This window comes from Meleagris gallopavo, chromosome 5 (genome assembly GCF_000146605.3).
Source record: "Meleagris gallopavo isolate NT-WF06-2002-E0010 breed Aviagen turkey brand Nicholas breeding stock chromosome 5, Turkey_5.1, whole genome shotgun sequence".
Classification (NCBI taxonomy): domain Eukaryota; kingdom Metazoa; phylum Chordata; class Aves; order Galliformes; family Phasianidae; genus Meleagris; species Meleagris gallopavo.
The window spans coordinates 6817659-6873812 of record NC_015015.2 but is presented as its reverse complement, the minus strand read 5'-3'; the positions used below and the strand labels follow the sequence as shown (position 1 = coordinate 6873812).

The following is a 56154-nucleotide window of genomic DNA, read 5'->3' as shown; positions in this document are numbered from 1 at the left end:
AAAAAGAGGAGGTCCAAATGCCTTTGAGATTTTTTTAAAGACTGATCTTATTCCTAGGAACTTAATTTTAAAAATAGCTAAAAAAATGAGGATTGATTGATTTTTTTCTTTTCAGTTACATTCAGAATCTTGCTACTGCGATTCTTTTTATCTGATACATTACAGTGAGAATTATTTTCAGTTTAAGAGTGAATGATTTTACACTGTGTCAATTTCAAAGACTCAGCAGAATTAGACAAGCACCATTGTAAGTAGGTAATATCAGTGTTATCTGTGTCCATTCAGGTATTTAAAGTACATTATTTTTGCAGTCTCATGCTTTTCCCTTCACTTTGATGAAACAGAAGTAAACTTGAGAACAAAAGAATATATTAAAGAATGATTTTACTGTTAATAGTTAATCTTGAAACAAAGATTACTGTTTTGTATGCTTACAAGAATTCCTGCTAGCAAGAGGAAGACAAAGGTCTAACCTTAAAAACATAGTAGCTACTATATTTTTGGTATATGTCATGTTTCAATATTCTTTTATAAGTATATTTTCAAGCTATAAAATATAAAGGATTTTTCACTTATTCCTTTTCCTAACAGGACATGTTCAAAAAGAGATCGATTTAGTCATCGGCCCAAACAAAATGCCTACTTTGGAAGAGAAATGTAAAATGCCATATACTGAGGCTGTTCTCCACGAAGTTCTAAGATTCTGTAACATAGTTCCACTAGGTATTTTTCACGCAACCTCCAAAGATACTGTTGTACGTGGTTACTCTATTCCTGAAGGCACTACAGTTATTACAAACCTCTACTCTGTACATTTTGATGAAAAATACTGGAACAACCCAGAAGTGTTTTTTCCTGAGAGATTTTTGGACAGCAGTGGACAGTTTGTCAAGAAAGATGCATTTATTCCTTTTTCATTAGGTAAAAACGATTCCTTCCACTGTTCCTTCCCATAAATCTAGGAACATACAACATAAAAGTGATGACAATAAATCAGAAATGAACAGCATGATTTAAATCCGTGGTTCTGATGAAACAGCTATTTTAAAGATATGTTCTTTTCTGGGCATAGCACATTTTTAGGATAATGCTATATAAAAATAAACTATTCTACAACTTATACAAACCAACAACTATTATACAAATTATACAAACTAACAAAAAAATAACCTGTGTAGTATCTCCTTATCTGCAAAATTTATACATATCAGATCATCGTGGCACCTAAGAGCTATTTGTTTCAGAATTAACGTGCATAGTCATTTGCTGCTGAACTTGTCACAAACAGGTGATATGTAGAGCTAGTTTTCAAATTTCAGCACTTTGGTCAGCACCAGAAATTGCAGGTATTTTTCCAAGGGAGGTCAGCATATGGCACTACATTATGTCCCAAGAAAATATTCAGGGAGTCCTAAGACACTTTTCTTGGACTAGATGCACAACTTCTAAATGGCCTAAGTTAGATGTGATGAATTCTATCTTTATTGCTTGTTTGCTTCTCTGTACTTGTTTGATTTTAAAATTTCTAAAATTTGTAATCCTTCTTACGAAGCCGCAATTTCTTATTCACAAAAGTGCAAATGTAATGTAAATAATTTTACAAGTCTTTTCAAAAACTTTTTTTCTAATCCAGGAAGAAGACATTGTCTTGGAGAACAGCTAGCTCGAATGGAACTGTTTTTGTTTTTCACTTCGTTACTACAACGATTTCACCTGTGTTTTCCTCATGGTGTGATTCCAGATCTCAAACCAAGATTAGGCATGACATTACAACCACAGCCATACCTCATTTGTGCAGAAAGACGATGAAGAGAGGTGTCTAGACTGTCAGGCGGAGTAAAATGGTCACTTGCCTTCTATTTCTAAATGTATTCAAGTTGGAAGAACAAAAATGTTAATGACTTAAACTATGGTTATTTGTGCACAAGTTCATGGTTTCTTTTTACTTAGTTTTCACAAAGCAGACAAAAAAACACTCTCAACCAAGAATATAAAACAAATCCTGCGTTTAAAGGTGACATTTCCACTCCATAAATTTGTTTTGAATCTAACTTCTGATTCAGCTTTTAATTTCTTAGCAAGCTATTTTACTTTGAGAGAGTATTTTTATGACATAGAGAATATGGCTTAAATTTTTATACTTTTATATACAGATTTATCTGTAGAAATCCTGTATACCTTATTCCAGCAAAGCTGAAATATATAATTCTCTATTAAATTCACACAGCTAAAATGATTTTAAAGGTATGTTTAAATTTCTGTAACTGAGAAATTATAATTTGCGACCTCGACAAATAAGTCTATAATTAAAGCATTTCAATCCTTCCTTCATCATTCCCAGTGTTCCTATATGGTCTTCATTTTCTAGTAAGTCAGATAACTGCATGATTCATTTTTGATGTATTTTATGGCTTGCTTTTTGTTCAGTAACATACGCAACGTGTTCCATTATTCCCATGCTCCTGACAATTACAGAAATGCACTTTGCTTGTTAATTGCATTTCCAGACACATCCTCCATTTCCTCCCAACACAAAGCATTACATAACAATTAAGCTCTGCCTCAGTAGTCTAAAAAAAAAATGTTTGTGTTACAAAAGTCAAGTGCAGCTATACTAAGAGTCTGCTTATGAGTCTGGCAGGAGAAGAGACCTTGTTGGAGGGAAGGAAAGAGTAGGGTAGGGAGAAACAAATCTTAACTGGATTTTAAGCACAGGTTCTAGGCATAAAAGCTATTTGACTTCTAGTAACCCCATTTTTGATCCTGCTTGACAGCTATTGCTTTATGGTTATTGGTAGAATGTGACTTATGGACGCAAGGCCCTACAGGAGAACCCAGTGCTCCAAATACAGTGAGTGCACAACTCTGTGTGGGTAGTAGTTGGACTTCAAAATAGGGTTCAGAAAAACACACGTGCTGAGGGAACAGCTATTTACAAACAAGGCTTAATATTGAGTCTTGCTGTTTTCACACCTTTTGCTTTGACTTGGAGCTGCAGGAAAGTTCAAAGGCAGAAATTAGACATTTTTCTTCTCACCTGAGGTTTTCAGTTCATACTGAGCAGAAATACTTCCCTTCTTTTGAAATAACAACTGAAAAGTGTCAAATACAGCTAATATCAGTTCATTTACATAGACTACTATGGACTTAAGATGCAACAGATCCAAATTAAATTACTTACCATGTTTAAGGATGAGATGACACCCACATGTCCAACAGAGAACATCTCAAAAGCATATTCCTGGTGCTCTGAAGAGGGAAGAGTAGCAACTCTTCTTGCTAAACTACCTTTCTGTAGAGGTTTGATATTTCAAAAGGAGAGGATGGTTATAAACCTTATTCCTGTATATTTGACACACCATGAAAGCTGCAAATAATCTGTTCCTAAGATTTTTGCATACAGAGTGAGTGAGTACAGAAGAGAAAGCTGCTGAGCTTCTCAGCACTGTCCACTGAGACTTTCTTTTCTTTTTTTTCTTTGTCAGCATAAGTAGCTGCTGGGTGTTTGTGAAATGTTTGTGCAAAAACTGTCAAATCTACCAAATTTAGGTCTTTTCAGTAAGAAGAAACAGAACAGAAGAAGAATTTTCAGAGCTACATTTCTAGACTAATGATAAGTCTTCCCATATCCCCACTTGTACTCTTTGCCAGAGTTTTGTTACTATGTAGGTTTGCCATCTGAGTAACAAGAACTCCACAACATTGTTTAGTTAAAACATGTTTCAAATTGATCTTAATTGAAGCAGGAAAATGATTAAAAATATCAAGGACTAGTACTCACGGTATTACTCTCAAAATACAACTGGCCAGTGATAATTCCCTTTTCTCTTATTTTCAGAAATGACTCTTGGTTAGTCTTAACTCCATTTAATGAGAACTGTATTAATTATATGTTATTCTGATTTCCAAATCAAAATACCTCATAGAAAGCCTTAAAATATCAGTTTAAACTTTTACTGTTATCTGCCAGTTTACAATCTCATTCGAACAAATACCTCTGACAAACTACCTTTTCTATAAATGTATGCCTAGATCACTTTTATATATATTTCATTTCTTACCAGCTTCTTCATTATTTTTCCTCAGAAATCTGCTTTAGAATTATCCAAAGACCCAATTTAACCATTTGAAATATGGACATAATGTTTTTTCCAGTTATCTGATATTTCTCTTATTAAGATTGATTTGTCATGAACACCAGTAACTGGATTTATGTTTAGAATTTCCTGGTGATGTTTGTTTTTTAAATCTGTAATCATGAAAAAAATTCAGTTGATTTACATTCATATTTCATATGTACACATTACAATCTCTCTACCTTACAGGTGCATGTTTTTATCAGTCAGATCCAATATCAGTAGAAGGTATAAATTCATATCTCTATGAGCCAGTGACACAGAATACAGGAAAAGGAAGAAGGAAATCCTTTCTGAAAAGCTGTAATTCTTAAAAATAGTTGGGATTCATGGTGTATTGTTAAACATGAGCTTTAACTCTGCAGCCAAAAGATCTTATGTGACAGAATATTGAATGAATATACATGTGTATTTGTTGCTGGCACAAGCATTCCTTGAATACTGTGTCCTGATATGTTGTCTATAACTACGGGAGCATTTAAAATTTGGTTGTGTTTCTGTAGAGCTATAAGAGTAACTAAGAATATGTTTATATGCCATGTATTCTGGCTTGCTGCAATCTACTTCTACTGATTTATGAACTGAGCATGCATTATATGATCATATCAGGGCAGAACTATGTCCAAGCTAATATGCTTTCCTGTCAACATAATTTATTGTTTCAGACTTGGTTGTACACTGGCGCTGTTAGTTTTGCTAAGTTGGACACTCAAGCCTGTTTCCAGAATGTACATCACAGAAATATACTGAAGAACATACAAGCTAATCACACATTCAAGGCAATTCATTCACTTCGTTTACAAAATATAATTTAAATGGCTTGCTTACAATCTACAGCCGTCCATACAGAGAACAAAAAGCTGGTCTCTTCAGTTAGTAGAAAAGAACAATAATATCAGCCAAGCTGAAATCTCTTTAAACTAGGAACCATGTGAATATTTTGAAACTGCTGTAGATGAGGAATCAGGTATATAACTGATAGTGGGAATGGTTACCAGGATCATTAAGGAATTTTAAAATCAGCTAAGAGGTATTTCTCCCATGCTCTGCTTCTAATTTGCATTGCCTTCAGTGTGACATGTAACATGCACTGTGATATAAGGTCATAGTATTCTCCCACAGCAATCTCAATCACTTTTTAAAAATGTACTTTTCTCTCTCAATTCCAAATCTCTGCTAGCTATTCAAGACTTCAAGTGGCTTGAGCTGACATAGCAAGCAAGCTTTGTCTTGATTTGGTGTGCAGTAGTACTACACAATTCGATCTGTGGTTGTCTGCAGAGTGAAAATATGCCATAAATGTGCATATTTTTAGCCTAAAGGTTTGTACTAGCACAAATACTAGTGAGTAAATGAGGGAGATTATGCTTCCTATTAAGACAGCATGTTCACTTGGAAAAGTAACACATTCAGAAAAACAACAGTAAGATAATCAAGTCATCTAGGAAAAGGGGAGAGAATAATATTACGTAAATTTTGCAAAAATGCACTAAATTGGAAAACATAAGGACTAAGGATAAATAGAAAAATAATCATAATTGTTTGAGTGCCAGATCAGAAGTTATCTTTGGGTAAAGCAGATGGAAAATGAAAACAAGAGAATAGAGTCAAGTGCAATGGACTATTAAATACAGGCTTGAGAGGGTAAATTCTCAGTATAAATTGGTCTGTGAAGGTACAGACATGGATTTTCCTAGCAGCTGAATACCTGAGGTTTTAGTATTGGGTCTTATTTTGGTATCTGGTATTACATAAAGCCTTTGTCTAATCAAGATCAAATTAAACTTCCGCTCTGGAAACATTTTGCCTTATTCTGTCCTTTGTACAATTTGAGGATCAGCAGATTCTTCCATTTCTAGATTATCCCCTTAGATATTTCTGAAGACTGTCAACTATCTTGATGTCAATGTGATTAGAATTAGGCAGAACCCATACTCAGAGTGGTCATTTCTTAGGAAGTCTGCCAGAATTCAAGGGACATTATGTTTGCTACACTCTCCTGAATAAGTAACATTCCAAATAGATTAAATCCATTAAAATAATGGAGCAAATCAGGAATGTGCAATCTAATCCAATAGCTTACTATTACTGCAGCAGATGGCTGCTTGCCCAAAACTTTACATGTTATTTATAACAGCCTATAGTAATGTAACAGAAAACAGAATACACTTTTTCCTTTGCTCTTTTCACCTCCTGACTTGCTTGTCTAGGCTAGTACAAAAATCCTTAAAGGAAATATTTTTAATTTGTATAAACTGACTTATCAAAAGCACAAAAAGAAAGTATATATACTTAAATGCCATGCATTTATATTGTATATACAAGAGTTTTTGCATTACAATTAATTTGTTAGGATGCTTAATCAAATTAATCCCACTGCTAGTATATAAACAAGAGGGTCCACACCAAATAAGCTTATGCTCCCACTAAAGTGAGGGAATACATTATGTCAATCATTGTTCAGACCCCTCACAGGATGGGCAAAACAGATGGAATTTCATACAAGCAAGGAATGCAAATTAGATAGAACAATGGCTGTGGATAAAACACCTTAAAGAATTTAGTTAATTTAATTTCTCTCTAAATGCTCCCAAGATTAAGCAGCCCAAATGCACTTTTGTTGTCTTTAGCTTGCACAATAAACTCAGTTAAAATAATAGTGCTGGTAGTGAGCAAGCACCATAGCATTACTGAATAGGTCTCATTTTCCCAGGAAAGAAGCTAGATACCTATGAGCTTTCTTGTGCCTATATAGGTTAGGAAGTTCATTTAATTGTTCTTCATGGGACCAGAAAAACTAGTCTTCAAAGTTCCTTGAAGGCATCTTCAGATCAAGTCCCATTGTATTTTACATTACATAAAGCCATACTGTTTCTCTCTCAAGTAACCTACAGTCAGAATTGTCACAATAGAGGGAAATGCAACAGATCTCAACACGGCATTTACTGCATCACGAATGATAGATACAGCCTGCAGAATTTTTCATGCTAGAAAAGGTCACAGTGTATTTGAAAAGAGTAAGAACAATTCCTTGTTGACTGCAAAAAAACTTCAGTGCTAAAGTTAAGCTTTATCTAAAAATCCCCTCTTGCTAAAGTTAATTTTCTTTGTAAGTATATAAATTGCATTATCTTCAAAAATGTTACAGTGCCCTCACTGTGCACTTTCTTAAGCTCTACAGAACCATCTAGCATAATAAATATCTAAAATGTAATAAGTTTTAGCAACCAAAGATTGGATTATTTATTTTAAACATTTGGCTACTGTCTTTCCATTTATTCATACAACAAGTACACAGAATCTTAACTCCAGCTGTGCTTCAAACATTTATTGGAGATCCCCTCCTTCCCCTCCAAGGGATTCTAAATTTCTCACTCAGCAAATAAAAAAACTGTTTCTAATGTGAGATGCATTACTACTTAAATGCTCAGTAAATGAAAAGCTTTAAGATTATTTTCTATCATTGTGTACATTTTCTTACAGATACATAAAATGATACATGAATTCTCATGATGAAAATGAAATCTCATCTCTAATGCTAATACTTAAAATATAGATCCAGAAAGGAGGTTAGTAAGTTATGCAGTTCACTCACCTCACCCAGCAATACATTTTCTCAGAACTGTTTGTCAGACTTCATAAAACTTCCTTCCTACTCTAAGGATAATCTCTTTCAGTGAGTCACAACTTTCTCAATCCTCAAACAATTATTGTCTTAAACATTATGAACACTGAAAAGATTATTCTGATTATTTTGCTAATTTGTATAGGAATTCAATAATCTATCTAATGGACAGATACTTTTCCTGAAGTGTGGCATCTGAAATTAGAAACAGTATATTGGTGACTGTTTACTTACACTGAATAGAACAGAATGATTACAAATTCATTCTCAATCGCTTCTTCATTCACTTCTACGACTGAGAGAAAGCTTAGTTAAAATATGCATCAGATAAATTAGCAGTACCACAGAGATTAATCAACAAGAAAGTCCATTTGAATGACCATGCATAAGAGAAAGATTTCATGCCTACGTGGCACTTCCAATAAGCAAGATCAAGTCTTTGAACTTTTTGTATAATAGCTTTAAGCCAAGCATTAGTCTTTGTTTTATACACAAGTAAAATGGAAAAACTTTGATCTCATCCAAGGTGTAAAGGGTTTGCTGATCTGTAGCAATGAGTCAGAAGTGAATCATCACCTGTTTTTTGGCAAAATATTTAGAACATGGACAAATCACAAGGTGAACAATAAGAATCATCTGAAACACTATGCTACCTCATCATTATTTAAAGACTCCATTGGTTTATTGCTAAAGCATTTGTTTCTATTTTTCTGAAAACTCACAGACAAACCACATGATAGAAAGTTTCTGCTCTGCACAGGCCTTTTAGTTTCCTTGGTTTTGCAGATATTAATATTCTGCCAGGTAATACAGCCTGTTCATTAGAACCTACCATAGACACCAGTTGCTAACATCTGTGATTTCTTGCAGTGCAGAAACTAAAAGATGACTCACAGTGTACAGATTCCAGAAGAAGCCTTGCAGTCAAAAACGTTTGATTGTGTGCACTTTTTAAAGGGTGTCTGCTGTATCACGTAGAACTGTGTATCAATCCCTCAGGCGCATTAAACATCCATTATTCAGTACCCTGAATGAATCACAACATAGCATTTTAAGTCTGGCAGTTTCTGGACAAACATTTCCATCGTTGTGCCAAAGAAAAGCAGCCTTACTTTACTGAAACAATTTTCTTTAGCTTAATGCTATTATTAGCAAAACAAGCAATTGCTTTTTACTGTTGTTTTAGAATATTAAAGATAACAGAAGTGAGACTAACCAGAAGTATTATTTCAGTCTGAGCCAGAAGTATCTCAAAGAAGACTAAAAATGGACAATTAAAATGAACAATCTGTCTTAATTGTTAAGACTAATGTGTATATGTACACATATGTCTTGAGTTAGGAGTTGTATATCTGCTGGATGTTGGAGTATGCACACTATGCCAGAAGCATCACTGCCAACTTAATTGCACTGAAATGTTTATTCTATAGTGGCTTAGTTCATTAGCTTTCCATCTTGTTACTTCAGGAATATTAGTCATTATTCTTTATCATTAAGCAGAAGACTGAATACTAATTGCTTGTGATGCCATTATACTAAGATCAGATAGATCAGTTAAGACCAGTTAACAGATGTGTTCTTTTGCTATCATCATCTCTGAGAAGTCACAGTATGATTATTATAGCAAGTTGAAGGCTTAATTCTGGAGATATCAGAAGGAAAATTCTTCATTGCAAAAATGAAAGAATTGATCACCTCATTTGCATTTACTCACGAGTGAAAAAGGTAATTGTTCAGAAACACAATTCTGAATATCTTTTGCATGTATATAAAATAATTTATGCCATGCCTACTTTTTATTTCCTAGCATGCATTACCTGTGATGATTCTATCCTACTGTTAGTCTAGTATCAGGCTGGAATTCTTGGTCTCAAAATTACTAGCATAAGACATTTCAAATCTGCACCTCTCATATCTTCTGAAAAGGTTCCAGGTAAAAGGGAAAGTTCTGCCTTATTAGTTTCAGGCTGTATTACTTCAAATTCTTTGTATATTCTGGAAGAATCAGAAGCAAGACCTCAACTACAAGTGCCCAAGAGAATGCACTATAGGTAGAAGTGAGCTCCTGAATTAGAATTCCTTGTGGTGATACACCTGCCACTGGTTGTGTTTGACAGCCAATCTCAATGCCCATGAGAATGCACTCCATTTACTTGAAAAGGGTGGTTTGAAAGCAGAGTGAAGAATTTCTCTCCTCTAGCAGAATCCTCTTATTAGCAACTTGAATGAAAGACATACAGAGTAAAAAATGGTTTTAACTATCTAGCAAGTAAGATCTTACTCAAATACTGTAAACTTGAACTCACCTGAAGTAATGTCACACCAGTCCTTCCATTTTGAGTCTTCAACTCACCATCTGACTTTGCTGTGAAGGAATAACCCAAAGGAAGAGTAAGCAAGTAGTTGTTCTAGGCTGTTTAGTACCACCGTGACATCCAGAGGTCTCCAGAGATATAGAGGGAATTTGGCTCCTTACAGGAAACTTCATAGTGTAGTTCTATTTGTACTGTATGCATGGGAGCAAGTAATCCAGCCTATGTTGTATAAGAAGAGAATGAGGAAATGGTAGGCTATTTTGACAGGAAAGGTGCTGTGAAGGCTTTACTTAAAACTGAAAATATCAGAAATAGGGATATCTACTGTAGCAATCAGTGTAAGCTAATTTAGCCTACTTCTTGACCAAACAAGAAGTGAGTGTTGCTTTACCAAATATTTTAAAGTTGTTCTGTGTGCTTCTCTGCGCTCCTTAGAACACCCTGGTAAATGTGGAATAGAAGTGTGATTAGAGATCAAAATTAGTTGTAACTTCCCAGTAGTCTGTCACCAGAATGAGCGTGACCTGCTTTATAAGGATATGTGTTGCTGACAACAGCTCAAACAACATTCAAGTAACTCTCCATCAATATTTTTGAAAGATTAGAGCACTTCAGTTGAAGTTACCTCCACTTCTGCAAACATGCCCTGAAACAACCTTTGATGATATTAGCTCCTAGGAAAACAGTAAGCCACGTATTATGTATGCACAAACAACAAACATTCTAAGATGCTTTTGAACACATTCATAACTAAGTGAATAAAATAAATAAATAAATAAATAAAATGAATAAAACGAATAAAAAATAAGAATATAAAATAAGAAAAATTAAGATAAAAAAACTGATAGTAATAATGGCAGCAAAGGGGAATTTGGCACTGATAAGGTAAAACAAAAAGCACACCTCAGTAGTCTTTGAAAGTGAATCCACAAACAGCTGATTAGTGGGGGTGAATAAAAATCCTTTCTCTGGCCAAATGAAGAATAGATATTAGATTGTGCGAAACAGCACAAAATAATTTAGACAAGATTGTCTTAGAAATGTTACATCTTTTTCAAGCTAACTAATTTAAATGTAAACAAAAATATGCTAACATACATTAGCAACATGCGCATTTTTTTTAATGCCATTCATCTGCATAGCATATAAATGCTCAGTATTAAAAAGTGCACTTTAAAACTAACTTTCTTTGTGGCTTGCATAAGGTGATTATTTACTTGCAGTTTAATTTATGCATTTTTATTTTTGCCACTAGCACTGACAATTGCAGCGTTCCTAAAATACATATTTGTGTGGATCGTGGATTAAGTTTCTTATTTTAGAATTAAATGATCTAAAATCTACTGTATACAGTAAAATATATACTATATCTTACTATGAGGCTTTACACAAAGCTTTCACATTCTACTTTCCATATGTATATTTCTGGATGCAGATCAAACTTGGATGCAATATAAGCTATGTCTGTAATGGAAGAAAAGATGTAAGGCACATTAACGTACACTAGCCACTTTGAAACAGTAGTTTCTATCTTTTGTAAAAAAAATCTTTAATTCTCCTAAAGTTTTACATACAAAGAATAAATGAAATAAGATCTTATTTCTTTACAATTTAATACCAGAAATCGGTGCAAGATAAAATCTATTGTGTTGTTGACTTGTTTTTTCAAACAGGAACCTGAGTAAGGGCAGGAAATATAGCATTATAACTAGAAGAATAAAATCCCTTAATAATTTAAGTAGCTGAACAGATTTTTAATGTTTTACCACAAAACAGCAAGGCTACAGATGATAATGGCCTCATATTCAACGAATACCCACTGCAAACCTGAATATTTTCTGCAAAAAAAACCCAAACCATCAGATTATGCACAAGAATAAAAAGCATCATAAATAGATGCACCTGATTTTTTTTCTTTTCTTAAACCACAAGTATCAAAATTCAGCATTTCTGTCACAGTCCTTGAACAGTTGCTCTGAGATGACTACATTAAGCACGCGATTGCACTAAAGTAGACACCCCACAACAGGCTTGTACTGCAACAGGAATATGGTTTTCATATAGGCACAGAATTTTTCTTATTCATGTTCAAAAACAACATGAAATACACAACTCAAGACAATATTAGAATTCATCAAACATATCCTTGTTAGCAAAAAGTTCTTGCCACTTTGGTAACTGAAGTCACTGAATGCATCTAAAAATCGTAGGTACCTTGAGGAAAATAAGAGTTCCATATTCAGCAAGGCAGCATTGTATCAGGATATTTTATACCAACTAAGGCATAAAGAACTTTGCATCTGGATATACAATACTTAATTTTAGAATAAAGTTTTGTATTCTGTCTGGTAAAAGTGCATAGGAGTGGGATTCCACTGGAGCAGAAAGAATCCTCTCACAGTATTAAGGCCTTTCAATTTTAAGTGAAATGCATCAGGCTGAAGTCTGCACAGTGAAAAAAAAAATTGAACTTCCTATCATCGTACTGAACACAACTGGAGTTTACTCAGCATGTCTTTTCTTCTCCTAGTTGCCGCTCATCTTCTTCATCAGCTTCCTCAATAACCTGAATTTCATCTGCTTGAGGTAAAGATGAGATCTCTGTTAGCAGTTCAGCTCCTTCAGCTTTTTCTTCTTCTTCAATCGCTTTCTTCCATATTTTGTGATTTTCACTGAGATGGTGTATTAGCTGACAAAATATTCTTCTACCTTTTTTTCTTTGAGTTTCTGTAAAATTTAAAGCATTATATTTTAGTTTTTTGAGATTCAAAGAGATCTCATTTTACACACACACACACACACACACACACAAAATAACGCCATGTTGAAAAGAAAATGTGAATTTGAGCAAAAACTACAAATGCTTACTCACAATATTTGAATAGCAAGATGGATAATAAGGATAATCACAATAGCTACAATATTTGAACAGCGTGATTTCAACCACCGTTGTTATGCCTAAATCTACTAAAAGAAAACCTGGTACCAACTCAAGTATAAAATCTTACTTAAAATGAGATCATCTTCTATTTCTTCATCATCACTCTCCAGCTGAGCTCCATCATCTTCATTACTTTCTGCATCCTCCTCTTCATCTACCCACCGCCCTGGAAGCAGCCCTGCTGCATTATAGGAATTACAAAGAGGACCAACTATGTGAGTGATGAAAGATTCTTGCAGTTTTGCAAGCTGTGGAGAAGAACGATCCATGAAAGGACTTATAGGTAATCCAAGACTTGCCTCTTCATCACCCTGAAAGAGAGATTACAAAAAAACAGAACTTCTCAAAATATTAACTCTAAATTTTGATTTTAGAGATTAATTTTGAGGAGATAAGTAAACAAAGCTGATTGCATCTTTTTACCAAAGGCAACAGTAATTTAATCTAAACTAATGAAAATGTAGTAAGAACAATCACGAAGATATTTTAAGACTTGCATATCTCATAATCCTCCCTTCACTTTTGCTCTCAATATCTCAAAAATTGATGACATTTGTAGGGAGCTCATCTTCAAGCATCTAACAGAACTAATAGGAAGTGAAAGATTATATTAGTATGCTTCATATAAAAATAACTTGACAGTATTCAGAAAAAGAAGATGGAAATACTTTAACTGACTCTTTCCTGACAAGGAATAGTGTTCGTATTAGTTATACATTTAGTAGCATAAACAATTGATCATCTGCCTCTAATTAAAAATATGTATACTTCCAACACCTACCTGTTCATAAAATTCATTAACAATGCCTTCTGTCCATTTCAGATGCAGCTCTCTAACTTTTGCTGGGCCATTGATATCTGCCAGTTTGATGCATATTTGACAGACAAGCAGGCGATCATTTTCATTGCTCCATTCTATACCATGACTGTCGATATCATTGGCCTGGGTTGAGCATATACATTTTGAAAAATTAAGTTAAAACTATATATGGGTATCATATTTTTAGGCTCTGCACCAAGACACTTGAATTATTTTTTCTATAAACTTTTTTCTTTTTAATCTAAACACAGTCAAAAAAGTCATTTTCTGTCTCTGAAATAAGACTCGGCTCTAATACAGGTCTGCAAGGCCTACCAGGCAATCTACAAACCAAGATAAACTTGTTCTCTATGAAGAAAATAGCATATTTGCATTTTTTTAAACAACTCAATAAAACTTTAAATACAATTGTGTAATATCAACAAATATTCAATAGCAACACAAACATCAGCATACTGCGACCAGCCCAGCGCAGGCAGTAAAATATAACTAACCTTGGAATTAAATTCTGCAAGGAAATCAAAATGCTTCTTGAGATCTGTGGCAAGGATTGCTTCAATCACTAAGAAACGAAAACGCTTAAACTCTACGTGATCAAGATTTGATAAAAAGTTGTATTCTGGTCGTGATAAGAAAAGATTCCAGGCAGAAGCAGCGTGGTGATTTTCTAAGACTGATCTGTCATTGTAAAGAACAGCCTACAAAAGAAGAGAGTCACAAATAACAAATTTAAGATTTAGAACTTAATATTCCGAAGCTTAAGCATTAGTTACTAACAAGATGTTTTTCTTTTTTTTTTTTTCTTTCCTTAATTAAACTACCCAATGATGTTTTACTTTCTAGTTTTGAGGATTATAGGGGAAAAAATGACAGAGAGGAAAAAAAGCCAAGTAGTAAAAGCTTTTCTTTCTTCAATTTCTCTCTTTTAAATCTCCACTCATGCTTCTAGGCATACACACCTCTTAGAATAGAGATTGAACTTCTAGTAATATGTTTGGGGCATATACCAACAAAAACAAAACCAAAAAACTCATAAATTGTATTGGATTCTGATTTACTATTTTTGTTGTTATTATATGTTTCTTGTCTAAACTTCAGAGATGCAAATCACCATGATCAGTAATTAGTATTTTTCTTCCTCAATCACTTCTCCCCTACGCAGTTTAGATATCTCTTATTCAGTGATTTTCCTTCTCCCATCCCCAGTTATTTACTCATTTCTTTTGGCTTTGCTCTATGTCACCTTATTCATCTTTTGCTTTTAGACCTGAAGAGAATTTCCTTTCTTTCTACTCCCTTTTCTAATAAAGCTGATTACAGGAGATGAAAGCAAGCATATCTTGCTAATTTTCTCTTAGTTTATTCATCCACCCTTAAAAGTAATGACTGTTTCCCATAACAGATAAACACTAAGTACAGATTTTAGGCAACACAATTCAGTGAACTACAAGAACAATTCATGTTTTTAAGGTAATTGTAAAAATCACTATGGTAGAGATAGGACTTTTCATAAGACTTGCAGAATGAAATATATCCATTAATTTAGCTGCTCAAACAGTCTTAGAGCCAGCTCTGTTTGAAATTATCTGCATAGATTTAAGTTATTTATAGTTTTTTAAATTGAGAATGTTTTTCATATATGTACAATCAATATACACAAAATACATGAGAACTTATCAGGAGTAACAGTTACACAAGTAAGTTCAAATTCATTTCTCAAAGTCTTAAATTGGACAAATGATTCCTACACAGGCAATATAGGAATAAAGAAGAAAATAATTTTTACTATTCTCCTTGCAAATAGAAATAGTTTTCTGATTAAAAAATTTCTTACCTGTGGTGCATTTGTAGCTACTAAAAAAGCATTTGTACGACCAGGATGATCATAATCGTGCATGGCAGCTGCCACATATAAAGCCATCAGTTCCAAGGCAGGAATGTTTGATGCCAGGCACCCGTAACTGTCATCAGTAACAGAACAGCTTTTTGAAGAAATATAGCTGACTTGATCAGGAACACCACCACCAGCTTCATCTAAGAAAAAATCATATTACTGTTTTTACATAAACCAGCAATTTTGAAGCACAATTGGAAAGGCCAGTAAGAAGTAAGTTCATCGTGACCATACGTGTTGTCCAACAGGGTAGCTGAAATCTTACAAATTCATGGAAAGCTCTCACTATTTCAAGACACTACACAAAGCAACATGTTTTTGCAGGACATCCTGAAGTTTTTAAAGTGTCCCAAAACTGGAAAGTCCTAGAGCTTCTGCATTCAAACCAATTATTTAGTTAGCACCAAACAGAGATATCAAAATACTTTTACTCAGACAAGTTTGCCCATTACAAGATAACTATCATTCATACAAGTTAGAGAGATTTTGGGAAGAGCTGTTATCTATCATAATCAGGAAAAAAAAGACAATTTCTAAAACTAATCTTATGTATTTCAAATGCTAAAAAAGGGCTGACATTCATTTAGAAAACTCGAGTGAAACTATTTTGTTGTCTAACAAGCCAATTCTTCTAATAACTGTTTTAAAATCAATTGCATTTTACTTCTGAATAGTATGCACTAGTATTGTCATATCACTACTGCCTCATATAAAATATAAAAAATATTTGAGTGATAAGGATAATTAGTGGTTTTGTTCAATGTACTGTGATTTCATTAAAACATTTTCACAGCAAAAGAATAGAAGTAAACTATGTGGATACGTACCCACATCAGTTGCCAGTACATGCTCATTATGAATTTGCTGAAATCCAGGAATGGGTCTTGTGGTCAGATACCATACTGCATGAAGAACATCTGTGGCATGTATACGATTGTGATCTGAAAATTAAAAAACAAATAAATTAGATACGTGAGTTATTTACACTCTTTACTGAAGTTTTTGCATTTAAATTGTTTTAAAACAGATCCAAATTAAAAAACACTTTTTTTCCTTCCATAGAAGAAAAAGAAAAGAACCAACACAAAATTATTCGTAATGTTTTTCAATTTTTGCTGAGACATAATACTTTATCTTTGCCTTTCAGTTTTCATGACTCTTTATTCAATGCCATTTTCTCATTCTTTCTTTTTCTCAATCTGAGTTGTAAAGTCACTGTAAATAGTTTTCACAACCACACACAAAAAATCAGCTAACACTTAGCATTATTTAAACTTTGCATAAGTCATAATGTCTGTACATCTTATAAAAGAAGAAAGTTAAGTTTAAAATGCAGTTAGACATGAAAATACCAAAACAATTATCTATGTTTAACTTACATTAAAACTTGAAGAAACAAGACCAGAAAAAGAAATCACATACAGAAAAAGCAGAACTAACTCAACTGAGCAGACTTGTTGATATGGTACATGACAATAATTTTATTCATATAAAAACAGCACCTCTACTATATTTTATTAAACACGTAATTAACTGTTTTAAAGTGTTCTATTTTTGCAGAAAGACCCAGGGAAAAAGCAGTATAGAAAATTAAGTAAAAGGATTAATCAATCAAATTAGTAAGAATTCAAGACAGAACTGAACTTTTCTATCTAATATCTAAATAATTAATTATAACTGTTTTTGATATATCATCTAATTGTTTTTGTTAAAATTAGAATCTAATACTGTTTGTTGTATGCTGCAGAAAGGATCTAATGAGGATCACTAACTGACTACAAAATGAAACATACTATTAAAAGATGAACTATATGAAAATCTGATTGTATTTATTCTGTCACTTTTGGATCTCTGGTCTTCTCCAGTGAAGAAATAAATGGTAAGCACAGAGAACAAGGATTTACTAAGGAAAATTAGAACTCTGTATACAAAAAGGGACTTGACAGACCTTCAAAACAGAAGAAAGTTCACTAAATATGAGTGGACAATGGACCAAATTTAGTACAAAGGAAAAGTCGAACATTAAGGAAAAGATTGCATTTTAACTTGTAGTAGACACTATCATTGAATGTTTTTAAGAAAAAAGTGAGATAAAAATCAAACAAGCCCTAAGCACACTTCATCCTACCTGAAAGTCTGGAATGGATTAAGTTACCTGTCAGTCAGCAATAGCCACTACAATGGCCACTAGACATTCATACCAATTTGACACTTACAGGCATCTGGGCCAGTAAAAACATCTGTGACATGATTTTACTTATTTATTTTAAAGTTGGCAGCCCTAAACATATTGATGAATGATTACAGTGAAAGCTCTTTCTTGTTCTTCAATTACAACCCTAATCCAATTTTCTGTTAAATTAGCTGAGGTTCTCCCAATGACTTCAGTATTTTTGATTGAACTACTCATTAAAATCTTTAAGACTATATTCAGCTACACATTAACAAATCTAGTTTTGGAGGGCTTTTGTTTGCTGTTTTTTGGGAGGTTGGGGTTTTTTTGCTACATTCCGACAGATATATCATATAAAAATACACTGTATACCTCCATACTGAATATTAATATACCTCAAGGAAATACGTAAATATAAAAGAAAAAAACATATACAATTGGATATTACTCACAGGGAATATCTCGGTAGCCATTTTCCAGTGCACAGAAGTAATTCATGAATTCTTTTATTGGGATTTTGAAAATCTCAAACAAACCAGTGTCTTCAAACAAGGTGTAAGTTACCTAAACATATATTAAAATGAATTTTAGCCTGGAAAACATCACAGTAGCTGAGCATATTTTGCTTTTTACTAAAAAAAAAAAAAAAGTTCTAAAAATATTCCCACCTTAACAAATTTTGCTTGCTGATAGGGCTGAAAACTACTGATATTTCATTAAAGTTTGCCAGAAAGCTAATGTCACAACATCAGTTAGATGTTTAATCATTTTCAATTCAGAAATTTAAAAAAGCATTTTTAGCATTCTCTTAAATACATATGATAAAAAACCTGCATTTTGCTACTGATTATACGCACAACTGATTGTTTGAATAATATCTACCAAACTTTTCATAATACATCAAAGAACTCATGTTTTATCTCATGACTTAAACAGAAGAAATCTATATTCCTACTTATCACTCAAAAATTTAGATTATCTAAAATATAGTAGCAGATCCATTAATATAAAAAGAAATAAAAGAAGCCACATCACATTTCGTATTTATTTTTGAGACAATGGAAAACAAATCCTTTCTCTTCTATTCAAATCTCAGGTATTTTTAACAAACCTATCAAAAGCTAACAAAATGTCCTCAGAACATCCACACACACATATACAGTACAAAAATATTGAAGTGTACACGTAGAATTTGGCAACTACTAGACATAAAAGCATTTTAAGACTGCAAATATTGAGAAAGCTTTTCAAAGACACTCCTTTTCATTTTTTGCCAGCTCCTACCCAGCCACTTGAGAATGAACAAGCTCTAAAATGTGGGAGATTCTCAAAGCAACATGAGAGCAAAATGAGGGGCGTCCCTCCTTTCAGCTGTCCTAAACATTTCTTTTTCATACATACCCAATCTGTGAATCTTGCAACTAATAATGATAAAAATGCAGCTTTTATTTGGATTTTAACCAAAATACATATCATATGCTTATAGTATAACTGACAAAAGGACTGGGGAGGAGAAGAAATAAAACATATACACAAAAAACCAGGAAGAACTGATACATAAATTCTGGTTAAATAGAAACCTGCACATTGAATTACTTACAGGTTTGAGATATCCTATGGGTTGCACACAAATGAAATGCCAGCTAGTATGGATCAAAGAACATTGGTATACAACTGCAAAAATACCACTCAAAAATGGATCGTGGCATTCTAAACTGCACGTTAACAGCAATCAATAACTGAGGTGATAAAAGTCCTATCAATTTTGATCAAGTAAAAAACACAAGAAAAAAACCCAACTACTTGAAGACTTAAAGTAATAGCCAGAATACTTGTGGATTGGAAAAGAAAAGATTGCGTCTAATGACAAAAATTCAATTATCCCCATTGTTGTTTCCTGACTTCAGCATAGGTGCTGGTCTATTTTTCCACCTGCACCTGACTACTTCTATCCTGTTTCCTTCCAGGTGCTTGTTCATAACTCTACTTTGAACCAAGAGCAACATGCATTCTAATTCAGGATAGAATACTTAGAAAATTAAGATACCAGCAAGTAAAGAGTATTTAATCTTTGGATCAGAACGAAATCCAGCTCATACTATAATCCCACAATTCCTAAATAAAGAAAGAGACAGAAGTTTACAGGTGATACTGATGAATGAGAAAGTCTGGGGAAGAGCAAACAGGTCCATTCTTTTGCACTTGCCATTGGATTGGCTTCAGCACAACATTAAATTGCACCGAAGAGCTTAACAGTAATTCAGAAAGAGATAAAAGGGATACTACATTCAGAAAGCAGTATGGAAAAAAAATCCCATTGTTTGTAGGATTAAGGGGCAAAAGACTGCCTAAAAGATCACTTCTCTTCCCCCCCGGGGAAAGCTCTGGCAGAAATATTTTACTGAAATAAAGAAAAAAGAAATGGTTGACAAACAAGGTAGCAATTCTGAAAGCAGGAGAATTTTTATAGGAAATGGCACATTACAACAAACCTATTCAGTAACCATAAATCGAATGTATTTTACACTGAAAACAAAATTCAGCCATTTTGGAGCAATTTCTCTATAAACAAAGCACTTTTTATGGTTTACAATGAGATGGAGTACACAAAAAATGAAATTTCTTATTCACAACTCAGTTTTCAAATATACATTGAATGCAAAATTTCTTCATGGCTTAAATTAATATAGAGGCATAACAGCTTCGAGGACCCTCCCTATCCCTCATATAACAGAAGACAACAAACCCGGCTAAGGATCCTTCCAGACTGGTCTCCCATTTCTTGCACAAGGTCAAAAATTTGGAAATTCCAATTGTTCATTTTCTCCATCAGTGAATCATGTTCTGTTATCATCGTTTCTAATTTAGGACTCTGCACCACCTGCATAAGAGTAAGAGACTTAATCACCTCTAAAATAATAATGAAAACTAATTTGCCAATAATATCGACCAAAAAACCCCATGAGAATCATAAATCACTATTGAATTTATTGAATGGTGCCATATCTGTAGCTATGAGAAAATAATAAATCAGCAGTACAAATAACACTGGACTTTTCATATTTGGGGGAAGCTTCCTGAGATGGTGATAATTATTTTATCATCATCATAATCTTTAAAGCAAACTGAGTTAATAAAACAAAGCAAAATGCATAGGGTACCAAAACATATACTGAGCTTTGAGAATTCCTTAGCTGAACTAAATTTAAAAAAGCATTGTGAAGACTCAAAATATCAGTAAAGCTTAAGAAACACTTTGTCTTCTTGCACTTCCACTATATTACGTTGTGTGAACGTTGATAGTTTCACTGAAACTACTTCATAAACTTCCAGGAAAAAACACTAGTCAATTAGTATTTAAATGTACTATCTACATTAACTCTACACAAATTAATTTTAATGAACAAAAATTCATGCAGTTCACTATCTTGTCATTTGCTAGTGAAATCTATGTAACATAGAAAAATATTATTAATTGTAAACTTAGATTTAAAAAAAAAATAGGTGATGCACCATTTCCCTTCAGACATGACAGTTATTAGCAGTACAAAAACCTCTTTACAGCATGTTTCAACTGATAAAGAAACAATCTACTGACATAAGTTACTTCAAGTTCTTTTGCAATTGCATACTTACAAGAGAATTATTTTGTATTTGAGTAATTATTTCCTTCTTTTCATCTTTTGTCTCCTCTGTATGGTGGAAAGACTCTATTGAGAGACTAGCGCTTTCAACTTCACCTTAAAGAAAATAATTAGATAATTACTATATCAATAATTTATTTGTAAATACTAATGTCTAATAAGACTTTAATTTATACAGATCTCTTCACAGAAGAAAGAGCTTGCTTCTTCTAACCAATTATTTAAGAATTTAAAAACAAGAAGTTGTAAAGGAGGAAATCTATTACAAAATATATTTGAAGATACAGAAAAGGTAGCATGACTTTTTACTTGCACAAATGGTTTCACTGTTAAGTTTAGCTGAGATGGTAGACACATTTTGAAATAGTGAGTACAGGTCTATGAAGATACAACTGGGAGTCTATTATTCTTATAGTCAATATTTTAGCTTACATCAACCATATCAAGTGAAATAAAATGTATGGAGAGACATTACTTTAAAATTATAGTACAATTTTATCTAGAAATAGAAAAATATTAATTTAATTGGCTTTGGAAAAACAAAACAAAACAAAACACAAGTATTTATGTATTTTCAAAATCCCACCTGACTTTTTGTCTTTATATTCCACAAATTCTTCCTCCAGTGATGGAATAGGCTTGAGTATCTGACGTCCACAGCTTAAAGAATACAAGAAATATATTTAAAACATTCAGTATTTTTCTTCCCTTGCTATTGCTGTATTCTATTGAAAAATATCTGCAAATTACTTTCCTTTAAAAGGTATGCTTTTCAAGGATCCTCCACCACATGACCATGAGTACTTTCTCTATTTAGACATACAAATTTAACTTGTGCTTTGAAAATAATTAGCTATCACCTCCTCTGAACTCACCTACACAAATTAACAAAGTAAGGCTAATTGCTTAGAAAGTGTTTAGGCATACAGAATTAAGATCCCAAGCAGGAAATAATTCTCTAAAATCTTAAATACTGTTACTCTACAGTAACTGCTGCTTTTCCTACCACTTCAGTTCAATTGCACACATGCAGCAGTTCCCTGGGCAACACAGTTACAAATTATTACAATATGCCTTTTTTTCCATATTAATAAATAATAGAGATTGTTATTTTTTTTTCTTTTTTTTTAATATGATCAGTATTTTCAGCACACTGAGTTAGTGAAAATGTACAGTTTACAGTACCTGCTACACACATAACCCACGGGTGTTTTAACTTGCTGCTGATAATCCGAAGAACTAAATGTGTGTGTCGGAGGCTTATTGATATTAATGCTTGGTTTTGTAAGAAAATCAGCAGTATCAGGAAATTCTACAGGTGACCAGCTGCCACTGGAGACAGATCCATGAGTAGGTGAACCCACTGGACTCAGGCCAGGAGAAGCACCTTCCAAAACAAACATAACATTGGGATCAGATTACAGTAAAAACACTTCTGTTTAGAAGGACTGGAATTGAACAAGAAGTTTTATAAATTGCAAAGAACGTGGAAGTAAATATACATAGATCAGCAAGATTTATTCCAAGTTTTGAGAGTTACTAATATTCTGCACACTCTAGGTCACACATCTGAAGCAGTAGTCTACACAAGGCGGTACAACATCTGGCTTTGAAGGGTTTTGTTTTGTTTATAACTTTGTTAAGCAATTGCTGAATCTTCCCATTTTCTTTTCTGATTCAGAATTTATATTTTAATTTTCCAAAACAAATGAGAAAAAAAAAAAATTCATTATTGGTAATTGGCCTGAGGAAAATCTTTTTCCTCATTGTTTTGTGATTAAGGAAAAAAAGGCTCGAGATGCTTTTAAAAACATAGCATGAAAAAAAGTTGTAATCATCTTTGAAGCTAGTGATTAAAGTGGGCAGATGTTGGCCATTATTAATAGTGATGAGCCTTTTCATTAATTCTGTGACAATCCATTCAAATCTGCCTAATAATGCACTTTGAACAAACAGAAATGAAACAGAACAAAAATAAAACACAACCCTAAAGTTTGTTCATGGGTAATTCAAAATTCAAAACAAAACAACAACGAAATCAATCTTGCTTACATACATGAAATTCCCCATTCTTGTGGAAAAAACTAAGCTAGAGCTTACTTCAGGAAATCCAGGAAAGAAAGCCAGTCAAATCATACTTTGATTACCATATACCTGATGTGAATTTAAAACAAAATTTTGTGTTAAGCCAGCATACCACTTCTCCCCTTTGCAAAGATTTACAGAAGAAGGGTTATCTATGAGTGCACAAAGTGAATTATAGCCATTGTAAACAAACTTTTATCAAAGAGAAAAAATTGCCCTTTGCCAAAGGCTCAAAGAGCAAAATAATCTAAGTGTGCTGTGAGTGTCCCATAGCTGAATTACTTATTCTCCTGCAAATTACAAAACAAAAATTCGATCGTAATTATTGTGATTATGTACTGCATGTTAACAAATTACTAAAAGTATATGCAGTAGACACCAACTGCCCTGAAATAAGGGATGTGTAGATTATACATCTCAAACAGTATTACAGGCCACCCTGAATCGACTTACAAGCCTGAAGAGTAGAAATTAAGTTTTGGTGCTCTAAAGGACAATTTTTAAGTCCACAGTGTCTAAATAACATTGTTTTATTACAAAAAGCTGTAGTAAAAGAAAAAAAAAGGTTCCTTATTAAGGTATGTGAACTTTGCAATTTTTAACAATTACCAACCAGGTCAAATATAACATTTTGCAAATTCATAGTGTTAGACAAATATTTGAACTTTATACAAAGTTGATGTTACCTTTTTGAGTATTCTTAGAAGGAGTTGAAAAATATATATTAAGTATATTTTTAGAAGATAAAGAACATGTTGATGTAATGTTAGTGTTACATTTGCATGAAAAGTAACTTCAAGAAAAATTGCAATGCATGATGTACTTACTACCTTGTGCAATTTATACTGATGGCAGGATGTCAATCTTACCTGCTCGTCTGGGACCTATATGGTGAGCCAGTGTCAAAGATGATGATCTCTGTTTTGGTATCGTCAACACGTTTGCACCAAAAGACCCATTTGAGTGAGATCCCTGGCTGAATTACAAAGAAACAAGGAAATCAAAACCAGAAGTCCAACTACAAGAATTTTCCTTCTTTCCTACCATGTATTCCGCAATTATCAAGTAAAATGCTTGCAAGATGTCTAGACTGTTCTGATATGGTTCCACTACCATTCAAAAAAAGAAAGTACTAGAAAGAAACCAAGTTCAAGATCACATAGACAATGTACCACACAGAATAGTGAAAAACTTATACTGTGCAAAAGCAACAGAAAATATTATGTAGTACCAAAATGGCACAGCGAGTGCATTCAGACAACTTGCCACATCATTTATTTCCTAAAATTGTATTTACTTTTTTTGAACATTGTCTAGAAAGGGTCCAATATCCATCTGAGCAATTGTATTTGTTTATCAACTAGAATTCTCTGCAGGGCACTGAACATGAATACTTTCATGACCACTTGTTTTTTAAGGAATACTACAGAAAGCAATTGGAATTTGCTGAATTATTACATTTTGTATAACTCCTCAAAATCCCACTGCTAAAAATTACACAATGATTGTGAATTTATTCATTAGTGATAATATCAGATACAACATTGTGTGCTTTAATAAAGCCAGCTACATTCTAATAAGTCTAAAAGCTTTTAAAATACTGTTTACATTGCAAATGCAATCTTATGCAGCAATTTTATGCAGCTACAGCCTGCTTCTTAAATCAGCTTTATATAATAAATGAAATAATTAAATATATTAAAAATAATGCTGCTTTTAACTGTCAACTCCAATAGTTGTATTGTTAGCCTGATTGATAAGTTACGCCATCTGCTGTTGTAGGCCTGGAATTTCACTCCTAAATTCCAATTAAACATTTCCTCCAGTAAACAAAAATGCGATGTGCAATTAAAAGCAACTGTACGCATGTAATCTCCAGTGAAAATAATTTATGTGATATAATTATTTTGTTTTATATTTATTCGAACATCTTTAGTCCTATTTTAAGGATTTCAAAGAAAATTCAAACAATCTCCTGTTTTTGTTTTTTTTGATAGATATAAAAAAATGAGTTAGAGAATAAAGACAGATTTATTATTTTTGAAATTTAATGCTGACTTATTAGGAAAACTTTAGAAGTTGTCCAAGTTGATTCAATTTTAACAGTGAATTTCTTTTGCCATTTGCAAACTGCTCAGCTTTCATGACATGTACCCTTTTAAAGCATACAAAATTTTTACATCAGTACTTAGTGTAGGAATACTAACAAGCAAGGTCAGTTCACCTCAAATTAGTTTAAATAACAAATCAAATCAAGAGAACAGGTCTTAAGAGTTGTTTTTCAGGACTGCCTTGATAGATGAAGAAAAATTTTCAACATTTAATCAGTTTTTAGAACAATATGTTATAGCATCATTGTGTAATGTATTGTCTTTGTGAACTCAGCTAAAATTCAGTTGAAAGCAGCCACTGTATGTTAAAAAATATTCTGATTTTTCATATGCTTTCCTTCTAGCAAAATTTCCTACTTCATTCTCCCTTTTTACTATTAGCCTGTTTCTCTTCTACTGGTAATTGGGCTCTTCTTTGGGATGAATCCTGCTGTAAGACAGAAAAAAATGTTGCCTTTTCTTTTGCTGAATTATTTTTCTGACAACTTAAAGAATTGGCTCAAGAACCAGTCAATGGGACAAAGAGCCAGGAGGAATGCAGGACTGCCTCTCTTGGCTACTTGCAGTGAATGTGATCCTTTCAAATGCTGATAACCAAGTCAGCATAAACACAAAATCTTTAACCTACCATCATAATCAAGTAACTAGAATTTGTGATATGCTTTCAGCCTGATTTGAGAATGGATGAGCTGTATAAATGGTATGACTAGTTAAACTTTCACTGATGTCAAATTCATCTGGACAGCCATACCTATGAAAAGCTATTCATAACAACATAAGTATCTGCAATCACATTTTGTAAACTAATCAGAATTAAACTATATAGTTGATAAAAAAAATTGAAGAAGGTATGTTATTTGAAGGAGAAAAAGCAACTGACAATTGCCAAATTGTTTAAATGGTTCACTTTAAAATAAAATATTATCTTGATAAATAAACTATTGGGCATGTGCATATAATCTTCCACTTACTATTAGTAATTAGCAAATATCACTCTATCTCACATTTTCTTTTAAGAAGTCACCTATTTACTTTCCTTACCATCTACGCAAAAACAATTCTTAACAGGTGCAACTACACGATAAAATCTTTTAAAAATTATTTTAAATGATTTTAATGAGTTGCATAACAATTTCAAACATCTATTGCACTTTTCTCAAGACATCCAGAAAATCATAAGAAAAGTTAAGCAAAAAGAAAACAGAATATTAACTTTATTTCTAATTCAAAATATAATGTTGATTTTAGAAACAAAAGTTTGGTTTTTGTTGTTTTTTGTTTGTTTGTTTGTTTTTTGCATTATAAAGATGAGAAAGCTTTCTTAGTATGCCTTAATGTCTGCTTGATAAGTGTATGAATAACAAATGCTGCAATACACGCATGCAACAGTGGCTACCAAACACAAGAATGTCACATAATCCTTTTAATTAGGGAACAAATTTTCAATACGTTTAAAATATGTATCACTTTCAAATTTCAACTAAAAGGAGAAAGAGGAAGTCAGTAATAACTCACAGCTTATACAGTTGCAAAACAAAGTAATTTATTTTGACTAATTTTTTGGTTCCTACTAAAACTAATATTCAGTCCCAGTCACTATGATGGTGCAAACCATTCAGCCTCAAAATTACTTAATTTCTACTTGCAGCCAAAGTTATAAAAGTATTGCATGTTATTAAGCTGTCAGAATTCAAAGATATAATTTAAGTACAAGATTCTACATTAGATACTTACACCATTACAGATATGAACATTTTTAAAAGGCAACATTTATTATTCTACCCTTAAAATCCTGTTAGGTGGCAATGTTTATTATTCCACCTTTAAAATCCTGTTAGGTGCTTACCTTGACACATTATAGTCCTGATGAGATCTCTTACTGTTACTCCGTTCCCATTTAGAAGATGGTGACTCTACAGGTGGAATACCAGAAACTCCTGAAGATCGTCTCAGCTGTGGTGTTGGCAGGCTATTCCTGCTAATTAATCCCTGTTGAATAATTTCATTATGGTTGAAATTGATGTAATTGAAATTAGATAGTAAAACTTTATTTTTTTCTTACTGTAGATAGGATATGTCACTACTGTTGTTTATGGTAAAATAAGAAGCACAGTATTTCATCTTCATTCTTACCGATCAAGAAAATCAAAAAGATGTATTTAAAAATTATTTAGCTTGTTACAAATAGTTATGTTTTGTTATTGGTGGTAGTGGTTTTGTTGTTTTATTTTTCTCCTTTGTTTGTTTGAAATTCACATGGTTCAACAATTACTCCTCAACTGCTTCCAGAAATTGAGATCCTGTAGACACAGCCAATTGCTGTAGCTAAGGATGATTTTTTCTACTTGATTCAATCACACAGCTACATAATCAGCTTTCAAGCACTCAGAATAAGCCCAGATTTCAGTAACTCAGATAAAAAATATTGACATATGTTGTGAAAAATCAAGAAAAGTTGACACAGGGACAAGCTCTGGTACATCAAGGCTCCCTCTGTTTCCCCACTAGTCTCATAGTACCAAGGAGGCTTCCCAAACACCTCTCCACTCCCAGCCTTGAAGTTGTGTTATTTTAGACATGCTGTAGCCCAAAAGCAGAGAATCACTTTTGTGATTCTCAAATGGTCCTATATGGAAATAACTCAGGACTTACTAGCTCTGCCTTACTGAACTACACTCAGAAATATATATATAATATATAAATATATATATAAATGTATAGCAACATTTAAATAGTAACTAAGAGAACCCAAGTAATAGAAATGATAGGATCATTGAACCTAAACTGCAAAGCTAGTTTAGATCTGGCTTATCCTCATTTATTGCACATAAAACCTGTACATTGTATTCTAACCAAATTTAAGAAATTTGACTCCTTTCAGTCTATAATCTACTTGGTGAACTCGACCTTTGATATGTCTATTCAACCTGGGGAGGAAGGTACTGTTCCACATAACTGAGATAAATGGAATCAAACCTTGCTAAAAAACAACAACAGCAACGACGATAACAAAAAAAAAAGATGCCAAGAAAAAAAATGCTTTGAACAAAGAATTTAAGAGGAACATTTGCAGTATTGAGTAAGGTCTGCAGGATCATGTATAAGGACAAGTGACCCTCAGATACTAACTTCAAAAGGCTAGCAGAAATTATGACTTCACAATTTTAAGTTTCATCAAGAGGTCAAAGATCTTACCTCACTCACTACCATATACTTCACATAATGGAAAAGTGCTAACACAAAAATTAGTTTCTGACTCCAAAACGTCAGACTGCTCTGAGTCCTTGATATAAGATGTACTTCGACCCTGTTTGCTTTGCAGCAAAAAGCAATAGTCACAGCCAGAAAGGTGAAACTGTACAAGCAGAACAAGACCACCATCTCCACAGAAACCTGCAGTAGCCCTTAACCAGCCTTACTAGACTAAGAACCAGAGGAACATATTCTGTCAAATTGGACAAACCAGTTACAGCAATGCTGCACTAGAGCAACAAAATATTCAGGTGGGCAGGTAGTGAAGGTGTTAAGTAAGCCACTCTTGCAGAGTGATTTGCTATGCAGAAGTTAAGCAAACAAAATCAAAGGCAGAGCTGAAGTCAGTCAAATATGTGCTGGAAAAGCTACATGCTGGAAGCAGTTAGGTAGGCAGCAAGGGTATGCAGCATCTGTAAATTGTCTAACAAAAATGGACTGATGCCTTAAGATAATCTTCAAGAAAACAGAAAAATAGCTAAAGCTGTAAAGCAAGACTCAAAAATTCCTCTAGGTTGGGCATTTAGCCTAGAGAAGGCAGCAAGTTTTCTGCGCCCAAACTTTGGTAACAACACAACATTGAGCACTATGCACTGTCAGGCTTAGAAAAAGGACTTCTGTGCCAGAAGACTCTCTTGCAACACGGGGAGCACAGCTGAAAATCCCTGACAGTAGAGCAGACAAGTCTACTCCCTGAAAAAAGCACATATGTCAGCATAATACTGAAAGAAGGCTCAAGCACGTGCACTGAATCTGGCTTGTGATCCAGTTTATCCGACCCCAGGATGCTAAGCCAGCAATCTGGCCAGTTTGGGACAACCTGCCAACTGTCTGGAAATGGAAGTAACACAGTGCAGGGATTATTTTTCCTAGATATATATATATATATATATGTATATTTGAATGGCGACACACACACAGTGACAATGAAAAAGTAATTTGACCTTGAGTGGCTTTCGATCTCCTTTTTCAGCAGGATCGTCTACTTCAGGACAGGGGAAGAAACCAGGAAATGGTGTGAATGGGTTAGCCTTTGGCCTGCATGTGCCTGAGAAAGCACCAATCAAACTATTAATGCTTCGAAGGGAAGAAATCACTTGCGGTGGAAGGGATGGGTCAGTCAGGAGGTCTGTTAGCATGCTCCGAGCCTCATTTAGTACTGAAAGATCAACTCCAGTTCCACTGCCAGCATTCTAAAATAGATGGAATTGTTGCAAACTATTAACATGTCAAAACATTTAACCTTGTTATAAATTTAAGTATCCTATCTACTGTAAAATATATACTGCAAAACATTTTTGTTTCAAAGAAAAAATATACATAGGCATACTAACCAAGCAATTTTTAGTAGTATTTCTCACACATATAAGAAAAATTCTCAAAATTCAACACTAGCTACCAGTTATTTTTTCTCTTTTAAAAATAAAGATCCTATCTCAGTTCTTCTTACTTCAATTTTTTATTAATTTGTCTTGGAAGCAAAATTGATACTCTACATCCTCCAATAATGGCAACAGAAACTTTGGTGAGCAAACTGTTGTACGATTCTTGCAGAGGTAAAATTTCCACAGCATCTCTATCAGTGTTATTTCTATTTATATTGAAACAAATCCTAAAAAATGTCTCAAAAACATCACTAGTGTCATTTGCTTTTATTTGGCACAGCTCCCTGAACAGGATCAGGAATAGCTAATTAGAAGCCAGCATTAACACAAGAAAGAGAGAAACAAACATTCAGGAAAAGAGGTCAGATCCTGGTAGGTCTGAGTTCTAACATCTGTGGGGAATCACTCCTTAATCTTATGCTAATGAACATTTAAAGGACAATCAATCAATCAATAAGCAAGCAAAACTGCATCCATCTTAACTGGGTTTGATACTGCTCTCATGTATACCACAGGAAGCAGAGCCCTGTCGACTTCCTCTGACTGCTACATATCAAATCACTGCTACGTAGATAGAATAAACTAGAGTATTAGAACAACTTAGGTAACTAAAACTTCTGTACTCAGTCAAATTTCATCAGAGAACAATTAGATTCATAACACACTGACCTGGTAGTAGGGCTTGTACCACTGCTTCAAATCCCAATCCCAAAGAATCATCTGTAAAAAAGGAGAGTAACAGTTGATATGTTACTGCTTAAAAACAAAAATAGAATAAATATTGATTATGTGGTACAATACTTTTTCTTTTTTCCAAATGAAACTGAGACTATTTTCTCTGTTAATGCTACAACAACTAAAATCCTTAAGAAATGTCTGAATAAATTCCTATACAACAGGGATCTTTTGACGGTGGAGAAAACTATATGGATTTACTTCAATATTTCTAGGTTTTTGATAAAACATTAAGATCTAAAATAAAGCATCTAAGTCTATTCATCTAGACTTGTAAAAGTCAATCTATTCTAAAATCCAATATATTTTATAAGTACAGTTATCACAAGAACAAGTATCCAGCTACTAAACTCAGGAAACTAAAAACTATACAATTTTTTCTTCCTCAAACTATGAAATAAATACATCCCCATCCTTCAGGATATGGGCTGTACGAGGCTTGGCAAATATCATAATGGAACTTCCTACGTGAACAGTAGAGCACAGAGTAAAAAAAAATAATACAGTAGGCAAATCTCAATGTCAAAGTAAATTTACAGCTAAATCTTGTGTCTAATAAAATAAATTGCTGCAATTAACTCAAAACTGAAAAACACAAGTTACTGGATATATTTTGTATTGGGTTATATACAAATTCATATCATTTGTAGAATATTTAAAACAGCTTGTGAACAAAAAGCTAGGAAAAAAGGAAAAGGTTTTCTTTAAACTAAAATTTATTACTGCATTAACATCCAGTAAAGATCTATGGGGGAGGGGGGAAAAAAAAATCACATAACAATTTGTCAAGAAAATATTAAAAAAGAAGCCACTGAAAGATTTCAAGTAGTTTTGCATGCACAGAGTTATGGTCGGGTAAAGCACTGTGGGACCGATCCTACTGTTTTTATTTATACTCTTTTATTATTTCAGTTCTAGAATCATTATGCAGTTTGTTAACACACATGAGCAAGGAATTTGCAACAGTTGATAGATGGCAACTAGGAATTCTGCAATGGGATGCATATTTAGACAAGCTTTCCTAAATAAACTATATATATATATTTTATATATATATTTCATACACACACACACACACACACACACATATAAAATATTTATCATAATCTAGCAACAAAACTGCCTCTCCAGTTTCTCTATCTTCCTGCCCAATAAAATTTGGACTCAACTGACCAATTAGAGTCAACTGTGAGAGTCTACAATCTTATGAATCATACTCTGATCATAAGTTATTTCTGTTGTAGATGAAAATTACAAAATACTGTAGACGATTCATCATTTGGGAATATTTCGTTCATTTCTGTTAAAGAAGAGTCAGACAGAATCCTGAAGGTAAGGAAGCTGAGGTATTGTGGTAGAGGTACAGGTTGAAAGGTGGACCATCTAGGAAAAGCCCCTTGACTTTATAATTCCTAAAAAGAGAAGTAAAAGGGAGATTGGCTATCTGGGACACACATATGTATGAAGTTGTGTAACACAGCTAACAACACCAGTGTATGTGCTAATATCACTGCTATTAGCCTCTCAGAAGTAACGCTGACTACCACACTACTGTGAAATGAGAGATAGCAGCAAAAAACACCCTACAGCTGAGAAATCAAGCCATCTGTGCCACCTTGTCCACATACTCTCCCAGAACCATATCGCATTACTGAGACTTAGTACTGACTCATTGTAGATGTTTTGTCTCCAATAGTAAGATATTCAAATAAATAAAAAAAATATACTGATACACACCGATATTAGAGCAACAGACATGTCTTGGCAGTACATGCATTGCCCTGCATATACTTTCCAAACTTATATGCAAACTGATCAAATGACCATTCTGAATGACATTAGCTTTATCTAAACTGATTCATACGTGTTTTCTGAGTCCTATTTTCAAAATAACAATTGCTAATCTTTTGGTAGAAATCAAATACATTGCATCAATCATTTGCCTACCATTCAGAACTTTGGTAGTAGCTCTGTGAAAAGAAATGTCTGTCATATGCATCCAGCATCACTAGTCACATTAAATTACAACAGGCAACCTAAAACCATAGGGTTTGGTGATTATTTCCCTAACCTGTAAATGTAATGAAATACAGCATCTGTGATAACAATGCCTAAAAGTTAAATTCATTTAATTGATTGATTTGCTTACTTTAGGAAAGGTAAATAAAATCATTATTTTTCTATTTGGTTTTATCTAATAAAACTGCATGGATTTCACAGCTCATGGCAGTCTATACCAGCTGTATTAATATTTCATTCTCTTAAAAATCTGATAGAGAATACAGCTTAGAACTTCCCTTTCTTCCCAGAGCCATTCAAACTGAAACATTTTTGTGAGCTCTGTGTAGAAAGCACTGTACTATCATCATTCATTTAAAAAAAAAAAAAGGCTCCTCAATACCTCAGGTTAAAAACAATATCTGTATTTTAAAAAGCATTCGCTTGCAGGAGGAGTGTTTTGTTACTTTCTGCTTGAATATGATTATGAATCTACCAGCCAAATAGCTTCATGAAACTCACCAAAACCACAAAAGAACGTCAGCAACACAATCTGAAGATACTATCAGCTTCAAGTACGTCAACAGCGCTCACTTAAATTTTCAGTGAGCAAAAAATAAAACAACATACAAGGAATGAAATTCAGATGTCTGCTATGTTCCAAAAGTGTTCAGTCTTTCTGACTTCTAACAGCCACTAAATTACCACAGTAGAGCAAGGTTCTAATTATTCTCTGATAAATTAATTCATGTGCACAACAAAACTGGCACTCACAAACAAAAACAAAGACAACTCTTTTTTCCCTTTCTTCCAAGTAAAGTTACAGAGCTCAAATAAGGTACCAATGCCCTTGCCTCCTAGTTCATATTTTGCAGTCCTGGAAATTTTTCTGCTTATTTTTCTAGGCGAGAGCTATGTTTGAATTTGTTCCTCCAAGACTAACAGTTCTTTCCTGGGGCAAACACAATGTTCCACGCTGGCACTTGCCCAGCAGAAGGTGTAGAAAGTGTCAATGAAGAAATGCAGGCTGCACAGCAGCAGTACCCAGGCAAGGGCAACACCTACAGTCTCCTCTTTTTTGTTATCTTCACACGGACGCTATTTAGCACCACGTTTAAAGTTATAACAACATCCACATGCTATGATAACTGAAGATGGCTAACTGAACAGCCATATTACATGAAGTAAGATTGACCCACAAATGAAGAGCTTAACGGTTTGAGGTTTTTAAAATTAGTCTAGCTACCACAGCCTCATTAATCAAACCCTTTCTAAAACCTAAACATACAAGATGACTCTTAGCCTGTCAGTGATGAGCAGTGCAGTAGTGACAAACGCTGTCTAGCCGTACTCATGCATCTTTTTAGCACCAGAACATGTCTGTTCTGGTAAAGGTACCAAACCTTTAACTGCAGATGTTTTTACTAACACAACAGCTTTCTTCTGTGTGTGTACACAAATAAGTACACACACTCATATACCAGCTGTCCTGTTAAGCTCTGGAGAACAGATCTATAGGAGTAAAAGTTCAAAGATTTCCTTTCTGCTTTAGCATCATCGTAGTAGAGAAACAACCTCAAAATCTGAGAAGCAAAAACTATTCATTGCTACCACTAAAACGTCCGTCCTATACCCACCCAGTGCACACAAGGAACAACAATGCATGCTGTTCACACAAAACTTACTTCCAGTGCAAACCATGGTTTGATATTTTAGATGGGATGGCAGCATTTCATACACAATTTCACTTAAATGAAAAGCTTCACAGCTCGGATTCACGATCAAAAATTTTCTATTTTCATTTAAGCCAGAAGATTCAAGCTTTGCCACCGATTTCAATTTTCTCAGCAAAGGACCTAAAATAGCTTTGAAGTAACAGAACACAGGTTCATCTGTGTGTTACCAACAAGTTATTATTATTTGTTTTTGTTCACTATACATCATCATTAATTAAAAGCCTAATCTCATGAGAGAAGACAGGTGTATTGTTTTACCACAGCTACCAGGCTACCATCATGCATGTTAACTGCAAAACTTCCATCTGGCACATTCTGAAGTAATTAAAATAACCTGATTAAAACTGTAGGCACAATCTCTTCTACTAAGCACAGTGAAAAACTGCAGTTGCCCACACAGTTAATACTCTTCCATGGTAAATATAACATGGTAGAATTCTGTTCTACCCAAATCCTTGCAAGTTAATAATGAAAGGGAATTATCACCTTATCTTAGATGCTGAAAATAGGCCACAAGGTGGCACTCACATCCAGAAAGCCTCCCCCTCCAAAAACTTGAGAGAAAGAAAGGAACAGAAACTAGTAGTGTTTGTCCTCTGCAGAACTGAAGAGGTTTTAGGGACAAAGGGGGAGGGGGGCAGCTTTAAAGATTATCACAGCTGACAAATCTTGCTGCTTCACAAACACTTCTCTGCTTCAGAAAGAGCCCACTCTTTCCCATTCTAGTCAGAAACTACTTATCGGCTACACTTACTGTCTCACTCTGTAGCACACTCAGTTCAGTTAGCTTAAGGCCTCGCGCTGCAGCTGCATTTTGAAATAGTAAGAAGGCAGTATCTCCGGAATTATTATTTTGGGGAATTTGGTAGTCAAAATTTTAATTAATTACTGTGGATTGTCAACAAAAATTACAAAGAATTGCACTAATCTTTGAGCAGAATGAAAGTAAAAGGGAAATGGTTTATTTTAACTTAATGTGAACAGATCTTCAAATACACCTCAGGCAGAGCCTCAGCAATTTTTGATTTTGCAACCACCGGACCTGTTGCAGAAAGATTCATACTCTGAAATACTAAGATTTTGTAACCCACTTGCATGTAACATTCTTTTGTATTGCCTCTAACAAGAACCACCTGAAGAGGAACTTGAGTTATGGAAGTTCTGATCACATACTTGAGCCTCTGAGCATTAATTTGCAATGCCAACACTACAGAAGTCACACCACTGGAAGCTAATAAGATTGTTGTGGGCTCTCATAATGCCGATGAACTTTGGGTGAGGTGATAAAATTATGGCTTTCCCCATGAGCTCGTACACCAGATTACCAGTCAGCCTAGAGGATGAGTTCTCATCTCAGCCTGACTACTCCTAGAGAATCCCAGTTCATCCAAAGAGTAAAGATCACACTGTCTTGTTTTCATATAACTGCTTGTCAGGCTGAGTGGGGTTTTGAAGGAAAGTTACTACTACAATGAAACAATTACAAACAAATAACAATGAAAAAAGGTACAAATGTACTACAGTACTACATGTTCATTAAGCAGTTGGGGTCTGAATTATGCTTAAATATAATAATTGAAATCTATGTCACCTGTATAATAAGTTTGAATACAGTTAAAATGAGATGAAGCAGCATACAAAAATGGTTTATGTACAAGAGGCCGTTTTGGATTTGGGCACCATCAGCTGAGATGATGGGTTTAGCTCAAACTGAAACATGTCACTCAAGCTATGAGTCCCAAAGAGGGAATTTTTATCACTGGAAATTAAAAGGCTAAAAAATAACTGTTAGTTCTCAACAACAGAGTAACTACTTAGAAGAATTAATTGCTACATTCAGATCTACAGATGTTTAATTGCATCTAAGGAAACCTTAAGTATATATCACTTACTGGAAACACGCAGCAAAATATTCACTGTGCACCAGGTATTACCCTTTGTTTATATTCCTGAGGAATGCCATACAATTTGAACCAAAGAATTTTCTAACAATATTTGTAATCCATCAGTTTATGGGGACAGTTAGGGCTAGAGAGAGAGGAGGAGGGATGGGAAATAAGTGAGCAGAACAGAAAAAGCCCTGACTGTTGAATAGCAGCCTAAGAATTATCAAAACTTAAGTATAGCACTTTGGCAAAGCACAAGTTGTTAGCAACACCAGTCACATCTGTTAAAAAATGTACACGAAGTAACAGCAGTAAAGGCCTTTCCTAATACAATTTACAGCATACACAGCCACAGGAACAAGAAATGTTAATTTTCCAAAGAAAAAGTAAGGAAAAAATATCACTCTAAAGGACTGCAGTCTAAATAAACTAGAAGCAGATGAAAACTAGGAGAACATAATCAGTAAAAAATGGCAGTTTGTGGATTGCTTATTAAATGATTTTTCTATATAGGAAGTTATTTTTCCCACCAGGGTGCAGCCAGTATTTGCAGCACATGACCAGACATGCATTTCAGAAGAGTTGAGGATGTAAAACGTGGACTTTCTTTGGATCTTCCTTGCATGAGAGCCACAGTTCCATTTGGCTAAAATCATACTGGATAAGGAATATTTTAGACTTCCAAAACTTTAAGCACAATAAATGCCTGTGAGTTTTACTTTTCTTTACTTTTCTCAACTTAGAATCATCGAATTGCTGAACTGTACAATCCACACAAGTCCATCCATAGCGTTAAGATTTGTAACATTGCTGTTTGATTGCCTAAACTAGTTACCCAGGAAGTTGCAGTTCCAGTGATGTCTTGGCATGCCTTCTAATGCTCAGTAGGAAAAGAAAACTTGTCCAATTTGATACCACTCATTTACATTCCACGCTCTGAATATGTTAGCAGAGACAAAGTGAGTAGAAAAATGACTTCTGACCAAGTCTTTCATTGATCAAATACAAGATTCCGAGTTGCTAGTAGCATCTGGTTGACACCACCAGGCATCAGCTCCATAAGTATTTCCATAGCAACCAAGCATAGAATTAAATAAACAATGAAACCAACACCATAGCAACTTGATTCAGAAATCAACTCTGTAAAAAATCACTTCATTCAAAAGTAAAATATATATCATACTTAAGGTATGATGATATTTCATACCCACTAACCTTCCCACGAGAAGGGACAGGGTATATGTAGGATATTTTTGCAATCCTAACACTTATCAATTCTTGTCTTTATATAATTTATTTATCCAAGGCTGTAAAATGTCTAATAGACTGTGAAGTATGGAGATAGCCTCAGTCTTTGAAGAGAAACTGAATGTTTCCTAGTTGTGAGGTCTGGATATGTGTACTGATGGGACAAGGTCATGCCTCCATCCTAAACTAAGATGAAGTCTTTCAAAGAATTATTTTCAATTTTGTAAGGAACCTAATATATACTTTCATTGCAAAGAGTCTTGATCCTACTTAATTAATCTATTAAACTCCCATTTGATACATCAAGTACTACGTGTAATGGACTTGCCTGGGCAGATAAGAACAACATGGGAACATACAGATTCTGCCTACTAAAATGCTTTTCCTGCTCTCCAAGATACCAGATACAAAATGCTCCTTTGCAATGCTAAAGTTTCAAGTAAGTCTTCAGCAAGCTTATTCAAACTGTTAATGATAATGCCTGCAGGTGTGTGAAAAAACACTTTTTTGATTGGCTGATTTGGGTTTTTTTTCTCCTTTTGTTTTCTTTTTATTTTTAAACAAGATGGTACTTCTGCTTTTCTAACCAGGAGTATCATCAGGTCAGCCTTCACTTTGCCTGCTATAGAAAGTTTATACTTCTCTTTTTTTTTTACTCCCTTATATTTGCTCAGATCTTCCTTTCAATATTTTCAAACATTTCAAAAAGCTTTAAAAGGTGTTTTGCCTATTAAGAGAAAGTGTTTTTTTGTGCGTGTGTAGGGGTTTTTTTCCCCTCTTTATGTAGCTAAAGAAAAAAAAACTGGCTAAAACCACACTTATGTCATTTCCTGTTCCTTCTAGGTTTTGTCAGACTTGCACGTCAGAGTAAAGGCCAACCAGTAATTTATGGCAACAGGAGGAGGGCGGGCAAAGGAAAAAAAAAGCCTGCTATGTGCAGATCCTTTAATTGCCAGTTACAAGCATTTTCCTTTGGAGCATGTGGTTCTAATCACCATCAAAGAGAAGAAATAGTGCTAGGTGGATTACAGCTCTGATCCAGTAGTTGCTCCGGTGTTCTGGCATTCTGTGCCCCTCTCACTGTCATGCAAAACCTAAAGCCATTATTAAAGTTGTCTTTATTTTGTGAAAAGCAAAATCTAGAAACTGTTCCCCAAATGTCCTTTTCATGTCTGCCTATTATGTTAAAATGATGCACGGTAAGATCTAAGGCCTTTACTGGTGCATTGACACACTGCTATATGTGCTGGAACAGATCAAGACAGCAACTTTAAATTTCATCTTTCTGCAATAGATGAATGTGCACAAATCTAACGTTGAAGCATTTTACTGTATGCTGACATATTCTTAACACAGTAACTAAAAACATTTACTAGAGATGAACTGATTTCCTCTGTTACCTTCTCTTTTTTTTCTGATCATGTGTTTTTTCCACCTATTACCCAAGGGATATATGAATGGAACTCTGATCTGTTTCTTGGCAGGAAACAGCAAGAAATTATTTCATATGGCCACTACTTGAGGATGCTGGTGGTATTTCTTAAGCAGTTACTGAATTTTTCACAAAGATGTTTTATCTAAACTTTATATTTGAAACTCTCATAAAAATACTTACATTTCTCTATTCCCCCCCCAATTCCTCCTCTAAAACAAGCAGCGTAAAATTAAGCTGTACAGTTCTTATACACAACTTCTCAGGGCAACCTGTTCCTGTGTCTAATTATAGATTATGCAAAGTTCACTTTCATTTCTTATCTGTCAACCTGCTCCATTTAATGCCCCCAGATTCCTATAGTAAGGAAGCAAACAATCAGCACTGCATTCAGGCAGACAACTCACTGAAAGACCTGTTTTTGCAAAATATGATAGTTCTTGTCCAGCTAACTTCATGAAGCTGCATTTTCAAAACTCCCAAGCTACTACAGAGACACAGCATCCTCTGCATAAAAAGCAAAGGGAAAAAAAAAAAAAGACCTCAAACTTTCAATTGACTGAACAGCACATTTATGTGTGTGTACACATACATATGATGTTGTGTGTATAGACCTATCTACAGTGTTGTGTGTATATATTCAACAATTAAGTGCTATTATGTATATCTATGCATATATCTTAAGATACTTTTTATTTTAAACAGAATTGCCACCAATTACAAGCTTTACACAAATCAGTGATGTTACCTTTCAATAACTCATCCAATCAAGGAAGATGATGACTTAATAAGTCAGAAGAAAACAGTCAAGAAGCCAGAGAAGATACTACATCATAAAATTATATATATATATCCACACACACATTGGTGTAGTGCTGAGGTTGGAAGTTATATATGGGAACTGAATTAACAGAATTCTCTGTTGCTCAAGCTAAAGAATTAAAAGTAATAGTTTTAAAACAGATGAGAGACTGTAATTATCAGCTTGATTACAAGAGTAGCTGGGTCAGTAAATGTTAAATTAGCATTTAAAAAATACTTCAATGGACAAGTTTCTGGTTGCAGTGCCAGGAAATATTAGATTTCTTGGAAAAAATATGGAAATTCTGAACAAGGTAATACAGATTGCTGACAGATACAAAGAAAAATGAGGGAATGCAAATTGCAACATTTCATAGACAGTGCCATTTTATTTCTCTGTACTGAATTCATGCTAAGTAGTACTTGAGTTAACCTCTCCGCCTAATAGGATGGAGGAAGACATCATTATTTTAAAGCATTAGAAAAAGACTAACTCAAACAAAACTACATTGTGAGATCCACTACATCCTCAAACGTTGAGCCCTGCACAGATAACTGTTTGTGCCACACTCATTTTGCAAGTGCAACACTAATAAAGAAATGCCAGTGCAATGGGAGAGCGATGTGCCTAATTCCACCTTGCCTCGTGGTAAACCCATGGTGATTTTTATGAGTGAAATTGATAAGTCTGCCCCCTTACCGAAAAAAAAAAAAAGAAAAAAAAAAAACTTGAAATGTATCGAGATGAGTTGATGTTAAAAATACCCAGTTAACAAAAAACATATTTTTCATTTTGATAGCGTGACTCAGATGGAGAAAATAGTAAGAAAGAAGGAAGTCAAGATAGGTCAAGTATCTTCCAGTGATTGTACAATAAAAAGAGTTATCCAGCCTATTCTACACAAACAAAGAAGTATTAGGACATTCTTTTAAGCTGCAAACACTTAAGAAAATCATCAGAAACTGTAAAAAATCACATAAAAACCTACGAAGTACAAATTTGACAGTAAGAACAACATTTGCCGTTTGGGACAAGTATTATTCATAATACACTTGCAGCACAGCATACCCAATAAATCCATCAAACATTACAAGTACATGCTAAGTAACATTTCCCTGGGGAACACCACTAATTCTTCCATTTCTCTTCTTCTACAGCCTTTTGAGTATTTGCTATGAAGTCTCATTCGGACTAAATTTTTCAAAGTAGCTCTTAGTAACATGAAGCCAACAACAAGAACCTACACTGATCTGTGACCACCTCTATCCCCTTTTCAACAAATGCACCTCTCGATTAGCATTCACCTCTCATAGAATTTCATGTTTTGAGGTTTTTTCCTTAAAGCAGGAATGTCAAATTTTAAACTAACACTAACCACAGAAAAACTAGGGATGTCAAGGCTCCCAGCACTATCTGACTAGAAAAATACTGTCTTAATGAGGTGTAAAGAAAAGCTTTTACAGAAGTATACATATCAGAGCATTGTAAATGGTCATTCCATTAAATAAATAAAAACACCCTCATGATCTTTATGAAAAAGACAAACAGTTGTATAGTTATTCATTTCTTTTAAAACCTGGAAGCAATCCAACTTAAGCTTTATGAAAAAGATTTTTGTTGTTGTTACAGTAATTAAATACACAATTCTGAAATTAATAATAGCAAATATTTTCCATGGCACTAATTTAAAATTTTTAAACTGAAACGTGGCTATTAGAACTTACTCTCTGAATATTTTAAATGTATCCAGTAACTTATATCATTCAAAATGCATATGTTAATCAAATATTCTTGTGAAATACATATGTATTATACTAGGAGGAAGACTAGCCAAAATAAATAATCAAATATTTATTCATACTTGGTCCAATGAATGAAAGATAAGATTTAATTGTAGTAACGTTCAAATGAGTAAAATCTGCACAGTGAAGTATGTCAGATCACACGTATCTCGCATTACTTTGAAAGAGATGCAGAAAAATGTGGGGAAACTGTCAGAGGAAATGGACAAAAATTGGAAGAAAAACAATTAACCACAAAATGAATTCAGAGATGAGTCTTTTAAATATGTAAACACTACCAAAAATCAATAGAGCTTTCTTACAATGGATATCATATCCAAGAAACCTACTGTACCTTGAAATAGTGCACAAGGATTATGAATGAATCAGCCAATCTACTTTGATTTCCAAAAAAAACCTATGATAAGCTTTCCCATTAATGCTGTAGTAGAAATGACATTTACATGGAAAGAAAGGGATAGCTCTCTTCTGGGTTAGCGATTTGTTAAAACATATCAAATAAAGAATAACTGCAGGAATTTCATACAGAAGAAAAAATGTACCAAAAAGATACTTCCTCAAAGATACTTATACAGAAAACTAGGCACTTATTGACAGGAAATATCAAAAATATCAGCCAGGAAAGAGATCTTGAAGTAATTTGCATCAGCACTGTGCTCAAATATTTGAAAAGAAACATCAAAAACGATACAGAAAAGCCACTGTCACTACATAACAGTCACAGTAGGTGACATGGTCTTAGAGCAGTCACGGGCATGTGCTGTGGGTTGGACTAGATGATCTTACTTGCCTTTTTAACCTTAATGATTCTATTCTATGAATTTACTTTTGTCCACTGCAAATAGCATAATTTAAGGTTAAACTACTTCAATACTCACAGTTAAGCTGCAATGTTTTGAAGTAACGATAACCAAAATGATCAATGTCATCTGGCATAAAAAGTAGTGTTGATTAGATACAAAGCAATTCTCTCTTCACTCCAATTTGATAACAGCAAATAAACTGTATTTAAGACAAAAGGAAATAAACCTTATAGGAAGAACTTCCAGTGGAATTGGAAATTGCTGACACATACCCTTATATATAATGGATTCTATTGAAAATAAAGATTATTGAACATAAAGATATTTTACAGACCAAAAGCATGAGATTAAAGTAGGCCATAAACTCTGAGTTACAAAAATACGTTTACAGATCCATGTCTCAAATATACGGAAAGAAGAAAAAGTAAATAGTTAAGAAAACAAGATAAGACAATACTGATCTTATCTATCTTTTCATAACTATTTATTTTTTCTCTTCTCTCTTGCTTCCCAATCTGTCTGTTCACACTGTCTAACTTTGTTGTGCTTGTCTCTGACAAGGACAGTCAGCTGGCCTATAAGGGCAATTAGATCAGCAAGGCATAGGCTAATTGCCGTAAGTATTACGAGAGATTCTGACCTAGAGATCAGTCAGTAGGAAGTGGATGGTAGGAAAAACAAATAAATGGACCATAAATCTCTCAAATTTTGAGGGAGAGAGACTAAAAAAAGACACTGAAAAGTGATAATAGCCTTTGCTGCCAGCTTCCTTCTTTCCTGCTATCACGTTTTACAAGGGAAAAAAAAAAAAAAAAGCTTGTCTCTATTTCAAAGCCCTCTTTCCTTCAGAGTTATGTTTTGAACCTTTCTAAGTCTACACTGCACAGTGGCACTTTCCTGTTTAGTGAAGACAGGTGTGCACGTATCAGAAATGACACTCCTTAAAGACCTGTTACTGACTCCAGCTAAACATAAAAATGAGGAATACTCCTGCTTTGACCTCTACAATCGCAGTTGCCCATGTTTCCATTATCCCACCAAATGATGAAAAGTATCTTTTAACACTGAAGAAGCAAAAGTAGCCAAGCTTCAAGAGCATAAGATAAAGAGGGGAGACACTTGAAGCTTTGAAATATTAGGCCCAAAGGGACTGTTTTTATTCCTTTCTTACGTATGACATAGATTGTAGTAACTTCTGACCCAGCTGACACGTTTAATTTAAAGCCTATTTTTTAGGCTGAGTCTTTTCACAGAAGCTAATTCCAGTTGAAAGAGAGTATGTGCAAATGAATGTTTGAAATATACCCTCTACATTTTGTCATACACAGCCTAACTTGAGGGCTGTAAATCACCCCACCTCTACACACTATGCAAATACATAGAAAGCCAGCCTCCTCAAATTACTGCAATTTGAAATATATATAAATATATACATAAATGATTTGAACACTGAAAGCCAGAGATAATTCATACCTATTTCCAGATTCCAACTTCCTTCTCACCTCCAATAGAATATATATGTATCTCCAATTTTTTTTTTACACATACAAAGAGAACTTATGTAACAAGTTTAGAAGAACAGAAAGACCATCACTACTCTGAGAAATGAAATGAGAAAAGCTGGCACCTAGAGAAAATTAAAAATATAAAAAACAATCAAACACTTGTCATGACCACAAAATCTAAACCACTTACATGTTTAAACAACTAAAATATGTAAACAGACCAGAAGAATTCATTGGGAGCAGCCCTGCAGAGAAAAACTTGGGCATTCTAATGTACAAAAAGCCGGCTCATATGAGCCAACAGTGTGTACTTGCAACCACCCAGAAGGCGAACAGTATCCTGAGCTGCATTGAAAGCAGGATGGCCAGCAGGGAGTGCAAGGTGATCACCCCCCTCTGCTCTGCCCTTGTGAGGACCCAGCATCCAGGTCTGGAGCCCCCAGTACAGGAACAACGTGGAGCTGTTGGAGTGAGTTCAGAGACCACAAAGATGACCAGAGAGGTGGAACACCTGTCCTATGAGAAAAGGCTGAGGGATCTGGGCTTTTTCAGCCTACAGAAGAGAAAGCTCCAGAGAGATCTTATTGCAGCCTTTCAGTACCTGGAAGGGAGCTTATAAACAGAAGGGAGACTGACTTTTTACATGGTCTGATAGTAATAGGACAAAGGAGGATGGTTTTATACTAAACAAAGGAGATTTAGATTAGATATTAAGAAGAAATTTGTTACTCAGAGGGCAATGAGGCACTGGCACAGCTGCCCAGAGAAGCTGTGGATGCCCCATCCCTTGAAGTGTTCGAGGCCAGGTTGGATGTGGATCTGGGCAGCCCAATCTAGTGCTTGGCAGTCCTGTCCATGGCAGGGGATTGGAATTAGATGATCTTTAAGGTCACTAGCAACCCAAGCAATTCTGTGATTAAAAAGTGATTTATAAACAACAACATGACAGAGTTTGGTTACATGGCCAGTTTGTGAGCAGAGGTGGTTCCAAGTACTTCATCAAGCTAAGGGAAGAAGGCAACAAAGCACAGAGACTTAACAGCAGTCCCCATTCATAGGTAGAAAACAAAGAAACTAACAAACAAACCAAAAGATTTTGGATTAAAATTACTATGTAATTTAAGAACATAGGATAAAATTTTCTATTTATGCTGATGTGGAGATATATGGAAAGACAAGCTTTACATGCATGTTCATGGAGGACATTCATGCAACATGTTTTCCAGCCTCCAGAGCAGTGATGTGTACAATTACAGAATGAACATATGCATGGAGACGCATTTTAAGGCTTGACTAGAAGGAGTACTCAAAAGTCATATACAACTCTTTATGAACAGTTCTGTAGAAGTACAGCTATTAGTATACATGGGATGTATGAACACAAGTATGTGAAGTACAAGAAAAATGTCAGTACTCTACTCAACAGTTTTACATGTATTTGTATAGGATATAGTTTTCCTAATGCAGATTATTTCATTTCTTCTCTAGCTACTGCCCTTAGAAATGATCTTGCTTGCAGTATAAAGATTTCCCTCTCCCTAACATTAATTCATTTCTTTTTTCAGAATCATCTTTAGAAAACATCATCAGTGACTCTCAGCTTAGCATTTTCATGTTGACTCCAATGGAGTATCAATATTTCTCTAAAATTATTAAAAAGTAATTAAACTGTAAAACATACTGTTTAGACATGAAGTCTAGTAAACTATATAAGAAATCACTATGAAACATCATCTTATTAGGTTCTCCCTCACAGAATGGTTTGAGAAAAGCAGCAATGCCCTAATTTATGGGTGCTTCTCTTACAAGCCATCTGCCTCAAGCAAAACAGCTGCCAGTGATGCAAGCTGGGAAAGTAGCCAAGCTGGCTCACATGCAACTATATACCCAAGAGAGCAATTAATAAGTCACAAAACAGTACCCAATTATGCAAGCATTTTTGAATCTTGGGGCTCAGAACAGGGCTGAGAGAGTAGGAGAGCCTAAAGGAACTCTCAGCACTCAGCTGCAGAGTATGGATGCTGCTTCACCATCTGATTTTTCCTTTCTAGCAGCTTTTGCACAAGATCAAGTGGGAAATCAACTTTCAACTAAAAGCTAAAAAGATGTATTAAAAATATTAAACCAATTATTTGAATTGTAGGAAGATAGCTTACATAATCAAGTCCCAAGAGTCATGCAATGCTACCTTTCATTCAAAATGTATGGTGTAGTTGATTCAAGAAAAAGAAGCTAAATATTTACACTAGTGGCATTATCTTGCCCTACTTATTTAAGAAAATTAAACCAACATTATTTCTACTGTCTTTTTTCAAGTATTACTATCTAGGTTTCGTATATTTTATTCTTAAAATATATATATATATATAATAAGGAAATAAAAATAAAAAAATAATAAGAAAATCAGCTATGAGGAAATGAAAAGCAGTTATGGTTAGTTTTAAGGTAGGTAGCAAGATTGAAGTTAAGCACATCTGAGTAAGTTCTGACAGCTGTATCATATCAAACTGATTGTTTCCAATACTCCTGTTCACAGCAACTTTTTCATTAATTGTCAAAATACATGAAAACTAAGGTCTGCATCTGTAGCTATCTTTATGGAAGGTAAGTTATGCTAGAACTTAAAACATCAGTACACACAAAGTACTAGCCAACATTTTGTATTCTGACATTAATATGAACTGGATTTTAAGAGACCATCTGCAGCTTTCTAAAGCTACTGAACAGTAATCCAGAAAAAAATCAAATCAGAATAGTTACTAAACCTGTGAGTAAGCCTCCAAGAGGTGAACTTTGTCTTGACTTATAAAATAGCAAGAGAAGTTGTTTGCCAAAATGATTCTGCAGTATCACCACCTGGCAACTTTCACTACAGTGGAAGACTGTTAAAATCCCTAACCCAGCACAACTGCCTCAAGTACAAGGGCTGATCTGAAAGTAATGCCTCCTATTTTATTATGCTGGCCTACCTACATCAGAGGTGGATGTCGGTGGTAGGGCAGTACAGGTTGAGCCTTCCTACCACTATCCTGTTACATGTTGTTGCTGTGGAACAGATGGCAGCAGAGCAGCAGCCTGACAAGATGTGTCTGATATGGAAATCAAATGAAGTAAAGATGTGTCATTGAATTCCTCCTTGCAAGGAAAAAAAAAAAACAAGTCACACACCAACACTGATTGATGCTTGCTGAACATTTCTGGGGACCAAACAGAAGATGTGAGCATAATGAGATGGCGGCTGATGTGTTTCAGCAGCGGCAACACAGCATGAGAGACAAGTCCTGTGCCGGATGGCCATGCGCAGCTGTCACAACTCAAAACGAACAGCTTCTTGATCAGCTCATACATGGAAATTGGCTAATAGCGGTGACTGCTGGAAAAGTTCTGTAGCTGAGGATTTGCTCCTACAAATAGTGTTACTGTGCACTTTGTATCCATTGTAGTTTCCATGGAAATAAATAAGAGGCATTAAATTGACAGTTGAACTTAGGCTTCAAAGCTGATAAAACTAAGGAGATTCCTAACTCGGTCATCTCTATTCCTTTCTCCCTCTCCACCAAAATTCTAATTTTTTGTCACTTAGAGTGAATAAAAAAAGTTTATTATAACCTAATAAACTGGCACATTTCATAGTGCTACATTAGAAATCATAAGAACAAAATTACCTTGATAAATTTTGAATTTAAAAAACATGAACAATTTTGAAGAGGTACCTAGCTGTCATACACCTATTTAGACAAGCTATATGACTCAACAGGTCAACCTTAGAATAGAGAAGGAGCAGCTGGAGTGAGACAGAACTATGAAGAAGTATTCATCTTTGGAAACCTCATTATAACAAGGCAGAAGGGAAACTCCTGCTTGATTAGTTGTTTCTGGACATGCAGTTAAAGATTTACAGAAAGGAACTCTACTCGCTCCAACTAATTTTAGCAAAGCTTTTGGAAAGGATTTGGCTGTTAAAATCAGAAAGCTAAAAACAAAAACCATAAATGTCCTAAAACCTCATTTAATAAAATATTGAGAAAAAAAAAAAGGGCAGAAGGCAACAGTAGAAGAAAATTAAAACAACAATAACAACAACAAAACAAACATCTTAACTTGAAAGGAATTGTCACGCACTTAAAATAGTGAGATCTCTCCCACAGGTTATCTCTATCAAGTAGCAGAGCTCACACAGAAGCCTACAATTAAATCTTTCATACCTACAATCACAAACCTTTAGGAGACTGGATCATAAGTAAAATAAGTAATCCTGTATCAAATGCTGTGCTTTTGTTGTTGGTTTTGGTTGTTTTGTTTGTTTGTTATAAAGTGATGCAACAGGTTCAAAAGGTAGCAGGCAAGAGGGGACAGATGTACAGGTAGATAAAAATAGCACGATGACTCTCCTGAACCTTTCTACCTACAAAGCAGAACTGAGGAAGGACAAAAGCATTACAACAGAAATACACTTCATTTCACAGTGGCACACTTTAAGCCTCTCTATCACACTTCTATACAAATCAGTTGAATTGATTTTATGAGTGTTTTTAATTGGGTTGCAAATACATTGAAAAAAAACAGTCAGAAAAAGATGAATGCAGTTTCTCAAAGGGTAATTTAAAAGTACCTTTTCAAGATTTCTAAATCTGTATGGTAACAGAGATTTGAAATAAACTGTAACTTAAAAGGCTTTGACTTAAAGAATCATATTCGAACAGTGTTTTGAACCTCCAGGGATGTTCCTGGGGAAACAAGGACACAGTCCTTGGCGTATCATCAGCTGACTGCTAAGAGCCTATGGTCTCATTCCAGAGGCTTATATTCAGTGATTTGCATTTACAGCATTATTCTAGACTGAAGAAGCATAATGACTGTCCAATAGAAAGTATTTGTTCAGTGAAACTACAACACTGGTCAATAACTATAGAGAAGGTTCATGTATTCCATCAGTTTGTCACGACTGATATGGAGGAAAAATAACTGCTGTATACAAAAGAAGACAACTACTTTAGCTGGAAGATACTTCTAGAAAGCACCTGTCACTATGTTTCCTTGGCTTTTGAATTCCTTGTGGTAATAATATGAACATTTTGTCCCTGGGTTACTATTTTATATACGTAATTAATTTTATAATAGTATGTGCCATCTTTTTCCTGAAAATCTTAAATTCCCAAGACAGTTCACTTAAACTCCAATATTAAACGGGAAAGAACCATGCAAGCAATATCCTTTTTGGAACTTTTTCCCCCACTCAAATGCAATTTCTGAGGTTTATTTTGTTATATTATGATGAAAGAGGCTGCTTAAGTGGACAGATTGACAGATAAGATAAAATAAAAATATTTTTATTTTGAGAAGACACCATTCTGCACTTGAACAACACTGAAAGCCACTGCCAGGCAGAAACAAGTTAAGAGGTCAAAAACGAGTGCCAGTACGGCCATCCTGAACAACGATCACTGTATCCAAAAATGCTTCTGCTGATGCACTAATATTTCTTCTGTGATTAGGGGAAAATACAGGCCAAGCCCCAGAGGATTGCCAGATATCCTGTGTAGTCAAGACGATGTGATCTAATAGTCAAATCTGCTGTTTTATGTACAGCATATAGAATACAGCTTTTCCAGCATTTCTGTGGTGTATTTTTTGTTGGTTTTTTTTTTTTTTTCAAACACCCAGAAATCAAGGCTACAGGCATCTGGAAAAGTGGTTATTATGCAGATAAACTGTAGTTCCCATGCACAGTTAATCTTTGTACGTACAGTTTAGTTCCCTGCCATTGTCCCAGATTTTAGCATCTAAACTCTGGCAACCCTAAAGTGCTGCCAAATTTCTACAGACAAAGAAGGAGCTTGTTTCAGCTCCAGAGGTGATTGTGACTAAGGAGCTGCTTCTGACCTCCCTCCTCTCTCCCACTGACCTTGGCAAAATACTTGTTAAATGGGACTATTTATATTCATGAGTTGCCCTCATAACTGGTTCATTACTGCACCATCAATCTGGTGGTAAAAGATGCAAATGTGACTTTTTTTATACTATTAACATGCAAACGCTGGTGGGAAATAAAAAGAAGTTAAACTGCTGAGAAATCAGCATACCAGATAATATGAAGGCAAAATCTGTTGTACTGGACAGCAGTTTTATGTAACAGTATAGACAATGAAAGTCTGGGAGACTTGTTCTCCAACTCAATTTAGAATAACTTGCATGACACTGGACAGAATTTGCCTGCCAGAGCTGTGGAGACAAGTCTCCAATAAGAAATTAGTTGGACTACAGCTCAAGAGATTTTCATTGTCAGTTTAAAACTGTTCAGTCAGCCTCTAAAACAATCGAGTAGAATCAAGAAAACAGAATTATGCTAACTAAACCCATACACAAACCAACAATAAGTGCTGAGATTCCTAATATTATTTTTGTAATAAAATTATGTAATTTAACATTATTCTATCTTCTGTGCAAGTAGCAGCCCAAATTTCTTTGTACTTCCTTTAAAATGCTACAGTGAAACCTTCTATATGCAGTGAATAAAGTAATCCAAGAGCTACAATTATCATCTTTCGAAAATCTGATAAATTCTAAACTCTCAGTATAGATGCTTCTTAACTCTAGGAAATGTCAATTATCTGTTTTCTCAACAGGCTGAAATCAGCTGATAATCATGACTCAAGATACGAGAATTGCTGCAGTTTCACATAGAGCTCAATATATCCTAGCAAAGTGAGATGTTTCTGTTAGCATTAGGCCTTCTCAGAGCCTTCCATTAGTAAATCAATGTGGTGCAAGCTGTTGCTTGTCAGCTGCTCTATGTGAAGCCACTGTTTTTAAAAAACAAAATATTTCAAGTTATCACTCCCCAGAGAAAAACACTGGAAATGAGTTATTATACAGAGAATAAAAGGAAATCCATCAGCAATTACTACAGAATAGCTGATGTATCATAAGCTAGCCATGGCGTAGCAGCATACCCACATGTCTAAATGACTATAAGAGGTTATCTTAGAGCACTGTAAGGAAATGATTCTGTATTTCTACTCCACGTATTTAGTGCAATCTCATACATTCTTCAATGTAAAACTTTCAAACCGTGAATGGAATAAGAATTAATTTTTTTTACAACAATAAGAAAACACTTCACCTCCCAAAGAGGTTAGAGCTGCATGATAAATATTTTAAAGAGAGACCAAGCGAGGAAGGCGATTGGAATGGACCAGTAATCAGAGTAACAGCACTGTATCAAACAAAGATGCTTTGTCATTCAGGTATTACAACAACAAAATGATCCCTTCTTATCATACTTTCAACCTTGAGATAAAATATTGCCCTTAAAGTCTTATTAACTATATAATTTATTCTATGTTTCACATTATCTACTGATTAGTAGATAATTCTCTGATTAATTTGTCCAAATACATCCACAGCCTGCACATGGAGAAAAGATAAATGCTGGAAAAAGAAAGGCTTCATCATAGTCATAGAATCATAGATCCACCAAGGTTAGAAAAGACCTCCAAGATCATCCAGTCCAACCATCTACCTATCACCAATATTGCCCACTAAACCATGTCCTTCATCACAACATCTAAGTGCTTCTTGAACACCTCCAGGGACAGCGACTCCATCACTTCTCTGGGCAGCCTGTACACTTATAGTCACTTCATAGTCATTAGTACTGTAACTTTCCTAGTGGAACTGCAAAGCATAAATGCAGCTTTCTTGAAAGCATTCCAGTGCTTTCACATGCATAACATTCTGATATTCAAATTGAAATATATGTAATGTATGGTATAATATATTTCTGTATTTGTAATGGAGGTGTATAATATACAAGCAACACTCACATCGTTCTAGACATTAAAAATACTGTGGTTAGTGTTTTAGGATCACAGCACTACTGCCACATGTTGATGTATTTAAACTATAATAACAATTATTGAATGACAGAACTTGTTCCAGTGCAGAATAACAATCGTTTAATCAGCTGTCACATTACTTTCTGGTGACGTGATGGTGAATCAAGCAAATGGAATATACTTCTCAAAATTCAGTATAGGATTCACATGCCTGTGAAATCCTCCATCTCATCTGTAGTTCTCAAGGAACCACAGGCTATTGGATGATGTTCAAACTCTGAGACAACTTAGGAGCAAGTCCGCCTGGAAGAAATTTCCAGACACACGAAAGACAAAGACAATGACTACAAAGAATTAGCAAGACCAAGCCATACCCATCAAACCCAATTGCTTTTCATGGAGAGATGACATTTTATGAATGAGGGTAGAGCAAAAGCCGTCATTTAGCCTGACTTCAGCCATCTTCCACTTGCAAGCCCTTACCAGTTCTAAGTAAAAAGTTAAGTAAAAAAATGCACATTACCATCAGCAATTGTGTTAGCTCATTCTCAAGCGTCTTGAGTACCTTGGGCATGCACTATCTGGTCCTGACATTTTGTTGTTTTTATTAATTTCCTCTGAGAAATTGCCAATAAACTTCCAGCACAGGAATTTTCTGCAGGTTCTCCAACAGTGAACATACGAAAAACCCTTTGTTTTCCAGCTACTGCCTCATCTTATAAAGACTCTCCCTCTATTTCTGAGAGCCTACCAGTTCAACAGATACTCTTGGAGACTTCAAGCTTCTAACAAAGAAATATTATCACTGACTTTTGTATTTTCTACAATTTGCCCTCCAAGTTCTTTTTTACCTGTCTTGAACTATTACATTTAATGTCTCATCTAGACACAAGCTCAACTTTTCTGAAGAATGTTTGTTTTTCCTATCAGCCTCTTTTACAATCTTGTTTTATCATGGTATGTTTCTTTTCGTCTTCATCACTTTAATGATAAATGACATGCATTTGTCTTCAGTTTCCAGTATGATATCTTCGAAGATTTTCTAGGCTGCCTGCAGGGATTTTACTTTATTTACTTTCAATTGTTAAACTAAAAAGTTTAACAGTCCTTCTGACTGACGCAATTGCAATCTAAGCACAATTGCAGTGGATCTTGAGTTTTCACTGTTCCACTATGAATTCCTAACAACAGCTGATATTGCAATTACCTTATTTACGAAGGACTTGTAGTGCCCCAATCCATCAAACTACCGCTTTCACACTTTTAATAGTTATTGAAGTTATTGAAGGTTTAAAATCAATCTCAAAAGTTGCTGCAGTATCTTAATCCAACAGAAGAGAGGGACACCTAGCAAGGCCCTGTCAGATGCTGACTTGATTAAGCACTGAAAGCTCAGTCTGTGATGTGATCCAGCACCTTTCTTATGCCAGGTACTGCATGGCTCTTCACTCATGAAACAAACAAACAAACAAATAAAAAAGCAAACAAGAAAACTTCTGAATTTACAAAGTTGCAGTAATAAATGAATAAAAAAAGGATCAGATTTTTCTTCAGAAACAGCTTTACAGAGGAATATCAGAATTATTTCTTTAGCTCAAATAGTAGCAATGGTACCAAATAGAAGTGGGCTCAAATCTACCTCTAATCTGTCTATGGAAAACAAACAAACAAAAAAAGATAGGATTCAGAAACTGAGAATTAGACTGTGTTTACAGAGTAAAATAATTTATTAATTAATGTTAATCATAGGTGCATTTTACACTTTTCTACTACATACTTTGCTGATGCAATCTACTGAAGGCCAAGAACCGTATTATACCACTTCTTTCCCCAGTTTAAGAGATAAAAATTCCTGATGATTCTCCTGTATAGAACATGGCTATTTAAAGGACGATTCATGCTTTTAAGCAAAATACATTTAAATATTAATTCTATCACAAATTACCTTAGCAGTGTTAAAGAAAAGCATCTAAAATCAACAAAAGTTCTCAGGCTGGTGAGGGGACAAGAGAAATAAACAAACAATATTAAAGAGATGGGTCACTGACATGAAAGGTCATAAAGCTGCAGTCAGTACTGCAAGATATTGTTTAAGTATGCGAATATTATCCTCCCAAATTCATAAAATTTAACTAAAATACTTCTTAAAACATCACTGTAAGTTCAGATGTATAACATAGCAGAATTTAATGCTACTAAAATACAGTTCTTATGATTCCTGTGCTATATGCTGAGCATATTAAAGGCAATATAAAATGCATATTTCAGAATACTAAATATTTTGTCCACTTCCACCACTTTTGAAATGTAGATTTAATAGACACTGATAAGCTTTTATTAACTCAGTAAGATAACAGATTGTTTGAAGTGCTAGATAAATTCAGTCAGGTAGATCTTTATGTGTATTTTTCCAAGTTTAAAACCCAAGGAAAAAAATGACAGAACATGTAAAGTCATATGGCCTATTTTGACTATGACAGAAGAGCCATGAATAGTAGCTAAAGGTACTGAGATGCCTCCAATTCATTCATACAAACTAGCAAGAATTATGTTAGAAAACTCCTAGCGAACTACCAGCTAGGTAGCTTGGGTAGTACTAGCTCAGTAGCCACAATGGCTGGAGTTCAACATCGACTCAATACTTAAATATTTACTCAACTCCTTTCCCATAATTCATAGCCTGAGAAGAATTATGTGCTACTGCAAACATGCCCTCAGCAGTGCCTGAACTAGGTAGGCTCTATGTCCAGGTGGAGGCCAGTAACGAGCGGCGTCCCCAGGGGTCTGTCTTGGGACCGGTGCTCTTTAACATCTTTATCAATGACATCGATGATGGAATCGAGTGCACCCTTAGCAAGTTTGCTGACAACACCAAGCTGACTGGTGTGGTTGACAGGTGGAAGGAAGGGATGCCATTCAGAGGGACCTCGACAGGCTGGAATGGTGGGCTCGGGTGAACCTGATGAAGTTCAACACGGCAAAGTGCAGAGTTTTGCACTTGGGTCGGAGGAATCCCAGGCATCCATACAGACTGGAAGGAGGGTCCTTGAGAGCAGCCCTGCGGTGAAGGACCTGGGGGTCTTGATAGATGAAAAGCTTAACATGAGCCAGCTGTGTGCCCTTGTGGCTCGGAAGACAAATGGTATCCTGGGCTCCATCAAAAGAGGGGTGGCCAGCAGGGACAGGGAAGTGATTGTCCCCCTCTGCTCTGCTCTTGTGAGGCCCCATCTGGAGTACTGTGTCCAGGTCTGGAGCCTCCAGTACAAGAAAGACAGGGAGCTGTTGGAGAGGGTCCAGAGGAGGGCCACAGAGATGATCAGGGGATTGGAGCACCTCCCCTACGAAGACAGGCTGAGGGAGCTGGGCTTGTTCAGCCTGGAGAAAAGAAGGCTGCGGGGTGACCTCATTGCAGCCTTTAGTACCTAAAGGGAGCCTACAAACAGGAGGGGAATCAACTCTTTGAAAGGGTTGATAACTGCAGGACAAGGGGAAATGGTTTTAAGTTGAGGGAGGGAAGATTTAGATTAGATGTCAGGGGAAAGTTCTTTATAGAAAGAGTGGTGAGGTGCTGGAACAGGCTGCCAGAGAGGTTGTGCATGCCCCCATCCCTGGAAGTGTTCAAGACCAGATTGGATGGGGCCCTGGGCAGCCTGGTCTAGTATTAACTGGGGAGTTTGGTGGCCCTGCATGTGGCAGGGGGGTTGGAGATTCATGATCCTTAAGGTCCCTTCCAAACCTGGCCATTCTGTGGTTCTGTATGCCTACACAAAATTTACGTAGTCTTCCAGGATAACTCAATTTGAACTGAATCTTGAGAGGTCAATAAATTCTTTCCATAGAAGAATAAATATCCTGTGTCCCCACCTTACTTTATACCAAAAGCAGTAGTTGCCAATTTTATTTCCCATGTTGTGATAATTTTCATTTCAAACCTAACTTCTGGCAGAGTGAGAACTCCAGATGCTACCAAGAAGTTAGGTTTTGTCAA

General features: G+C 34.8%; 2 protein-coding genes across 2 annotated transcripts; one reads left to right on the top strand and one right to left on the bottom strand.

Annotated features, from left to right (window-relative positions):
- Positions 1-379: 379 nt before the first annotated feature.
- LOC104910999 (vitamin D 25-hydroxylase-like) lies at positions 380-2335 on the top strand. Its single transcript, XM_019615324.2, has 2 exons — positions 380-921; positions 1634-2335. Exons 1-2 carry the CDS (start codon positions 636-638, stop codon positions 1807-1809), a joined length of 462 nt encoding a protein of 153 aa, XP_019470869.1. The 5' UTR covers positions 380-635; the 3' UTR covers positions 1810-2335.
- A 9474-nt stretch (positions 2336-11809) lies between these two features.
- PDE3B (phosphodiesterase 3B) lies at positions 11810-37740 on the bottom strand. Its single transcript, XM_010710917.3, has 16 exons — positions 37572-37740; positions 31051-31101; positions 29941-30189; positions 27591-27733; positions 24503-24609; positions 22734-22935; positions 22135-22208; positions 21541-21644; positions 20651-20785; positions 18357-18468; positions 16559-16672; positions 15672-15871; positions 14332-14535; positions 13799-13960; positions 13085-13328; positions 11810-12803 (listed from the first exon to the last, which is right to left on the bottom strand). Exons 2-16 carry the CDS (start codon positions 31099-31101, stop codon positions 12583-12585), a joined length of 2322 nt encoding a protein of 773 aa, XP_010709219.1. The 5' UTR covers positions 37572-37740; the 3' UTR covers positions 11810-12582.
- Between the last annotated feature and the right edge of the window lie 18414 nt (positions 37741-56154).

Excerpts from the sequence above, each read along its gene's own strand:
- LOC104910999 (XM_019615324.2), top strand. The coding sequence starts at position 636 with ATGCCTACTTTGGAAGAGAAATGTAAAATGCCATATACTGAGGCTGTT. Across the intron at positions 922-1,633 it reads ATTTATTCCTTTTTCATTAG|GAAGAAGACATTGTCTTGGA; the intron begins GTAAAAACGATT and ends TTTCTAATCCAG.
- PDE3B (XM_010710917.3), bottom strand. The coding sequence starts at position 31,101 with ATGATTCTTTGGGATTGGGATTTGAAGCAGTGGTACAAGCCCTACTAC. Across the intron at positions 22,936-24,502 it reads TATAGGTCCCAGACGAGCAG|GTGCTTCTCCTGGCCTGAGT; the intron begins GTAAGATTGACA and ends TTGTTTTGGAAG. Across the intron at positions 12,804-13,084 it reads AGAAGATGATCTCATTTTAA|AAACTCAAAGAAAAAAAGGT; the intron begins GTAAGATTTTAT and ends TAAATTTTACAG.